Genomic DNA, 72,089 nt, shown 5'->3' with positions numbered 1-72,089 from the left:
TAAATAAAATAAATAAATAGATAATAATAATTAAATTAATTAATTAATTAAGGAATTAATTAAGTTAATTAATCATAATTACATTAACCTAACTAACTAATTAGTTTAATTAAACAGTAGTTAGATTAGTTAAACACAAATTAGACTAAACAGCCAATGACTAGTGGGACCCACACGTCAGTTGACCAGTCAACACCTCTGTTGACTGCTGACGTCATGCTGACGTCCTGATGATGTCAGCAAACACTGTTTTGGATAATGTTGAATTTAAATAAATAATTAAAATTAGAAAATGATTAAAACTTTAGAAAATCATATCTTTTAATCCGTAACTCGGATGAAATTACTTTCTACATGAAAGTTGCTCAGAACGACGAGACGATTCCGGATACGCAGTCCGTTCGTCTACCACACACCCCTAACCTATCGAACTCGCAACTTTCCCCCTCCGGTTCATCTGTCCGAAAACGCGAAACACCGGGAATACTTTCCCGGATGTTTCCCCCCTTAACCGGTACCACCTCATACCACGTTAGGGCCCACCTAGCTTCGTTACTTGTCATGTCATGCATCGATATGCATTTGTTTGCATTGTATTCATTGTTTCTTCCCCCTCTTCTCTCCGGTAGACTACGAGACCGACGCTGCTGCTGCCCAGTTCGACTACGGAGTTGACGACCCCTCCTTGCCAGAGCAATCAGGCAAGCCCCCCCCCTTGATCACCAGATATCGCCTATTCTACTCTATACTGCTTGCATTAGAGTAGTGTAGCATGTTACTGCTTTCCGTTATACCTATCCTGATGCATAGCCTGTCCTTGTTACTACTGTTGATACCTTTACCTGCAATCCTATATGCTTAGTATAGGATGCTAGTATTTCCATCTGTGGCCCTACATTCTTGTCCGTCAGCCGTGCTATACTATCGGGCCGTGATCACTCGGGAGGTGATCACGGGTATATACTTTACATACATACATACTATACAGATGGTGACTAAAGTCGGGTCAGCTCGAAGAGTACCCGCGAGTGATTCACGGATTGGGGGCTGAAAGGACCTTTGTCCCGACGACCCTCTGTGTGGATCTCTGTGGCGGAGCGACAGGGCAGGTTGAGACCGCCTAGGAGAGAGGTGGGCCTGGCCCTGGTCGGCGTCCGCGGTTGCTTCATAATAACACGCTTAACGAGATCTTGGTATTTGATCTGAGTCTGGCTACGAGCCTATACGCACTAACCATCTACGTGGGAGTAGTTATGGGTATCCCGACGTCGTGGTATCAGCCGAAGCACTTCAGACGTCAGCGACGGAGCGGCGCGCGCCGAATTGGACTGGAACGCCACTAGGCTAGGTCTGCTTTCGGCCGCGTACGCAACGTGCAGGTGTGCTATGGGCGATGGGCCCAGACCCCTGTGCGCTTAGGTTTAGACCGGCGTGCTGGCCTCTCTGTTGAGCCTAGGTGGGGCTGCAACGTGTTGATCTTCCGAGGCCGGGCATGACCCAGGAAAGTGTGTCCGGCCAAATGGGATCGAGCGTGTTGGGCTATGTGGTGCACCCCTGCAGGGAAGTTAATCTATTCGAATAGCCGTGATCTTCGGTAACAGGACGACTTGGAGTTGTACCTTGACCTTATGACAACTAGAACCGGATACTTAATAAAACACACCCTTTCAAGTGCCAGATACAACCGGTGGTCGCTCTCCCTCAGGGATACGAGGGGAGGATCGCCGGGTAGGATATGCTATGCGATGCTACTTGGAGGACTTCGACCTACCCTCTTCTGCCTGTTGCAAGACGAAGGTGACCAGAAGCATAGTCTTTGATAAGACTAGCTATCCCCCTCTTATTCTGGCATTCTGCAGTTCAGTCCACTGATATGGCCCTTTACACATATACCCATGCATATGTAGTGTAGTTCCTTGCTTGCGAGTACTTTGGATGAGTACTCACGGTTGCTTTCTCCCCCCTTTTTTCCCCCTTTCCTTTCTTTCTGGTTGTCGCAACCAGATGCTGGAGTCCAGGAGCCAGACGCCATCGTCGACGACGACCCCTACTACACCGGAGGTGCCTACTACTACGTGCTGCCCGCTGACGACGACCTGGAGTAGTTTAGGAGGATCCCAGGCAGGAGGCCTGCGCCTCTTTCGATCTGTATCCCAGTTTGTGCTAGCCTTCTTAAGGCAAACTTGTTTAACTTATGTCTGTACTCAGATATTGTTACTTCCGCTGACTCGTCTATGATCGAGCACTTGTATTCGAGCCCTCGAGGCCCCTGGCTTGTATTATGATGCTTGTATGACTTATTTATGTTTTAGAGTTGTGTTGTGATATCTTCCCGTGAGTCCCTGATCTTGATCGTACACATTTGCGTGCATGATTAGTGTACGATTAAATCGGGGGCGTCACAAGTTGGTATCAGAGCCGACTGCCTGTAGGAATCCCCCTTCCACACTCCTTGGCCGAAGTCGAGTCTAGACATTACAAAAACTTTTACTAACTTGGCTGTGTGCCTTACAGGCCCACGTCGCCATTGGGTGGTACTAGGATCTTTTATTCCTCGACCTATACTCTGGGACTCTGACATCTCTTCTATTCGGGTTAAATGAATTTTACTAAATCTAACATTAGGATCTCGTTATCACTTTCACCCGGAGAGCCCCTCATTCCAGATGATGGCCTGCTTGACCAGAAGATTCCGAAGATACTCTTTGATATTCTCTCGAGACTTTGTGCCATCACTTTTGCTATTCCCGACCACCGATAAATCCTTATGGATAACTACTTACACTTGCCATTCATACGATCATCCCCCATTGATCTTGTATTACAAGATACCCCGAAGTTTCCTCTATTATTTCGAGAATACTTTGTGCCTACTGCCTAGCAGTTCTTGCCACATGAATACCCCTTCAAATAAATCCTCGCACTTGTCGAGTATCCGCTCATCCCCAGTTGTTCATGTGTTTCATAAAAGTCTTCCAAATGCTATTCGACCTTCTGAGCATCCTCTTTGAACTATTGCTCTGCAAATACTTGTATGCTTACATTATGGATGCTCCCATATCACTAGCAATATTCATTAGTATCTTTTGACACTATCATTTTGATCCCATTGATTCAAGATGTGTGCGAATGCACAAAATCATCAATTGACCCTTCTAAATTATCTTTCCGGCTCGGACGTCATTTTGAACATGAGCTGGTTCTCGACCAAACTATTTGTCGTCGATTGTGCCTCGGGACTATTCAGTTTATCCATCCTTGATCAGAGCGTCTGCTTCTGATCCTTCATTTTGGAAATCATAGTTCCTTTGTTATCTAAGAATCAGATTATTCAGATGTTCTATAATCAGATGCCTTTGCATTGTTCCTTTATCTGATTGTGTGCCGATGCTCACATCAGCTCTACTATGGACCGTCAAATCCTTTGTGGGATTATTATTCGACTTTTATATTTTACCGCCTTGTGAATCCTCCCTAATACATAATGCCTTTGGTAATTTGTATCCTCTCCTTTGGTCAAACATGCTCTGCTTCCGAGCTTGAATTATTTACCCCTAAAGTTGATGGTATACGTTCCTTTGATGGGTTGAACCTATGCCCTCCTTAATATGTGTGAACTCGAAAATTTTCACGAGTCATACTCTTCCAGTGTTTTGCTGGATAAAGTTTAAACATTACAACTTCTCCGAAAAATGAGAAGTGAATGGAAGGTTATGCGTTGAGGAAGTGGGAGTCGACCTTGAACCTTTGTGTTCATGCCCATGGACACGATGCAGATCCTATCATGGAAGCTTCTTGAAATAATAATTATTCCTTTGGTATAAGTTCATCTTATATCTGGAATCTAGCCTTTTGCAATTGTGGTTCCGACCATGTTCTCCTTTAAATACCATTTCTTGTGCAAGTTTAAGCACTTGTCTTCTGCGGAGTAATACCCCAGTCCAACCTCTACTTTGATTTGTCGTCGAGTATTACCCCCTGGTATCTCAAGATTATCATGGAACTGCATAACTTCTTATGAGTTCTTCATCAAGTGCTACATTCTCATTGATTCCAATTTTTCGCGGGCTCTGAGTTATTAAACACTCAAAGACATCGATAACTGACTCGAGTCCGCATCGCGGTTAAACAACTCTTGGTAACCTTCATTACTTACGAGTTTGAACTCGATCACGTCATTCCTAGCCTGTTTGGCTATATCCTTGTCGTGCCGATTTTAACTGTGCTACCTGGTCCTTCTTCCTAGAGCACAATTTTTGACGATGAGCTAAGCTTATGTCGATCTTCCTCATCATATCATTTCGTTTTTGACAGCAAGCTTGCCTTGGAGTTTGTGTCGTACCCATGGTTTCAATAACCTTTTGCTTCATCGTTCCTTTGACCTGATGTCATCGCCAATTGATTACACCTTCATGAATTCTCTCGACAAATGTGTCGTGCTCATCATCAGCATTCTGAGCTCTTCCAGGATATCAATGGAATTCATGATGAGAATGATAATCCTTGCCCTCGATGATTAGTGTTATCATCGACCACTCTACTACCTTTCCTCCAACACAAACTTGTTCTTGTTTTGTGTTATACCTTGAGTTCCTTACTATCCAGCAATTGTTCTTCTTTACATTGGAGTATTACCATCTTTTATGTCAAGAATGTCATGAGAGTTTCACCACCTCTTAAGGAATTCTTGATACAGTGATGCTTCTCACCATCATAATTCTTCTCTTGGTCCCCGTGCTGAGTGAACTCTCTTATGAGAATTTAATATCTCTAGCAACCTTGCTACTTCGGAGTTAATGGACAATAATTCCAATGTAGTGTGCTGGTTGCTAAATTTCCATTCTGACGTTGGTCGTGCAACCCAGCCCATATTTCGGGTGCCCCTTTCAACCAATAATTATTTGTGTATGTTTTCATCGAGCATACATCATTATATCGTTTGATCTGACAAGTGTTGCCACCTTGTTCACATCATTGTGGAAATCCATCTTTTGTTAATCTCAATGAATAGTCGCTGAGTCCATCAGCCAACTCCTCGTCTTCTCCTTGGTTTATTGTTGAACTCTTTTTTCGGAACTCACTTCCATTGTACATTTCCCGAGAATCTTGTCATGTCATCTCGTCAATTTGTTTTGCACCTTCTCTTCTCGGGCATCCTGAGTCTGAGGTATCCTAACACCAATCAGATCTGAACCTCAGTCGGGTATGATGGTTGGAGCATATTTTCAAGAGTTATAACATTGGTCCTTGTATGACCTGGTAAGGTGATGTCATGCCTAGCACACTTGACCGGAGGACCTATTGCTACAGTATCCTCTTTAGCAATGTTACCCATTCTTTTATGAGGAAATTGTAAAACTTATTCTACAAGTTGTTCCTGATGGATCCTTTGTGTTTCCAAAGTCTGATCTTCACCTGATGACCATGTCAATGCTATCTCGAAGCATGCATATGGTACTCCGATTTTCAATAAGAACATTTGAAGCCCAATGCTAAATGTTTCCTGCTCGGTTATCCAAACACCGTTGTATGGGTAATGTCATGAAATTTCTCTCCCCTTGCCTAAAAGGGTTTTCTACTTTATATCCTGTCATGGATATCATGCTCTGCTTGTCCTTGGGAAGGATATATCCCTGAAATATGTGTTTAGACACATTTTCCTTTCCATTGTTCTGTTTAATATGATAATCATATTTTACTTTCCATTGGTTGTTTGAACCTTTCTTGTGATCTATATGATTTAAGCAGTAATATTCTCCTGCTTATGTAAACACCTCGTTGTACAATTCTGTCAGTAAGACCCTGTTACTTTTGTTGATGACATTTCGGTAGCCACCGACGAACGGGAACTTTGCCTATTGGTCCGCCTCGTCCAACGAGCAGGAAAATGGTTCTCTTCGTCCCTCGCCCTTGGTATCGACGTTGTTGCCGACTTAATCGACAGGCTACCCTCTGACATGCCTTGCTTGCATGATCGCGCAAGACGTCTCCTCCCTTCCTACTTTTAACCCACATGGTGGGCCCATAACCCACAGGTCCCAGGAACGAAACCTGGCTCTCCCGTACAACCCTGTTTCTAGTGGTTATTCCCCAAGCTTGGCTTCGTATTTAATTCATGGGCCACCTTCCTAGTGCTCTATTATGGTATCAGACGCAATACTTACTGTCGCTACTTTGGACCCCTTTCTCACTCTGGTTCGGACTTCGAGCAACCACCTATCCGCTTGGAACCTCTTATTGTACCTTCGTACCTTACTCTCGATGTATTTTATATGTTCAACTCGAGAGATAATCTTATGCTCATTCATTGGTTAACCCCACATTGTTTCCCTCATAAGCATTATGTTGTAGCCGAGCTGCCCCTTACCTATTCGTAAGTACGTTGGAGTTCCCGAAGAAAAGGACAACTTCACCATGATGACCTGAAGCAGAGTAATGAAGACGCCAATGTAAGGGATCGACCTCTTTGATAAGAGCAACCAAGGCCGAGAAGATCCGTTAGAATTTCGTAACCAGATCCCTTCCCCCTTACTCCTGCTCCTAAATCTCGGGACGAGATTTCTTGTAGTGGAGGAGAATTGTGACGCCCGGGTAATTAAGCTACAGTAAACCTCCGTTAATGACGCCACGTCACCACGGTTACTGTTGCTAATCTTGCGTTAGTTCGGAACCGATTCGAATTCAAATTCAAAAAGATCAATGAAACAATAAAAGTTTTCAAATATTAACACTAAAATGTTCGGAGTGATCCAACTAATGCATAGGTAATTATGGTGGAGAAACCACATTTTTATAAAATGTTTAAATGCCCTTAGGTGAATAAAACAGTAGCAAAAACCAGTATTTAAATGCTTTTATAATTAACAAAATACTAAACTAATTTGTTTTGGGGTAAGACCTATTGTTATAGTGGGTTTGAATGTATTACTAAATTCGGGATCATTTTAATATTAGATAAAAACTAAATGAAAGAGAAACTATAAATAAAACAGAAAGGAAAATAATAAAGAGTAAAAAATAAAAGAAAGAAAATACAAAAAAAACAGAAAACAAACTAACCAAAAAGAGAGAGCAAACCCCCTCCCCCATTGGGCTTCGGCCTCGCTGGCCTCCGGGCCACCAGGCCGGCCCACCCCACCCCCCATAACCCCCGTCGACCGAAACCCTAAATCCCCACACCCCCACTCGCTCAATCCCCACGTCGCCCGCTCCTCCTCGATCTGAATCGGGATCGCCCCGATCCCGCCCCGCTCGCGACCTCGACGACGGCGCCCGTCGTCGGCGCCGCCCTGCTGTCGTCGCCTCGCCTCCCTCCGCAAGCCTCCCCCTTTCCCCTCCTCCGCGCCCCCGATTGGATCGGGGGGATCGAACCGCCGCCGCCGCACGGAGCGCCACTGCCGCGGCCTTCCTCGCCGGACCACCTCAACGGCCTGCCTCCTCGTCGCCCGATCGTCGCCGTCGACCACCCCGAGCCCCGCTGCCCTTGACCCTGCGAACCCGCGGTGAGGCCCCGGGCTCCCGCCCCCTCTCCTGGCACTCCCTCTCCCCCGCGACCGTCGCCGCGCCTCGTGCGCTCCGGCCCCGCGCTCACCGCGGCTGGCCGCGCCCTGGCCACGCGCTACACCGACCGGGCCGTGCCCGTCGTCCCCCCCCCCCCGCCCGCTGGTCACCGCCCCTTCCCCTTTGGTCGTTGCGAAGGCTTGCGCCACAGGCCTTCCCCTGTTCGCCGTGGCCGCGCCCCTGTTGGTCACCGTGGACCCGGCGTTGCCCCGCCACCGCCCTGCGGCTCCCTGCCACAGCCATCTCCACCGCCGGCGCCAGCGTGCGTCGGGCCTGCTCGGTGCCCCCTCGGGCACCCGTCCGTTGGGCACCCGCACCACCGCCCGTTAAACGTGTGCCGGTGTCCGTTCGCCCGTTAGGGCTCCCCCTGAGCCACTGACATGGGGGCCCCAGCCCCAGAACGTTTTGTTAAAAAAAAGGGAATTAAAAATAATATATAAAATAAATAAAATAAATAAATAGATAATAATAATTTAATTAATTAATTATTAAGTTAATTAATCATAATTACATTAACCTAACTAACTAATTAGTTTAATTAAACAGTAGTTTGATTAGTTAAACACAAATTAGACTAAACAGCCAATGACTAGTGGGACCCACACGTCAGTTGACCAGTCAACACCTCTGTTGACTGCTGACGTCATGCTGACGTCCTGATGACGTCAGCAAACACTGTTTTGGATAATGTTGAATTTAAATAAATAATTAAAATTAGAAAATGATTAAAACTTTAGAAAATCATATCTTTTAATCCGTAACTCGGATGAAATTACTTTCTACATGAAAGTTGCTCAGAACGACGAGACGATTCCGGATACGCAGTCCGTTCGTCCGCCACACACCCCTAACCTATCGAACTCGCAACTTTCCCCCTCCGGTTCATCTGTCCGAAAACGCGAAACACCGGGAATACTTTCCCGGATGTTTCCCCCCTTAACCGGTACCACCTCATACCACGTTAGGGCCCACCTAGCATCGTTACTTGTCATGTCATGCATCGATATGCATTTGTTTGCATTGTATTCATTGTTTCTTCCCCCTCTTCTCTCCGGTAGACTACGAGACCGACGCTGCTGCTGCCAGTTCGACTACGGAGTTGACGACCCCTCCTTGCCAGAGCAATCAGGCAAGCCCCCCCTTGATCACCAGATATCGCCTATTCTACTCTATACTGCTTGCATTAGAGTAGTGTAGCATGTTACTGCTTTCCGTTATACCTATCCCGATGCATAGCCTGTCCTTGTTACTACTGTTGATACCTTTACCTGCAATCCTATATGCTTAGTATAGGATGCTAGTATTTCCATCGGTGGCCCTACATTCTTGTCCGTCAGCCGTGCTATACTATCGGGCCGTGATTACTCGGGAGGTGATCACGGGTATATACTTTACATACATACATACTATACAGATGGTGACTAAAGTCGGGTCAGCTCGAAGAGTACCCGCGAGTGATTCACGGATTGGGGGCTGAAAGGACCTTTGTCCCGACGGCCCTCTGTGTGGATCTTTGTGGCGGAGCGACAGGGCAGGTTGAGACCGCCTAGGAGAGAGGTGGGCCTGGCCCTGGTCGCCGTCCGTGGTTGCTTCATAATAACACGCTTAACGAGATCTTGGTATTTGATCTGAGTCTGGCTACGAGCCTATATGCACTAACCATCTACGTGGGAGTAGTTATGGGTATCCCGACGTCGTGGTATCAGCCGAAGCACTTCAGACGTCAGTGACGGAGCGGCGCGCGCCGAATTGGACTGGAACGCCACTAGGCTAGGTCTGCTTTCGGCCGCGTACGCAACGTGCAGGTGTGCTATGGGCGATGGGCCCAGACCCCTGTGCGCTTAGGTTTAGACCGGCGTGCTGGCCTCTCTGTTGAGCCTAGGTGGGGCTGCGACGTGTTGATCTTCCGAGGCCGGGCATGACCCAGGAAAGTGTGTCCGGCCAAATGGGATCGAGCGTGTTGGGCTATGTGGTGCACCCCTGCAGGGAAGTTAATCTATTCGAATAGCCGTGATCTTCGGTAACAGGACGACTTGGAGTTGTACCTTGACCTTATGACAACTAGAACCGGATACTTAATAAAACACACCCTTTCAAGTGCCAGATACAACCGGTGGTCGCTCTCCCTCAGGGATACGAGGGGAGGATCGCCGGGTAGGATATGCTATGCGATGCTACTTGGAGGACTTCGACCTACCCTCTTGTGCCTGTTGCAAGACGAAGGTGACCAAAAGCGTAGTCTTTGATAAGACTAGCTATCCCCCTCTTATTCTGGCATTCTGCAGTTCAGTCCACTGATATGGCCCTTTACACATATACCCATGCATATGTAGTGTAGTTCCTTGCTTGCGAGTACTTTGGATGAGTACTCACGGTTGCTTTCTCCCCCCTTTTTTCCCCCTTTCCTTTCTTTCTGGTTGTCGCAACCAGATGCTGGAGTCCAGGAGCCAGACGCCATCATCGACGACGACCCCTACTACACCGGAGGTGCCTACTACTACGTGCTGCCCGCTGACGACGACCTGGAGTAGTTTAGGAGGATCCCAGGCAGGAGGCCTGCGCCTCTTTCGATCTGTATCCCAGTTTGTGCTAGCCTTCTTAAGGCAAACTTGTTTAACTTATGTCTGTACTCAGATATTGTTACTTCCGCTGACTCGTCTATGATCGAGCACTTGTATTCGAGCCCTCGAGGCCCCTGGCTTGTATTATGATGCTTGTATGACTTATTTATGTTTTAGAGTTGTGTTGTGATATCTTCCCGTGAGTCCCTGATCTTGATCGTACACATTTGCGTGCATGATTAGTGTACGATTAAATCGGGGGCGTCACAAAGGCCGACTGTTTGCCGGCCATGGCCACGACTCGGTCCAACATCTTCTTTTCTTCGGCAATCACAAGGTACTCGGCCAGCCGACTGCTGGCTGCTGCGCACTCGGACGACTTCTTATAATCGCTGGCTATTGTGATGATGCCCTTGGTGCTCGGCATCTTCATCTTGAGGTATGCATAGTGGGGAACTGCCATGAACCTGGCCAAGGCAGGTCGGCCAAGCAATGCATGGTAGGGGCTCTCCAGGTCCACCACTTCAAACTAGATCTCTTCCCGGTGGAAATGCTCCTTGTCCCCAAAAAGTACATCAATCTTGATCTTGCCAATGGGGACGCAGGACAGGCCGGGTACGATGCCATGGAACATAGTCCGAGTAGGCATGAGTTGCTTCGTCTTGACATTTAGCTTCTCCAGGGTGTCACGGTACAGGATGTTGATGCTGCTCCCGCCGTCTATCAGCACGCGGGAGAAACGGGCGGCGCGTCTATCCGTTGCAAGGGTGGCATCCAAAACCAACGCATAAGAGCCGGGAGATGGCATCACCTCTGGGTGGTCAGCCCGGCTCCAGCTGATAGATTTTTCTGACCAGTGCATGTGCTCGACGGGGTTGGCAGCGACAATGCTGACTTCTTGGTGCTCTCAGCGTTTGCTGCGCCGGTCTTCGGGCTGGCTTGTAAAGATGACATAGGCGGCATGCTCGTCAGGGAACTCATTGTGCACGGCTCCGACAGCGGGCCGAGCGGTCGGTGGCTGCGGAGCCGGAGGCGGCGCGAGCCCTTCGCCTTTGGAGATTCGGGTGAGCCAGTGGCATTTCCGGGTCGTGTGGTTGGACGGCTTTGCGCCGCTGTGGAACTTGCACGGAGCGTCGAGAGTCTGCTCGTAGGAGAAGGCCGGCTGCCAAGCCGGCTTGCCGCCCCTCTGCTTCTTGGGTGCGGGCCGCCCTTCGGGCTGCTCGTCTTCGACTGTGGCCACCTGCCGACTGGTGGAGTGCGGCACGGGGCCCTTGCGCTTGTGGTCATTCTGGTGTGGGCGTCGGCTGGAGTCCCCAGCCGGCGTCTTGGGCGCCGGGTTGAGTACCTTCCCGGACGCATCTACCCGGAGTTCGGTCTTCATTAAGGAGTCGGCGGTGGCGTACTTGTCCGCTATGACCAGAAGCTCGTCAAGGGTAGTCGGCTCGTCGCAGAGGAGCTTGTGCTTGAGGAGGGTGCCTTCTCGGCACCCGGCAGTGAAGTATTCTATGGCTTTGCACCTCGTGCACCCCTTCGCAAGAGTTGCGGAGCTCGGCCCAACGCGTGAGGTAGTCGCGAGGGGACTTGGCGGGGCCTTGTACGCACAAGGAGAGCTGTCTGGGATTGGGAGCCCGCTTGTAGGTGCTGGTGAAGTTGCGGACGAAAGCTTCTGTGAAGTCTAGCCAGCTGTTGATGCTGTATGGCTTGAGGCTATTGAGCCAGGTCCACGCCGTGCCTTGCAGCATGAGGGGCACGTACTTCACGGCAACGCGCCTGTTGTTGTTGGCTATGCTAACCGCCGTGGAGTAGTCGATCAACCAATCTTCCGGCTTCACGGAGCCGTTGTACTTGGGCGTGTCTCTTGGGAGCGAGAACCCTTTTTTGGGGAAAGGCTCGTCGCGGATGCGGGGGCCGAAGCAAGGCGGGCCGACATCATCTTCTTCTTCCAGCGCTAGGGATCGCGCCAGGCGGTCGATCCGATGGCGGGCGTCATTCTCGCCGACTCCTTCGCGGCGACCTAGCTGGCCGCTGAGAGTCGGATGCGCAACAGGCGGTGGGGTGGGATATCTCTCTCCACGGGGCCGAGGCGGAGGCGGGTTGCCTCGCCACTCCACAGCCCAGGGGTGGCCTTCTGCGTCTCGCTCGATGGAGACTCGGGTTCGGCTTCGGCTGGCAGCCGGCTCTTTCTCGCGCCGCACGCGGGTTTTTCCCGTAGTCGGCGTCCGGGACGTCGCGCCATGATCTCGGCACGGGGGAGGGCTTTCCGCGCGGGCGTCGGCTTCGTGTCGCTGCACGGCTGCATCGATTAGCTGCTGGATGCGTCGGGTCATGTGGGGGAGTTCTTCGGCCCCCAGTCCATCTGGCTCGTCTACGGCCGCCTGGGCGGCGCGCAGGTTCTCGAGTGGAGTGGCGTAGACTGGGCGGTCGACTCCTAGCATATCGGCGACGACAGCGCCGTGCTGTCTGACAACGCCGGCCCGGCTGGGCCCGTCTGGGGCGGCGTGCCAAAGGCGGCGCGGTCGGCCTCGCGTCGATGGGCTTCAGTGAGGTGTCTCATGGAAACGAACTTCCGGCCCTCCGCGAGGAGGGCGAGGCGGCGAGCCTCTAGTGCTTCAGCGTCGGCATCAGCCGGAAGGGGGATGGACAAGTCGTGGACCGCCGCGTGCGGGGCATCGTGGGCGCTCTTGTCAGAAGCGCCGCTGTGGCCGATGACCATCACCTCGGTGGTGACAGCATCGCAGCCATTGGCCGGGGAAGCGGGTCGTTGTAGATCGCAACATCGGTGGGGAAAGTGTCGAGTGAGGTCGTGTCGGAGTCGACAGGCATCGGGTCGGTGGAGCCAACTGACTCCAAGTCCACAGCAGGCTCGCCAGAGACGTGGAGCTGGCCGAGGAGGTTGACGAGGTGGTCGGTGCCCGCGTCGGAGGCGAGCTCGTCGGAGATGAGGGTCTTGTCAAGGAGATCGGTGAGGCTGCTCGCCGCACAGACATTGGTGACGCCTTGCAGCGCGTCGTGGCAAGCGCCATCGGGCGTGCCGGGCTGGCTACGCTCGCGGGGGAGGAAGAGGGTTCCCGTCCAGAACAGGTCTCCGGACGACGGTGCACCTGGCCCCATGGTGGGCGCCAAATGTCGGGTGGTAGGTGCGACATATGCCAACGGGTGGCTTATCATTGTGGGAGCCAGTAAGGCGTCGTCGGTGCCTGGAAACGGGATGAGGCGAAGACATGCACGCCGGCGAATCTTACCCAGCTTCGGGGCTCTCCGTGGAGATAACACCCCTACTACTGCTCTGCGGGGTCTCCGCATGATCACTAGATGAACAAGTAGCTACAGGATGCTCCTTGAGCTGTTCGGCGAGAGGAGGAAGAAGGGCACGACTCGCTCTCTTCTCCTCCCTATGTGGTGTCTAAGACTAGCAGGGATCAACCCTTTGCATGGGTGTCCCGGGGGGTTTATATAGGCCTACCCCCGGGGGTACAATGGTAATCCAGCTGGGCGTGGGGCCCAGCCGTCTGTGTCTACACTCTTCGGCTTCTGCGGCCACTGCTGGGGCCCGCCGGCTGGTGGGTCCCGCCGGCTGCCGACTCCTTGGTCGACAGGCAGGCCCCACTGTCCAGGGCCTTGTCGGCGGCTGGTTACTGTTGCTCAATCCTGGTGACGAGGGCTTGACCAAGGTGGGCGTGGCTACAGTGCCGTCGTCCGGCGGGTGATCGCTGTAGCCTCACCGCGTCTTGTCTCCTTAATGGGGCGTCTCCTTCGAGGGAGGTGGCAAGCCGGCTGTGGGGAGCCGGCTCTATCTTGGGCCGACTGGGGGAGGCCTAGCCGCCTTCGGGTGTCTCTCTGCCCGAAGGGGCCCACCGCCCGTGGGCCATGCTGGCAGCCCGTCGTGGATGACATCAGGGTCAACGTGGCAACAGTGCCGCGCCGGACGGGTCATGGCCACCCGTACGGCGCGCTGTGCCAGGTGTGCTCCGAGATTCGGGGGTGGCAGGCTTGTTGGGGAACGTAGCAGAAATTCAAAATTTTCCTACGTGTCACCAAGATCTATCTATGGAGAAACCAGCAACGAGGGGAAGGAGAGTGCATCTACATACCCTTGTAGATCGCTAAGCGGAAGCGTTCAAGAGAACGGGGTTGAAGGAGTCGTACTCGTCGTGATCCAAATCACCGGAGATCCTAGTGCCGAACGGACGGCACCTCCGCGTTCAACACACGTACAGCCCGATGACGTCTCCCATGCCTTGATCCAGCAATGAGAGAAGGAGAGGTTGAGGAAGACTCCATCCAGAAGCAGCACAACGGCGTGGTGGTGGTGGAGGAGCGTGGCAATCCTGCAGGGCTTCGCCAAGCACCTGCGGGAGAGGAGGAGGTGTCACGTGAGGGAGGGAGGCGCCAGGGCTTCAGGTATGGATGCCCTCCCTCCCCTCCACTATATATAGGGGCAAGGGAGATGGGGGAGGCGCAGCCTTGCCCCTTCCTCCAAGGAAGGGGTGCGGCCAAGAGGGGGGGAGGAGTCCATCCTCCCCAAGGCACCTCGGAGGTGCCTTCCCCCTTGAGGACTCTTCCCTCCCCAAGTTTCCTTGGCGCATGGGCCTCTTGGGGCTGGTGCCCTTGGCCCATATAGGCCAAGGCGCACCCCCTACAGCCCATGTGCCCCCCCGGGGCAGGTGGACCCCCCGGTGGACCCCCGGACCCCTTTCGGCACTCCCGGTACAATACCGATAAAGTGCAAAACTTTTCCGGCGACCAAAACAGGACTTCCCATATATAAATCTTTACCTCCGGACCATTCCAGAACTCCTCGTGACGTCCAGGATCTCATCCGGGACTCCGAACAACATTCGGTAACCACATACAGACTTCCTTTATAACCCTAGCGTCATCGAACCTTAAGTGTGTAGACCCTATGGGTTCGGGAGACATGTAGACATGATCGAGACGTTCTCTGGTCAATAACCAACAGCGGTTTCTGGATACCCATGTTGGCTCCCACATGTTCCACGATGATCTCATCGGATGAACCACGATGTCAAGGACTCAATCGATCCCGTATACAATTCCCTTTGTCTAACGGTATTGTACTTGCCCGAGATTCGATCGTCGGTATACCGATACCTTGTTCAATCTCTTTACCGGCAAGTCTCTTTACTCGTTCCGTAACACATCATCCCGTGATCAACCCCTTGGTCACATTGTGCACATTATGATGATGTCCTACCGAGTGGGCCCAGAGATACCTCTCCGTTTACACGGAGTGACAAATCCCAGTCTCGATTCGTGCCAACCCAACAGACACTTTCGGAGATACCTATAATGCACCTTTATAGCCACCCAGTTACGTTGTGACGTTTGGTACACCCAAAGCATTCCTACGGTATCCGGGAGTTGCACAATCTCATGGTCTAAGGAAAAGATACTTGACATTAGAAAAGCTTTAGCATACGAACTACACGATCTTTGTGCTAGGCTTAGGATTGGGTCTTGTCCATCACATCATTCTCCTAATGATGTGATCCTGTTATCAACGACATCCAATGTCCATAGCCAGGAAACCATGACTATCTGTTGATCACAACGAGCTAGTCAACTAGAGGCTCACTAGGGACATATTGTGGTCTATGTATTCACACGTGTATTACGATTTCCGGATAATACAGTTATAGCATGAATAAAAGACTATTATCATGAACAAATAAATATAATAATAACACTTTTATTATTGCCTCTAGGGCATATTTCCAACAAGGCTTTACTGTAGCCACGCCCCATCTCATCGTCGTTATGTGGATGCAGACTTCGAGGGTACGATTTTAACCGCTTTGTGGGAGCCGGCTTCTTGGAGTCGGCCTTCTCGCGGCCAGCTTCTCGGAGCCGCCCTCCCGCGGCTTTCTTCGTGAGGGCTGAAGTCGGGCTGCCTTCCGATAGTCGGCTATGGGGACAACCGGCAAGGGGAAGGCGGCCCCGCATCTTGGATTCTTGAGGGCCGGATCGGCTCGTAATTTTTTCAGAAGGGCCAGGGGTGCCGGCTAGGCTACCCGTGGTCATTTACTCCGACACTGTGTCGACATGTTGCCAGTGAACTGGTCGGCATACGGTATCCTGACACACATAACCGGTGGCCATCGATGCGTGGCTGCAGCATCAATGCACGCTGGTATTCTGCACCAATATAATTAGCATTCTTGCAAATCCGTGATGAAATAGTTTTTGCAAGTTTACCAAATCATGAAAATTAGCATTATAAGAAAAACAAAAACTTCAAATTCGAAACAAGGTTTGCACCAAGGAAAATGAAACAAGAGTAGAACACGAAAAACTAAATAAAAATTGAATTCAAAATTTGATAGGGGCCGCGCGAACGCACACCCCCTATATCATAAATTACGGCGTCCACTCTCCCATAGAGGGAAGATGGTAGATCAACACACTCACCACGTGCAATGTGAACCGTTAACCTAGGCCATGAGCCTTATTGATCACTCATAGACCCCGTCCAGGTAAGTATGTTTCAAAGTCGTCCTACCCTCCAATTATATACTACTACTTGTCTTTCCGTGCCGATCTTCATAACTTTCCGTGCGGTACTAAACAAAAATCAATTACCTTGGGGCCTGAGTTTGGGTGGCCTGATTAATCATACAACTGGCTAACAATTATTCTCTGGCCCATTGGACCAAAAGGCCGAGTGATTAATGGGCCCAGGTCGGGACGAACCATCAAACCCTCGCGATCCATCCATGTCTATAATTTTCTCAACAAATTTTATTTCCTGAATTCTTAAAAGCAAAGCTTTGCTCGTTAGACGTCCCGAGCAAACGCCATCGCGAACCGTCGCATCCAAATCGCGCGCTCGCCCTCGCGTCCAGGTGTTCCATTGTCCGAACCGCCGCGCAGGTGCCTCGCGGTCCTCCCGGTCCTACCACTAGCCCACTCCGCCGCACCCCTCCCCTATCCCACCGAATGGCTCGCATTTCAAAAACTGCTCACACTCTCCGCTCCACGCGCCGGAAATCCCCATCTCTCGCTGCCGTTTCTCTCCTCCTCTCTCGTCGATTTCTCGCAACAAATCCACTCCTCGTCGGTGATTTTGGTGCGCTTCTCCGTTCGATTTTTGTGGCGCGGCAGTTTTTGAGGTACGGGGAGGTGACAGAGGCGTCGGGAGGGAGGGGGGTGGAAGGGGGTGCAGAATCCACGGCTCATCTGCGGCTGCAGGGGTAGTGGACGGAGGGGCTTCCATCGGCGGCGTGGAGGGAAGAGAAGGCGAGTGACACGCGACGGTGGGTTCATTATAGCAGCGACGCGACCTTCAGCAACCACCGCTCGCCTGTCCAGGTCATGACGCGGTAAGCACGCCCCCGCTTTTCTCTCGTTTTTGCTTTGCTATATGAGGTAGGAATTGCTAGTTGCCCTCGTTATTGATTTGCCTCCTCCTAAGTGCGTGATGCGGCAAGGCGTTATGGGTCGTCGTTTTCTCAGATTGTGACATGGTTAGGGTTGGGGATCTGTGGATCTAGCATCTTCTGCGTGCGAGATAGATGATGGCAAGACCGATATATGAGAGGTTGATGAGGCTGATACCCAGTTGCATAGTTCCCCCAACTAAGATTGAGTTGCCAGGATTTTTACAGGCCTTTTTTGCCTGTAGGCTGTATGGTAGTTGCCAGTTTTTCAAGCCGAAATTGCTTTTTCATCCATGTTTTTAGTTTCAGCATCCTCCTGAAATATGTGAAGCATTATATAGGGCATCTAGATATGTTGCTGCATCCTTAGCAATGTATATGTTTGGTGTGCATTTTAAGGCGTTTTTGCCTGGGCTGTGCCTGGATTTTTTTTGTGTCTGAGTTTTGACAGTATATCCAAAAAGTCATTTGTATTTGTTGTTTTAACGATAACACATGTCTCGGTTTTTTGCCAATGAACGATCCTGTTATGTTAACAGCAACAACACACCCCTTATATGAATTGCTTTTTTTGTTATTTTTTCTGTATGCGCACAATTTTTGAAGGTGATTTTGCCTGGTTTTAATGTGATTTTGCCAATACTTTGTGTGACGATATTCAGAAGTCATCTTTATGCAAAAAAATTCTATCATCGTAGTAGGAACTAATGGATGCACCAAGCAAAAAGCGCACTGAAGGAGAGCATCATGCAGTTAATCTTGATGCTGATCCATCGGTTGCGACTGAAGATCATCAAGAGGTGTGTCTGAAAAAAATTCAGTAAACAATTTTTTCAGTTTAGATTTTTGCTTTTTTAATATCTTTTTAAACTTGTTTTTGCGTCTTCTTTTTGCAGGGCCAGAGAAGCACACCCTTTCTTTCGTACCGTCGTCGTGGAAGAAAGGAGATAGCTGTCCGTGGCAAACGTCCCCTGGACATCAATAGCAATCCTAGTGTTTCTGCAGATGGCGACGAAAATGCCGAAAAAGATACTGGTGTGGAACAACCACCGAAAGCAAAATGTCAAAAGACCGGATCTAACCAGGTAACACACAGTTGCTCAACTTTTGATCAACACTTGCCCAAGTTGAGCTGTCAAGTTGCCTAACTGTCCATGATATACACATGTATAATCCGTTGTTTTGTTTCTCCTAGGATAAGAGAAACAGGGCATCGCCTGCCAGGCTTTTCAAGCTGAATAAACTTCTCGTACCTCTCCAGAAGGGGGTTATCATTGATAGAGAGTTTGGAGGTTTATTGGACATTGCAGCGAGCAGCATGCCCGGAGACCTCAGTCAATGGATAATGAAGCACTATGATCCGGAGAAGTCACAGATTGTTATACTAGAAAGGGGGAAGATCCCAGTAGATGCAGCTAGTGTACATAGGATATGGGGGTTGCCTAACAAGGGGAGGAAGGTGTGCTACGAGATTCGGCTTGAAATCACAAAGGACTTCTACAAGATCTTCAATATCCAAGGCAAGAATGCGCCAACTCACTGCATGGTGTAAAATGATCCATGGAATGGATGGAGCCTATGATGATGACTTCCTACGTGCTTGGTTAGCCGCTGCCTTTTCTTACTTCCTTGCACCATCAACCAGTCTTAGCATCTCACCAAAGAGCTTCCCGACTGTGATGGATGTCAATGGTATTCAAGACACAAACATTTGTCAGTTCGTGGTCGACCAACTGAAGACTGCGTTCACATTGTCCCGCGGCAAGAAAAATGCTGTTTGATGCTGTGTGTTTCACCTTGTAGTAAGTTGAACCAGAAGCTAGCATTTTGTAATCATTTTTTCACATTTTTTTACTATATGAACGACAACTGAATTTCTTCATTTTCTTCTTTTTTTTGCATGCAGCTATTGTATCTGGACTCATTGGATGTTGACGAACCTATCCCTAGCTTAGTTCCAAGAGTATCAGTTTGGAATTCAGATCTTATTGCCAAAGTTTTGAAGAAGGACAGGAAGGGCCCGGGTGAATATGGCAGGCTGCAGGTAAACCTTTTTGTTCTTTTTTTATTAATGTGTACACTTTTTGCATTTTTATGGTCAGGCAACTATATATAAGATACTAGCAATTTTCTGTCACCAGCCAAGCAACTTTGATTTTTTTTTTAAACATGAACTGCAAAGTGTTTTTGTAGGCAACTCAAATAGTAAACATTTTGTAAGTCACACATATAATTTTTTAGGAACTAATTTTTGCAATGTATTCCTAGTTCATTCCCAATCATAGACAACAAATAATCTTACATGGGTATTTAATGCCTAACCACATATAGTAGTATTACACATGTTTGCCTAGAATATGGTGTGTTGGCTAGCACATGCATTTATTTTTGGAGGCAATGTGGTTATGTGGTTTGGGGAGTTTCTGTTTGGGCTTGTGGTGTTTGGGTTTACAGACAAGTGTCCTATCTCAATTTTTTGTAGCAATTCTCTTACTGTGTTTGAGCACGTTCTAACTGTGCTTGAGCAAGTCTCTTACTGTTTTTGAGCAAGTCTGTTACTGTGTATTGAGCAAGAATGTTAATGTTTTTGAGCAAACCTGTTACTATGTTTGAGCAAGTCTCTTATTGTCTTTGAGCAAGCCTGTTACTATGTTTCAGCAAGTCTCATACATCATGTTTTATCATCCGTTTTTTTGTATTTTTCCTAGGTGCAAATACATTTTTGAGTGTTTTTCTCATCATTGTTTTTTAGTGTAATCAGTTGAAGATAGAGTTTTCACGCTGTGCGGATGAAAGCATCTTTGGCAGCATGGACCATGTCACGAAATTTGTTGCAGAAAGACTCCCTGAGTCATATGATAAAACAGTAAGTCAAATCACTTTGATCACTAATTTTTCATCTATAGGCATTTTTACACATGACTTGCCTAATTCACTATTTTTCTGTTGGACACAGTTGTTTAATGTGTCTACTTAGTTGCCTGTTATGTCTATATCTAAGACATATAAATTGGAGCAAGTGCATTTTATATATTTTCTGATATGGCCTTTCTTTTTTGTGTTTTTCTTTTTTCATTTTTTTGCAGAAAAAAGTGAAGTTGACTGCATTGGTACATGAAATGTGCTCTGAAATGTCGCACCTAGTGGGAAAGTTTGTTCAAGGCATTGGAAGGATTGACGAAGATGAAGCTGGGGCAAGGACTACTGAACCATCTGGGATGGGAACAAGTAAGCAACAATCCAGGAAAAGACAGAGACAATCTTCCCCTGAAGCCGATTCCCTGCCAATTGTCGAAGAATCATACCCATCAGATGATGAAGACAGTGATGAAGATGGAAGCTCAAACGAGGGAACTGATGATGGAGGTGATGAGGGTGATGGAGACAGTGATAGCGATGGCGACTAAAATGATGGTGATGAATATGAAACTGTATGGGTAGATAGTGGGTTCAATGTGAATGAGGATGAAATTATTGAAGATAGTGCGGAAGCAGCAACTGCTGACAAGGAGTCAGAACTAGAAACGGATGGAACATAGGGAGAAACAGAGGAGGCAAATCGGATTGAAAAAGAAAAGAAGGAGTGTGAGGAGGAGGATGAAGATAAGGAGGAAGAAGAGAAGGAAGATGATGAAGATAAGGAAGATGATGAAGATGATGAGGACGATGAAGATGATGAGGATGACAAAGATAGCAAGGATGATGGGAAGGGTGATGGCAAGGACGATGAGGACAGGAACAGAGGTCAGAACAGTGACTCCGGTGGTGGCAACGGGGGTACCGAGGATGCAGTAGTTGATAGTACAGACAGCGAAGATGATGACGGGACTCCACTGCAGTACATTATTCAGAAGAAAAGGGACAAGGAAGGCAAAGGTCTAGATGAGCATTGTGGCATGTGTTGGGGAACGTAGTAATTTCAAAAAAAATCCTATGCACACGCAAGATCATGGTGATGCATAGCAACGAGAGGGGAGAGTGTTGTCTACGTACCCTCGTAGACCGGAAGCGGAAGCGTTAGCACAACGCGGTTGATGTAGTCATACGTCTTCACGGCCCGACCGATCAAGCACCGAAACTACGGCACCTCCGAGTTCTAGCACACATTCAGCTCGATGACGATCCCCGGCCTCCGATCCAGCAAAGTGTCGAGGAAGAGTTCCGTCAGCACGACGGCGTGGTGACGATGTTGATGTTCTAACGTCGCAGGGCTTCGCCTAAGCACCGCTACAATATTATCGAGGATTATGGTGGAGGGGGGCACCGCACACGGCTAAGAGATCAATGATCAATTGTTGTCACTATGGGGTGCCCCCTGCCCCCGTATATAAAGGAGTGGAGGAGGGGCCAGCCAAGGAGGGTGGCGCGCCCTAGGGGGGAGTCCAACTCCCACAGAGAGTAGGACTCCCATTTTTCCTATTAGGAGTAGGAGAGGGAAGGAAGAGGAAGGAGGGAGGAAGGAAAGGGGGGCCGGCCCCCCTCCCAATTTGGATTGGGCTTGGGGGGGCGCCCCCTCCCTTGCTCCTTTCCCCTCCTTTCCACTAAGGCCCAATAAGGCCCGTATACCTCCCAGAGGGTTCCGATAACCTCCCGGTGATCCGGTATTGTCCCAATCTCACCCGGAACCTTTCCGGTGTCCAAATATAGTCGTCCAATATATCGATCTTTATGTCTCGACCATTTCGAGACTCCTCGTCAAGTCTGTGATCACATTCGGACCTCCGAACAACCTTCGGTACATCAAAATATATAAACTCATAATGAAACTGTCATCGTAACGTTAAGCGTGCGGACCCTACGGGTTCGAGAACAATGTAGACATGACCGAGACACATCTCCGCTCAATAACCAATAGCGGAACCTAGATGCTCATATTGGCTCCTACATATTCTACGAAGATCTTTATCGGTTAGACCGCATAACAACATACGTTTGTTCCCTTTGTCATCGGTATGTTACTTGCCCGAGATTCGATCGTCGGTATCTTAATACCTAGTTCAATCTCGTTACCGGCAAGTCTCTTTACTCATTTTGTAATACATCATCTTGCAACTAACTTATCAGTTGCATTGCTTGCAAGGCTTAAGTGATGTGCATTACCGAGGGGGCCCAGAGATACCTCTCCGACAATCGGAGTGACAAATCCTAATCTCGAAATACGCCAACCCAACATGTACCTTTGGATACACCTGTAGAGCACCTTTATAATCACCCAGTTACGTTGTGATGTTTGGTAGCACACAAAGTGTTCCTCCGGTAAACGGGAGTTGCATAATCTCATAGTCATAGGAACATGTATAAGTTATGAAGAAAGCAATAGCAACATACTAAACGATCGGGTGCTAAGCTAATGGAATGGGTCATGTCAATCACATCATTCTCCTAATGATGTGATCCCGTTAATCAAATGACAACTCATGTTTATGGTTAGTAAACATAACCATCTTCGATTAACGAGCTAGTCAAGTAGAGGCATACTAGTGACACTATGTTTGTCTATGTATTCACACAAGTATTATGTTTCCGATTAATACAATTCTAGCATGAATAATAAATATTTATCATGATATAAGGAAATAAATAATAACTTTATTGTTGCCTCTAGGGCATATTTCCTTCAGTTTCCCACTTGCACTAGAGTCAATAATCTAGATTACACAGTAATGATTCTAACACCCATGGAGCCTTGGTGCTGATCATGTTTTGCTCGTGGAAGAGGCTTAGTCAATGGGTCTGCTACATTCAGACCCGTATGTATCTTGCAAATCTCTATGTCTCTCACCTGGACTAGATCCCGGATGGAATTGAAGCATCTCTTGATGTGCTTGGTTCTCTTAAGAAATCTGGATTCCTTTGCCAAGGCAATTGCACCAGTATTGTCACAAAAGATTTTCATTGGACCCGATGCACTAGGTATGACACCTAGATCGGATATGAACTCCTTCATCCAGACTCCTTCATTTGTTGCTTCCGAAGCAGCTATGTACTCCGCTTCACATGTAGATCCCGCCACGACGCTTCATTTAGAACTGCACCAACTGACAGCTCCACCGTTTAATGTAAATACGTATCTGGTTTGCGATTTAGAATCATCCGGATCAATGTCAAAGCTTGCATCAACATAACCATTTACGATGAGCTCTTTGTCACCTCCATATATGAGAAACATATCCTTAGTCCTTTTCAGGTATTTCAGCATGTTCTTGGCCGCTGTCCAGTGATCCACTCCTGGATTACTTCGGTACCTCCCTGCTAGACTTATAGCAAGGCACACATCAAGTCTGGTACACAACATTGCATACATGATAGAGCCTATGGCTGAAGCATAGGGAACATCTTTCATTTTCTCTCTATCTTCTTCAATGGTCGGGCATTGAGTCTTACTCAACTTTACACCTTGTAACACAAGCAAGAATCCTTTCTTTGCTTGATCCATTTTGAACTTCTTCAAAACTTTGTCAAGGTATGTGCTTTGTGAAAGTCCAATTAAGCGTCTTGATCTATCTCTATAGATCTTAATGCCCAATATGTAAGCAGCTTCACCGAGGTCTTTCATTGAAAAACTTTTATTCAAGTATCCCTTTATGCTATCCAGAAATTCTATATCATTTCCGATTAGCAATATGTCATCCACATATAATATCAGAAATGCTACAGAGCTCCCACTCACTTTCTTGTAAATACAGACTTCTTCAAAAGTCTGTATAAAACCAAATGCTTTGATCACACTATCAAAATGTTTATTCCAACTCCGAGATGCTTGCACCAGTCCATAAATGGATCGCTGGAGCTTGCACACTTTGTTAGCTCCCTTTGGATCGACAAAACCTTCCGGCTGCATCATATACAACTCTTCTTCCAGAAATCCATTCAGGAATGCAGTTTTTACATCCATCTGCCAAATTTCATAATCATAAAATGCGGCAATTGCTAACATGATTCGGACAGACTTAAGCATCACTACGGGTGAGAAGGTCTCATCGTAGTCAATCCCTTGAACTTGTCGAAAACCTTTTGCGACAAGTCGAGCTTTGTAGATAGTAACATTACCGTCAGCGTCAGTCTTCTTCTTGAAGATCCATTTATTCTCAATTTCTTGCCGATCATTGGGCAAGTCAACCAAAGTCCACACTTTGTTCTCATACATGGATCCCATCTCAGATTTCATGGCTTCAAGCCATTTTGCGGAATCTGGGCTCACCATCGCTTCTTCATAGTTCGTAGGTTCATCATGATCTAGTAGCATGACTTCCAGAACAGGATTACCGTACCACTCTGGTGCGGATCTTACTCTGGTTGATCTACGAGGTTCAGTAGTAACTTGTTCTGAAGTTCCATGATCATCATCATTAGCTTCCTCACTAATTGGTGTAGGTGTCACAGAAACCGGTTCTATGATGTACTACTTTCCAATAATGGAGCAGGTAAAGTTACCTCATCAAGTTCTACTTTCCTCCCACTCACTTCTTTTGAGAGAAACTCCTTCTCTAGAAAGGATCCATTCTTAGCAACAAATGTTTTGCCTTCGGATCTGTGATAGAAGGTGTACCCAACAGTCTCCTTCGGGTATCCTATGAAGACACATTTCTCCGATTTGGGTTCGAGCTTATCAGGTTGAAGCTTTTTCACATAAGCATCGCAGCCCCAAACTTTCAGAAATGACAACTTTGGTTTCTTGCCAAACCATAGTTCATAAGGCGTCGTCTCAACGGATTTTGATGGTGCCCTATTTAATGTGAATGCGGCCGTCTCTAAAGCATAACCCCAAAACGATAGTGGTAAATCTGTAAGAGACATCATAGATCGCACCATATCAAGTAAAGTACGATTATGACGTTCGGACACACCATTACGCTGTGGTGTTCCGGGTGGCGTGAGTTGCGAAACTATTCCGCATTGTTTCAAATGTAAACCAAACTCGTAACTCAAATATTCTCCTCCACAATCAGATCGTAGAAACTTTATTTTCTTGTTACGATGATTTTCAACTTAACTCTGAATTCTTTGAACTTTTCAAATGTTCCAGACTTATGTTTCATTAAGTAGATATACCCATATCTGCTTAAATCATCTGTGAAGGTGAGAAAATAACGATATCCGCCACGAACTTCAACATTCATTGGACCACATACATCTGTATGTATGATTTCCAACAGATTTGTTGCTCTCTCCATAGTACCGGAGAACGGTGTTTTAGTCATCTTGCCCATGAGGCACGGTTCGCAAGTACCAAGTATAATCAAGTGGTTCCAAAAGTCCATCAATATGGAGTTTCTTCATGCGCTTTACACCGATATGACCTAAACGGCAGTGCCACAAATAAGTTGCACTATCATTATCAACTCTGCATCTTTTGGTTTCAACATTATGAATATGTGTATCACTACTATCGAGATTCATCAAAAATAGACCACTCTTCAAGGGTGCATGACCATAAAAGATATTACTCATATAAATAGAACAACTATTATTCTCTGATTTAAATGAATAATCATCTCGCATCAAACAAGATCCAGATATAACGTTCATGCTTAACGCTGGCACCAAATAACAATTATTTAGGTCTAATACTAATCCCGATGGTAGATGTAGAGGTAGCGTGCCGACCGCGATCACATCGACTTTGGAACCATTTCCCACGCGCATCATCACCTCGTCCTTCGCCAGTGTTTGCTTAATCCGTAGTCCCTGTTTCGAGTTGCAAATATTAGCAACAGAACCAATATCAAATACCCAGGTGCTACTGCGAGCTCTAGTAAGGTACACATCAATAACATGTATATCACATATACCTTTGTTCACCTTGCCATCCTTCTTATCCGCCAAATACTTGGGGCAGTTCCGCTTCCAGTGACCAGTCTGCTTGCAGTAGAAGCACTCAGTTTCAGGCTTAGGTCCAGACTTGGGTTTCTTCTCATGAGCAGCAACTTGCTTGCTGTTCTTCTTGAAGTTCCCCTTCTTCTTCCCCTTGCCTTTTTTCTTGAAACTAGTGGTCTTGTTGACCATCAACACTTGATGCTCCTTCTTGATTTCTACCTGCGCAGCTTTTAGTATTGTGAAGAGCTCGGGAATTGTCTTATCCATCCCTTGCATATTATAGTTCATCACGAAGCTCTTGTAGCTAGGTGGAAGTGATTGGAGAATTCTGTCAATGACGCAATCATCCGGAAGATTAACTCCCAGTTGAATTAAGTGATTATTATACCCAGACATTTTGAGTATATGCTCACTGAAAGAACGGTTCTCCTCCATCTTGCAGCTATAGAACTTATTGGAGACTTCATATCTCTCAATCCGGGCATTTGCTTGAAATATTAACTTCAACTCCTGGAACATCTCATATGCTCCATGACGTTCAAAACATTGTTGAAGTCCCGATTCTAAGCCGTAAAGCATGGCACACTGAACTATCGAGTAGTCATCAGCTTTGCTCTACCAGATGTTCATAACATCTAGTGTTGCTCCAGCAGCAGGCCTGACACCCAGCAGTACTTCTAGGACGTAATTCTTCTGTGCAGCAATGAGGATAATCCTCAAGTTACGGACCCAGACCGTATAATTGCTACCATCATCTTTCAACTTTGCTTTCTCAAGGAACACATTAAAATTCAACGGAACAACAACACGGGCCATCTATCTACAATCAAACATAAACAAGCAAGATACTATCAGGTACTAAGTTCATGATAAATTTAAGTTCAATTAATCATATTACTTAAGAACTCCCACTTAGAAAGACATCCCTCTAATCTTCTAAGTGATCACGTGATCCAAATCAACTAAACCATAACTGATCATCACGTGAAATGGAGTAGTTTTCAATGGTGAACATCACTATGTTGATCATATCTACTATATGATTCACGCTCGACCTTTCGGTCTTAGTGTTCCGAGGCCATATCTACATATGCTAGGCTCGTCAAGTTTAACCTGAGTATTCTGCGTGTGCAAAACTGGCTTGCACTCGTTGTAGATGGACGTAGAGCTTATCACACCCGATCATCACGTGGTGTCTGGGCACGATGAACTTTGGCAACGGTGCATACTCAGGGAGAACACTTTTATCTTGAAATTTAGTGAGAGATCATCTTATAATGCTACCGTCAATCAAAGCAAGATAAGATGCATAAAAGATAAACATCACATGCAATCAATATAAGTGATATGATATGGCCATCATCATCTTGTGCTTGTGATCTCCATCTCCAAAGCATCGTCATGATCACCATCGTCACCGGCGCGACACCTTGATCTCCATCGTAGCATCATTGTCGTCTCGCCAATCTTATGCTTCCACGACTATCGCTATCGCTTAGTGCTAAAGTAAAGCATTACAGCGCGATTGCATTGCATACAATAAAGCAACAACCATATGGCTCCTGCCAGTTGCCGATAACTCGGTTACAAAACATGATCATCTCATACAATAAGATTTAGCATCATGTCTTGACCATATCACATCACAACAGGCCCTGCAAAAACAAGTTAGACGTCCTCTACTTTGTTGTTGCAAGTTTTACGTGGCTGCTACGGGCTTAGCAAGAACCGTTCTTACCTACGCATCAAAACCGCAACGATAATTTGTCAAGTTGGTGCTGTTTTAACCTTCGCAAGGACCGGGCATAGCCACACTCGGTTCAACTAAAGTTGGAGAAACTGACACCAGCCAGCTACCTGTGTGCACAACACGTCGGTAGAACCAGTCTCGCGTAAGCGTACGCGTAATGTCGGTCCGGGCCGCTTCATCCAACAATACCGCCGAACCAAAGTATGACATGCTGGTAAGCAGTATGACTTATATCGCCCACAACTCACTTGTGTTCTACTCGTGCATAACATCAACGCATAAAACCTAGGCTCTGATGCCACTGTTGGGGAACGTAGTAATTTCAAAAAAAATCCTACGCACACGCAAGATCATGGTGATGCATAGCAACGAGAGGGGAGAGTGTTGTCTATGTACCCTCGTAGACCGGAAGCGGAAGCGTTAGCACAACGCGGTTGATGTAGTCGTACGTCTTCACGGCCCGACCGATCAAGCACCGAAACTACGGCACCTCCGAGTTCTAGCACACGTTCAGCTCGATGACGATCCCCGGACTCCGATCCAGCAAAGTGTCGGGGAAGAGTTCCGTCAGCACGACGGCGTGGTGACGATCTTGATGTTCTACCGTCGCAGGGCTTCGCCTAAGCACCGCTACAATATTATCGAGGATTATGGTGGAGGGGGGCACCGCACACGGCTAAGAGATCAATGATCAATTGTTGTCACTATGGGGTGCCCCCTGCCCCGTATATAAAGGAGTGGAGGAGGGGGCCGGCCAAGGAGGGTGGCGCGCCCTAGGGGGGAGTCCAACTCCCACAGGGAGTAGGACTCCCCTTTTTCCTATTAGGAGTAGGAGAGGGAAGGAAGAGGAAGGAGGGAGGAAGGAAAGGGGGGCCGGCCCCCCTCCCAATTCGGATTGGCTGGGGGGGCCCTCCCTTCTCCTTTCCCCTCCTTTCAACTAAGGCCCAATAAGGCCCATATACCTCCCGGGGGGTTCCGATAACCTCCCGGTGATCCGGTATTGTCCCAATCTCACCCGGAACCTTTCCGGTGTCCAAATATAGTCGTCCAATATATCGATCTTTATGTCTCGACCATTTCGAGACTCCTCGTCAAGTCCGTGATCACATTCGGGACTCCGAACAACCTTCGGTACATCAAAATATATAAACTCATAATGAAACTGTCATCGTAACGTTAAGCGTGCGGACCATACGGGTTCGAGAACAATGTAGACATGACTGAGACACGTCTCTGATCAATAACCAATAGCGGAACTTGGATGCTCATATTGGCTCCTACATATTCTACGAAGATCTTTATCGGTCAGACCGCATAACAACATACGTTTGTTCCCTTTGTCATCGGTATGTTACTTGCCCGAGATTCGATTGTCGGTATCTCAATACCTAGTTCAATCTCGTTACCGGCAAGTCTCTTTACTCGTTCTGTAATACATCATCTTGCAACTAACCTATTAGTTGCATTGCTTGCACGGCTTAAGTGATGTGCATTACCGAGAGGGCCCAAAGATACCTCTTCGACAATCGGAGTGACAAATCCTAATCTTGAAATACGCCAACCCAACATGTACCTTTGGAGACACCTATAGAGCACCTTTATAATCACCCAATTACGTTGTGATGTTTGGTAGCACACAAAGTGTTCCTCCGGTAAATGGGAGTTGCATAATCTCATAGTCATAGGAACATGTATAAGTTATGAAGACAGCAATAGCAACATACTAAACAATCGGGTGCTAAGCTAATGGAATGGGTCATGTCAATCACATCATTCTCCTAATGATGTGATCCCGTTAATCAAATGACAACTCATGTCTATGGTTAGGAAACATAACCATCTTCGATTAACGAGCTAGTCAAGTAGAGGCATACTAGTGACACTATTTTTGTCTATGTATTCACACAAGTATTATGTTTCCGATTAATACAATTCTAGCATGAATAATAAACATTTATCATGATATAAGGAAATAAATAATAACTTTATTATTGCCTCTAGGGCATATTTCCTTCAGCATGTCTATGAGAGATTTTGTGATGATGGAGTTTAAAAAAGAATCACCAACGCCACGCATCCCCAAGTTTGAACTGAAAACATTTCTTGACGAGCCATCACTTGCTTGGGAAGCAAATAAAATTTTTCGAGAGCTGGTCAGTGGTCTGGAAATGAAAGAGGTTTACACATCAGACTTTCAGGATGTGTGTCCAGAGCCTATTCGTTCGAAAATGATGGAGGAAATAACTGGACTACATGTCCAGGTTGGTGCAAAGAAAGTCAGAACTAGGCGCATGCAGCTTCCACCGCTGCCAGCAAACAAGAAAAAGAATGTAAGTTTCATCTTGGAGCCAATGGTGGTCACAGCAATAGTAGAGGAGCTGCAAGAATTGCGTGCAAAGAAAAAACAGCAAGGGATGGGAGCCATACCAAGGAAGTCAGCTATGAAGAAGATTGGGCGAGTTCCCGTGCAACAGGGGGCATTTGCCCCAAAGCAGCAGCCAACATGTGAACCAATCATAGGAGGAGGAGTTCTGTCAGCAAGGGTAGTGTTGCAGCAGTCTGTCAGGGTTGATCCAAGATGCCAGGCAACCATTGTTCAAAATCATGCAACCCAAGACAAAAATGTGGCAAGTCGTGTAGTCCCCAAGGCAAGTGACAGCAAACAGAGTCAAACAGTTGAGGAGCAAGCCCCTGAGGAAGAAAAGGCAAGTACCAACAAAAACCAGGCAAGTTGTGAACCAACCAAGGCAACAATAGTTGCGTCAGCAGGTGCAGTGTTGCAGCAGTCTTTCATGGTTGATTCAAGATGTCAGGCAACACTGGATAAGAAACAGAAAAATCAGGTAAAAAAATGAGGCAAGATTTGATAAGAAGCCAATTCACATCAAGCAGGGCCAAGCAACTGAGGAGCAAGCAGGACATGGAATCATGGAGAGGCAGTCAGCTTCAATGGATATTGGTCAAGTTCAGGAGGGAAATGTTGTTAGGACCGCAAAGGAAGGTGATGGGTCTGAAAATGTTAAGTGTCTTTTGGATAAAAAAGACAAGAATGAAGGAAGTTCAAGTGGATCTGAGGAAACTCAAATAGTTCCTAAGGCATCTGTCTTAGTACAACCTCCAGTAAATACGAAACAAGTTGCCCAACCACCCGGAAGCACAACAAACCAGGAGGTTTCGAGGCAACCACTAGGTGATTTGAATGGGCGACAGCAATCATGTTTTCGAGTGACTCAGCCTGTGAAGGTATCATCACAGTATGTTGGAGTAAACAAGAATGAAGATGTAATCAATCGCCCGTCGCTCACGCAGTTTAATAGCAATGCAGTTCAAAATGATGTTAGAATAAGAAAGAGGGGGGAAGCAACACTACTAGGGAAAACCTTATACACAGAATCTTAGCAGCAGCGCGGTTTAAAAACAAACGCTACTTCTAATTAGCAGTAGCGAGCTTGAGGAAACCGCGCTACTAATAACCCGATAGTAGTAGCGCGGGTTTTTACCCCTCGCTACTACTAAGCGATTTCCACCGTGCCTTCCGGGACCAGCTATAGTAATAGCGCGGTTTATAAATCCATGCTACTACTAAGTCGTTAGTAGTAGCGTGGGTTATAAACCCCCACGCTACCACCTGCATCTGCTCCCACCCCACCAACCATCCCACGCCATGTCTAAAAAAACACTCAACTCCCAATCCAGATCCCCAATCCCGTCTCCGCTCCTACCTCCTCTCCTCCTCTCCCAAGTCCCAACCCGCCATGGATGGGGAGCCGCCCGCGCAGCCCCCCCCCCCCCCCGCGCCACCACCGCCTACGGCTCGCCCCGCCGCAGGGCGTGGAAGCGGTGCGTCCACTCCGGCCAGCACGACAGCGCCACCTGGGGCCACGCCGCCGCCGCCGACTTCGCGCCCATGCCCAGGATGTGCCGCCTCGTCATGGCCAACTACGCCCCGCCCGACCTCCTCGCTTGCTGCCCCTCCTCCTCGACCCCTCAAACGTCGTGCGCCGCTGCACCTACGCTGACACGGGGGGCCGGGTCATGCCCTACCTCGTCTACCTCGACCACGCGCACGCCGACTTCGTGCTCGCGCTGCGCGGCCTCAACCTCGATCGCGAGTCCGACTACGTGCTGCTCCTCGGCAAGCGTCGCTTCGACGGCGGCTACGTCCACAACGGCCTCCTCCGCGCCGCCGGCTGGGTGCTCGACAGGGAGTGCGACCTGCTCCGGGACCTCGTCGACTGGTACCCCGCCTACATGCTCACCTTCACGGGCCACTCACTCAGCGTCGGTGTCGCCTCCATGCTCACCATGGTCGTTGTGCTCAACCTCGACAAGCTCGGCAAGGTCGAGAGGGGCCGCACCAGGTGCTACACCATGGCCCCCGCCCGCTGTATGTCGCTCAACCTCGCTGTCAGATACGCCGATGTCATCAACTCCGTCGTGCTGCAGGTGACTCACTGATGACCCAATTGATTTGGTTGCTTGCTTGTCTGAATTTGGTGGTTACAAGTTCAGTTGTAGAGGAATTTGGGTTACATGTAGTATGTCTAAATTTGGGTAACATGTAGCTGTCAGGCTGAATTTTGGTGGATACCCGCTCTGCTTCTGAGTAAGATAAACATTGCATTGCAGAATCTAGTATAATGCCTATCTGAATTTTGCTAGGTGCTTCCTTGTTGCTAGAAATTCAGTTGCAGAATTTAGTTACATGCCTATTTGAATTTTGTTGGGTGTAATGCCTATCTGAATCTTTTTAGTTCCAAGTTCTAAACATATGAAGATCCAACATCTAATTTATTTCTCATAGATGAGTGATGGACGATGCAACGGAGGAGGCATACCGATGGCAGGTTGTAGCCAATCAGGAGGCCGCTGCCGTCGGCAGACGCTACCGAGTGGAGAAACTACATGGACGGTGGACGCTGCCGAGTGGAAAAACTACAACGGACTGGTGAGATAACTGAAATTTCATAACAGCGACTCCATGCATGGTATGTTCCCCTTTTGCCATATTTTACATATGCATCTTATATATTCTTTGAGATCTAAGCCCTTAGAGACAATAGATTCTGATCTTCTGGTCTTTGCCTGCTGATGCTTTTATTATTCAAAGTGGTTCAGTTCCAGTACGTACAGACTAGCCATATTATGACTTGCAGGATTTTTTTTACTTTTTGTACATTCTCATTTAAGTTTTCTTGCGATAGCACACTAATTAACAGAAAAACCTTATGGCATATGACCTTTTCTATGTGTGACGTATATGTAAAGTTAGTTTTCTCTTAAAAAAATCATCCGTCGATAAGCTGAATTAGAGGGAAATTCATGGAAAATGAACCAGCATACAAACCATAGTAATAATCCCAGTGAACTAACTCTACAGACTAGCATACATGTTATTTAGAAACAAGGGGTTTGCCATGCTACAACAGATTCCTGACTAAATTTATCTATTCTACTTGGTCTTTTGATTTGAAACATCTATATATTCCTCATAAACATATTGGTTTTGCTACCAGCAGTAGGCGCTTTCTTTGTTCTGCAGCTGGGATTTCAGTAAAAGAAAATGTTTAACCTTCAGTGAATATGCACAGTACCAAGACTTTGTTCTGCAGCTCGCACGCCGCATCCGTGGCGAGAGGGCCTAGGCTGCTCTGTGTGCGTCGTCATCTTAGCCAGTTGTGTTAATCGGTGGAAATGCGAGAGGGCCACGCCTCACTAGTAATCTTGTTGATTGCCTCTGAACCTGAATGAATAGCCTTGCTCATTTAGTTCTGTGTGTCCATATGATTTATGCTTTGCTGTTTCATCCTGTTGTTCCTTTTGATTGCTGTGACTGTTGCAATCAACTCTCACCTGTACCATGATGCTAACTAGTAAATTAGGACAAGAGATGTTTCTATTTTGCACTGCTCATACTATACATATTGTGATTCATCTGATGGGTTTCTTGCACCTGCAAATGACAGCATCATGATGTTGTCAACGGTGTGGCTGAGGCAGAAGGTGTATCCAAATATGATGTAGGTGAAGCTGCTGCAGATCAGAAAGGTGAACACATGTTCGCCTGTATTAAGATATTTTCAGTAATTTAAAGCTGAAATGATATCCTGTAGCGAACTGGGATTATGGTCTGTCTCTTAAACTATCTTTGATCTTGTCCATAATGCTTCCCTGCAGAGCAAAAAGGTTCAACAACCATGAAATCCTAGCTGAGGACGTGCGAGACTGGGATATAGCCAGTGACCGGGGGCAAGGGCAGCGTGCGCAGGTGCTTTCTTTGTTTTCAATCTAATTGTTGTGTGTTATTATCTTGAATACATTTCTCTTTTTAATTTATTTTCAATCTTCCAAGCCTGGACATAGTTATTGTATCTTATTATCGTCTTTGGAAGTGGCCGGACCCTTCCGCGAACCCTGCGGAAGCAGGAGCTAACTAACAAGTTTTCACTTTCTCGACTGGGTGCAGGGTGATCGACGAGGACTACTGCGGCCCGATGGGAGTCGTGCTCTTCAACTACTCGGAGGCAGACTTCACCGTGAAGCCCCGCGACCGCATCATACAGATTATCGTCCGGGTGATTGCGACGCAGGAGGTCCCCGGGGTGGAGGACCTCGACGCCACCGTCCGGACGTCACCGAGGTGGAGGACGACGCCATCGTCCGAAGTTCCTCAAGGTGGAGGACCTCGACGCTTTGTACATACATCTAGAGAAGTGGTCTGGTTAGGTTGGTGGTGAAACGCTAGGGAAGGTACCAACCTTTTGATGATGGTTGTGTGTGTCCTCGTGATCTCTTCGAGTTGAGATGTTGAATGTTGCATCCATGAACACTACAAGTGTTAAGATGGTTCTGTGAAATTTATTTTGCACTGGACGTGTCTCTGATCTCCATTCATGAATACTGCATCTATTTTTATTTTTCTTAATTCCTAATTTGCTACTAGTAGCGTTGGAAAAAAAGTGCCCTACTAGTATTTAGGATACTAGTAGCGCTGGTATTGTAGGCACGCTACTACTACTTCATTAGTAGTAGCGCGGGTCTGTAATAGCAGTAGCGTGGGTGGCACACGCTACTACTAACAAAGTTAGTAGTAGCGCGGGTTCCTCCCACGCTACTACTAACTATTAGCTGTAGCGCGATACTAGTAGCGCGGGTACCCGCGCTGCTAGTAGCCATTTTACCCGCGCTTCTAGTAGCCTTTTTCCTAGTAGTGCAAGTCCAGAGACAAAACTGCTAATAGCTAAGGGTAAATTGCCTGTATATGCTACAGAAGTTGCTCAAGTCACTAGCACTCATGTCGAGTCCTTCAAGTTATTTGATGAAATGAAGGAGAACCGTCTGCCATTTCAATTCTACGGGAATTCTATAGCTGCATTGGAAGTTAATGTGTTAGAAATAAATGAGCTTTTTGCAAGGTGCACTGATCTAGCAAAGCAGAGTTTACAAAGCAGGCATAGTGATAGGGAGCTACCAGTGCAGGATGCATCAAAGTTTGAAGGGTCACAAAGAGAAAACTTTTCTGAAGAATATTGTCCAACCCCTTCATTTGATCTTGGCATAGATAATCCAGTAAGGAAAGTAGGAGAAGGGGAGAATTGCAATGATTTTTTTGTTTCTGAACCCCGCAATGCACAAGAAACTTCAGGAGCATGGCAGAATATCATAGAAGTTGATGATGATGACTTTGAATGGGACCTTGGAGCCATCGATGAAGTTTGCGCACAAGCTGAACCAAAAGCAAGGGAGCTAGTTGCAGGCCGTGCAGAAGCAGGAGCTGATCATTTTATGTACAACACACCAGAAAAAATGCACAAGCTAGAAGAAGAGGGATCAAACAGCAAGCACTATAGTAGAAGTAGCTCAGGAGAGCCAGTCTTACATAAACATGAGAGAAGGATCATCAAGCCTGGACCATGCAAGCGATCTCCATTCATGGACCTCGACGAGAAGAAAGTATTTCGCTGCAAAGTTGAAGGCAATAGGCTATATTCATCGGTTATTTTACATGGCAGATTAAACAAAGAAGAATCACCAGACAAAGATACAAGGTATGACGAAACTTTGTTTATGTTTCAAACAGTTTTTCCTGCTGTGTAGTCTTTAGGCAAGTCACCCAACTGTACAATGGAAATTTTAATTTGTAGTACAGGCAACTAAATCAAAAATATATAATATATGCTACCAGTAGGAGGAGGTAGGGGTGGGGGAGGGTGGGGGTGGGGTGGTGTGTTTTTGGATTTGGGGGGGAGGTCTTGATCACAAAGAAGATAATGTATTGTCAATCTTATCTTTTTTAATTCTTTTTTTATGTTCTTGTTTTATTTTGCAGCCCCATTGTCATCAACTACCACGGGTACCATGTTACTGTCAGGGAGCTTGCAAATTCAATGAGAAAAGAAGGATTCCTATTGTCTCATATTGTTCAAATTGGCATTTTGTCGATTATAATGAACTTGCCACCAGACTCGAAGAAGGTGCTTATGCCCCTTAAGTTCTCGGTAAGAAAAGGAAAAATGTACCATCACCTTGCCAATGTACATTTTCTTTTCATTGCACACATGCCATTCGTTACTTGGATCATTCATTTTTTCATACACTTCTGTTGAAATCCTTTTTTCAGATAAGGATGCAACAGATGGACTGCTTTGATAGTAAAGAGATTGCATCGAAATTCAACAAATCCAATCGCTTGGACCGCAAAGACATGGTCAGTTTCTCTCACTACATCTCTATTGGGTGTGCGCACATTAATTGCACTTCTTACACAATTATTATTTTCTAGTAGTTGCCTTATAGGAATGTCATAGTTTGTTCGACATCTTACAACTTTTTTTCGAAAACAATTGTGTCCATCAGAAATCATTAGCATTTTTTTCGTCGTGCACAATGATAGAAGTTACAGATATGCATATGGAAGCTGATTTTTTTTGAGTGAACATGTTCCATAATTGTTTTTTATCCCCCAAAGTTGCTTGCATAACATCATTAAGTTGCCTGCACAACAAACTTAAGTTGCTTGCATAGCACATCCCCTCATCATAATTGCTTTTTTGAGCAAGTCTCTTACTGTTTGAGGAAGTCTCTTACTGTTTTTGAGCAACTCTGTTACTGTGTTTTGAGCAAGACTGTTAATGTTTTTTGAGCAACTCTGTTCATATGTTTTGAGCAAGTCTCTTACTGTTTTTGAGCAAGCATGTTACTATGTTTCAGCAAGTCTCATACATCATGTTACAGATATGCATATGGAAGCTGATTTTTTTAGTGAACATGTTCCATAATTGTTTTTTTATCCCCCAAAGTTGCTTGCATAACATCATTAAGTTGCTTGAACAACACCCTTTTTAAGTTGCTTGCATAACACATCCCCTCATCATAATTACTTTTTCACTCCCCCCCTCCCCAAGTTGCTTGCATAACATCTTTTTTAAGTTGCCTCCATGCATGATAGCAGTTGCACACATACAAACCAGAATCGTAACTCTAGTAACGAGAACCAACACATTTTTCTTCAACTATCTAACATCCTTTTTTGTCTGGTCATCATTTACGCAGATCATGTTTCCTGTTTTAGAGAACATCGAGCCTTCAAAGCCAGTCATAGGGAACCATTATTGGGTTTTCAATGTCAATATAAGAGACCGAAGGTTCGAGGTACTTGATTCGTGGAGAACTCTTGAATCCCCATCACTTGATAGGTGTGCAAGGGCCATAGTTGCAAGCTTCCGCAGTCTACGGGAACTGCACTACCCCAAGTCACATGTTGTCCTGGACAACTTCGGGCTTGTCAACATTGATGTTCCAAAGCAAAATAATGAGTAAGTGCCCATAAGCCCCTAGATCTTTTTTCCCACAAGTATGAACATGCCAATAAGTCAATAAAAATGTTTAACTTACGGCTCGTGTTTTTGTGAAACATTTTTTGTTTGTATAGTGTTGACTGCGGGGTTTATGCTCTTACATTTGCCAATGGATGGGAGGCAAGGAACGTTCCAAGTGTTACACCTGATGATATCCCAAACATCAGGAAGCAGCTGACTATTCAATGGGTTGACAGCATTCACAACAAGGCACCATGGAAAGACGTCCTCAAATTAACATAGGTTAGTTTTTTACCTCAATGTTTTTGCTATTTAAATCTTTTTTTAATTTGCATGAACTCCTCAATTTCTCTGTGGTTTTTTAATACCTTAAGAAGTAGTTACCTTGTATTAACTTGCAACAAAACCATAGGGTGGTCGCTTTTTGAAACTGATTTTTCTGCCAAAAAATGAAAAATTGGAATTTATCCTTTTATTCTTATGTTAAGGCACTTTGGGTATCTTCGGGTAGTTTATTTAGACAGAAACATGGCTTAGTTGCACAAAGCAACACAACATGAGTTAGTTGCATAGTTTTATCATGCAACTTGCAAAAATAGGTTTTAGGAGTTGCCTGCACATGGATCAAATGATACAAAAATAACTCGCATAGGAGTTGCTTGTAGTTAAAGGAGACAAGCCCCTAATTGCCAAAATAAAAAGCAGAGGTTGAACTTCAAAAAGAACCTTTCTCCCATTAAGACATCATAACCATAAAATCTTAGATAGATAACAGGTAGGCTAAGGTAAGTCATAGACATAAAAAGTAGCAACATCCCATTCATAAACAAAAAATTCGTTCCCACACACGCGTTCTACCAGCATTCTTTCTTTGCAGAATCTTATACCCAAATATTTGCTAAAATTGCCCAATGTCCATCAAACCAATCTCGTCTTGCATAGTGCTGAATTATGGTCTGTAGAACTACAATAACTGCACTTATTTTTCCTCTTGGGGTGCAGCTCTAGAGCTGATTGAATTCTCCGTTGCTTCGCTCTTCCTTTTGTTCTCGATTTTGGAGGGTCACTAGGAATGGTAGGGTCTACCGTGGGAGTAGGATAAACAAGATCAGGATCAAGTACAGGAGCACCTTCAGGAATGGCAGGTTCTTTGCCCCGTGACGCAACCCCTAGCTGCACGCGTTCATCACTGGTAGTTTGTGGAGAAGGAACCAACAGCGGGTCTACATTTTGTCGGGAAAATGTTGGGCGTATGGCATATTGTCCAGAACCACTAGGAGAGTTCAATGTTTGCGGGGCAGTCCATGCCATTAGCCCACCAGTAGTAGTACTTGTGTTTGGCGGCAGATACACAATTGCTGGTGGCCTGTGTTGTTGTGCATACCCTCTGGGATCCCTGGGCCGTTGTTCAGTTCGGGCAGGATGTGTGGCAGGAGAGAGGGCTTCTGGAGCAAGGTCTCTGTTTTGTAGAGTAGGATCTTTAGGTTGCAGTATGGGCCCCGGGGTTGAGGAACACACATCCTTGTTGCTTGTGCAGGCATCCTGGGTGCAGGCATTCTCGGTGGAGGTGGAGGGCGCCAACTTGCTGGCACAGGGTCGTAGTGTACTAGAGTGGGGCCTTTTTGAAATGGTGCAGTTGCTGAAGATGCTTGCTCATGCAGAGCAATGTTAGGGCTAGGAACTTTCGTCGCGACACTTTTTTGATGCGGTGCAGAAGTAGGCTGTTGAGTTCTTGGACCAGGTGGTGCTTGCACAGGCCCATTAGGTGGTGGTGCAGGTCGATTAGCCTTGTGACTACTTGACGTAGTAGGGTTACCACTTCCTGGCGGTACTGAAGAACTAGGCGGCGGTGGAGGCCCACCAGGGTTGCTACTAGATGATGCCGCTGTCTTTTTTTCCTTGACAACTTCAGGTTTTTAATTTCTTGCCGTGCTGCACGCATATGTTTCTTTACAATGTCTGTAGCAGCATCAGATGCGCTAGCTCCGCGGGCAAGATTGGCAAAATCCATTTGCATGTTTGCAAGCCGAATCTCTTTCTTTGACTGTTCTGGCAACTCATCGGGCTCATGATCAGGAGCAGGTGGTGCATCAGGTATTGCCAATGGAGTCCATCTGCGAATGATGTACTTCTCAGGGATTTTATTGACACCCAGTTGCATGAAAACTTTCAAAATATGGCAACAAAGCATGCCATCCCTGTCCATTTTGCAACATTCACATCTATAGTCTTCAGCTCTTGGTTCACATGTCACGTAGTAGCTTCTAGATCCATACTTCGCAACCCACTCCTGGTTGGTGTAAACTTCATACAAGTTAGAACCATGAGGCCGTACATTGTACCTCGCAATCAATGCAAACTCTGTTCGAAACTTAACATACAAGTCCCTGGTGTACGCCTCATAAGCTTGCTTCTCAATGGGGTAAGACGACCATAGTTCAGTCTGCAAATGCTCTGTTCTATAGTCTTTGGCACCTTCTCGCACTAGTATGTGGGTTTGAATTTTTTGATACTGCTTCACGAAGTTCAAGATTGATTTATGTGGGTTCACATATTGCTTAAGGACAGTGTTGAACCCCTCACTGCGCTGGGTTGATTGCAAGAAAGGGAAGAACTGGTGCTTGAAGTAACAACGAACCCACGTTGCCCGTTAGTTATATAGATTCTCAAAGTGGGTGTCAAGCATACCCTCATACTTCAACAACAGAGCATTCCATCCTGTCTCAAACTCCTCTGGTGTCATGCTGAAGTCAACACATTCATTGAAATCACGTGACAAACCAGGGTTTCGCGCCAACATTGTTCCAAGCTTCTCTTGTGCCTTCTTCATTATATGCCAACGGCAACAACGATGCACACTTGTAGGAAACATCTTTTTAATTGATTGTGCCATCGCAATGTCTTGATCAGTTATGATGTTGGTTGGTGCTATACCATTCATTGCCTTAAGGAACGTCTCAAACAACCAATCAAAGCTCGATGCCATTTCTTGCCTAACAAAGCCGCAGCCCAACATGAACGAGTGCCCGTGTCTATTAATTCCAATAAATGGGGAAAAGGGCATGTTGTACATGTTAGTCATGTATGTAGTGTCGAACGAGATGCAATCGTGGTAAGCCTCGACATAAGCTTTCCTAGCTGCACCGTCAACCCAGAAAATGTTCTCCACCCTGTCCTCCTCATCGTACTTTATCTTATAAAAGAAGTCTGGATCATCTTTTTGTTCATCTTTGAAGTAGGCAATTGTCTCAATCATATCTCCTTCTTTGGTGGCATCTTTGTTTAACATTGTCTTCAGGTTTGTAATGTGCTTAGTACCATAGGGGACGATCAGCTCTGTGCCATAGAAGTCTGACATAATATGCATCATACGCCCTGAAAAGTAGTTTATAAAAAATCATTTTCATAAAGTAACAGATTTTTATGCATGGCACTGAGAAGTAGTTTATAGGCAGCAATTCAGACACACAAAAACATGTGAAAATGCGCAGGCAAGCCCAGGACATGGTTTGAGCAAGTACTAACTTATGGTCAAGCAAGTAGTACAACTAGACTAATATATGTGCACACACAAACCATTTTGATTGTTCAGGGAAAGTCCTACTTGTTTTTTTTTCACACAACCTAATACATGAAAAGTGTGCAACAAGTGCAGGCAAGTTGAGGACATGTTTTGAGCAACTGCTAACACCTGGGCAAGCAACTAGCACAACAAGACTAATTAGTTCCTACTAACATATCATTTTAGCGTCAAGGGGACTGAGTTCTTACAAGCACAGGCAAGTTGTGCCCTTCACTTTGAGCAAGTACTAACAGTAAACCTCCAACTTTGCTCAGCAAAACTAATCTAGTTTAGGACCATGTTTTCGAGCAACTACCAAACTCATGGTCAAGCAAATTGCTCAACAAAACTAACCTAATCAACCCCGAGCAGTAACAACGGAAACATCAAAAAACAATAAAGGAGCAGAGACTTGAATCACTTAACATGTTTTAGGGCACGAGCCAAATACCACGCTTAAAAAGACCAGCAGGCAAGCATAAAATAGGTGTTCAGCAACTTAGACAAAAAACACAGGCAAGCTAGTGATCATTTTTTCACCTGTTGTTAAATTCCAGTTGTGAAGATGTGTTAGGAATGCCCTTTCTTCTGGAGGTATCCCTTGGTGCGATCGCAAGTACTTCTTCAAAGATGGCTTGTCTACTAACTTATGGTTATGCTCACCAACATAGTACACCACCTCCCAACGACCATCTACTAGTTTCACCACCATCTTGGCCTTGCAACCAGTTTGAATTATTTTATCTCGCTTTCGTTTCTTGCTTTTCTTTTTTAACTTACTTTCATCATCAAGAAAGACAATATCATCATCTTCGTCAACATGTTCTGCCTTATCAATAATTTTGTCTAGGACAGGGGGCTTTTCTGCACCTCCATCGTCCTCTGTAGGTTTTCGAAACTTGTTGCAAACAAATTGCTGCTTTACCAACATACGAGTGTTGCCAGCTCCTTGTTGTATTCATTTTGATGGAAAACCCAAGCTGCGGAGCATGCACATTGTAGTGCTCCTTTGCACCTTCCAAAGTGTCAAACCTCATCCCCACGTAAGGTTCCTTGGGCTATGACCATGCCTCGTCATCGTTCTCACCAACCAAGCCTGCCAAACTGTTTCCAACAGTCCCACCTGTTCCACCTGCGGTGTTAGTGTCAACAAGCGTGTGTTCATCTGTCTCTGTTGCTGCCGCTGGATGTGTAGTTGCTTCGCTTGTTGCACCCATATCTGTAGGCATAGTTTGCACCACATGTGTCGAAGCATTGTGTGCAGCGACAGGGTTGGGAGATTCAGCCACAAACTCAGCATTGTCAGCTCCACCAAGTGGGATGCTCTGTTGTGTGCAATATAAAGGATGAAGTATATTCATGTCATGAACAAAGGCAAACTCTGGCATATTTTCCTCTGGTACTTCATTTAGGTCAATCATATTTCCAAACCTGCATTTTTTAACACCATGAAAAGATATCTAAGAAGAGGCAAGCAGTTAATACTTTTTTTTAAATGGGGACAAGCACTATATAATCTTTTGCATGAAAGTTTTGTGCTACAACATTTTTGTCTAATCTTTTTTTAATCATTGGCAGACATCAAATCACCAGGTTGAAGCAAACAAATGAAGCACAAGTCATCAGTTGCATTGGGCAGCTTCTTATTCAAAGAGTGTATTCATCATGCAAATATCAGCAAATATCATGAAGAATGCAATGGGATACTTCTACTTTAGTTGAAAGTAATCTAAGAATAGGAGCAGCATCACTACTTTAGTTGAGTGACAGGGTCTGTCATGTTCACTAGTATCACTTTTATTACTGTATCTTATGGCAAGATTTACCTCCTACTAGGACCTGTTTTTAAATTTTGTGTGTTTTTGCTCTCTTTTTTCTTACTTCATAATGCTGGAGCATAGCACAGATTTGTCCCAGATTTTTTGTTCTTGCATATCTTTTTTATACCAGGATGCACATTCCATTTTCCAATGGAGAATAATGGTTGGAGCTCCACCCATCCTCCCGATTAACATCCAGCAATGAAGCATTTCCGCTCCACACAGAACCTTCTATAGATAAGTTGACTTATGTATGTAGCATCATTATTTTTTCATGATCAAATATCTTCGTAAGGTCCAAATGTCTTTTAGAAGTTTTTGCTTGTCTGTTATGATGCATTTTGCCCCATGATAGTATGGAAGTTGCCATGTTTTTTGTGTGCAAGTAGATGAAGTAACTCTTCATCCTGTTCATGTAGCACCACCATTTTTTGATATGAACTGTTTTGCATTTTTGCCAAAAAATTTTCATGTAAGTTGCTATGCTTTTTTGTTCAAGTACATAAAGTTTTCTTTTAAAAATGTAGCAACTAGCAAATCTGAAGGTTTTCAACAGTCAAATTTTGTTTTTTTTTCTCATACACATTTTTTTACGTTCATACAAGCAGGTACACCACAGACATCATATCTCCAAGAGCATTCAATAAGCAAGTTACATGGAATCTACCACATTGAACAAAGTAGGTGAGAAAACTGATCTGCAATTAAAACATCAAAGCATCATACATTTTATAAGCAACTTAGGTTACTAAAGTAGTGATGCTGCAACCACATTTAGGAGTTTTTGCATCTTAGGTTACTTTCAAGTTTTTACTCATGACTTGCCTGCCTATTTGTGTTTGCAGTTGCCTAAACAATGCATATAAGTTGCCACTTATAAGTTGCTAACAAAAACTGCACAGCTTATTAGTTCAACAGTACCAAGTTTTTACACATGACTTGCCTGCCAATTGTGTTGCAGTTTCCTAAACAATGCATAAAGTAGTGATGTTGCAACCACATTTAGGAGTTTTTGCATCTTAGGTTACTTTCAAGTTTTTGTTCATACAAGTATTGTTTTTCTCTTGAAATCAACACCCATCTGCTTAAAACCATCTTTTTTTTGCTTATGCCTAGCTTTTTATGATATGCACTTTAGCTGTTCCACAGACATGCTAACAAAACTGCACAGCTTATTAGTTCAACAGTACCAAGTTTTTACACATGACTTGCCTGCCAATTGTGTTGCAGTTGCCTAAACAATGCATATAAGTTGCCACTTATAAGTTGCTAATAAAAACCGCACAACTTATTATTCAACAGTACCAAGTTTTTACACATGACTTGCCTACCAATTGTGTTGCAGTTGCCTAAACAATGCATATAAGTTGCCACTTATAAGTTGCTAACAAAAACTGCACAGCTTATTAGTTCAACAGTACCAAGTTTTTACACATGACTTGCGTGCCAATTGTGTTGCAGTTGCCTAAACAATGCATATAAGTTGCCACTTTTTTAATACAAACCTTTTTTGTAGGCTAAAAGCATGTAGTGATTAAGAGCATCTCAAATGTAGTAGTTAGATTGCATTATGTATGTCAACACCATCATTTCTCACGATGAATAACTTGGATTTCCAAGGTTCTAAGACTTGCTTGCCTGTCACTTGTGCATTTGCCCAAAATAGCATGAAAGTTGTTTGTTTTGTTTACATCAAGTAGACGAAGCATCTAGTGATTAAGAGAACCTGAAGAACAGTAGATTAGATGGCTTTTTTACAGAGGTGTTTATATGTTCTTGTACACAGAGGGACTTATATGTAGTGGCAGACAATTTGGCTTTTTTGAATACTGATGAGAAACAGCAAAATCAAGCGAAAGGAGGTGAGAGATCTGACCACTAAAATTGCAGCCCTGCCCTTTTTCTCTTGTTTTTCCCTTCTCAGATCAGAGAAGATTTAAGAGGAGAAGCAACTAATCAAGACAGCAGTGCAGGTCATCTCAAGATTTTCTTGCCGCCATTACAAGGGATCTGAAGGTCTAATGGATCTTGTTGGAGTGTGGGCAAGAAATCTGTGCCTTACTTGGGGGAGAAGAAGATGGCTGGGTGGGGTAGGTAATGGAGCTGGAAGCAACCGACGGGTGTAAGGTACGGGGGAGGAAGAGCATGTGACGAGGGGACCAATAGATATCACGTGGAGAGGGGTTGGTTGGGTCGGAACGAAGGAACAGGTGGCTGGTGGCTGGTGGCCGGTGGGCTATGGGCTGTACTAGGGGGGACAGGAAATTACCTTATTTGGCTGGGCCGCCACGAAACGCTACGCGTCCATTTTATTTTCATGTCGATAATGATATCTGGTTTCTTAACTGAAGAGCTGGTACGCTAGACTTGGACACACGAAGATTTCCTGCCTTTTTTTGTTGAAACGGAGGAATGCCCCGGCCTCTGCATTTTTTTATATACACAGCTATATTATCCAAAATCCAGATTCCATACAAGGTCTCAAAAAGTCTTACATATCACAAAAAAAATAAACTATGCCACAACCGATGAAAATAGATGAGGTTGTCGACCTGCCAGTGGTTTACTCTTTGTTGTGTCGTTAACTGTGCGCTAAGTATATCACTGCTCGTGCAAGGCTTGTCTATAGATGCGGCTGGGTATGGTATGATGCTGGATCTGTCGTCGTTTGACTTTTGCATGTTAGTTACAATCAAGCCAGCGCGATGTCGATTCGACCGAGAAACGCTACCAGATTGCCGTGGCGTGGTTAGCAGCAAAAACCAGATACTACAAAGGAGCTGAACTTTTTGATCCCGTGCTAATTATTGGAGCTGTCTTGGCATCGTGGATTTTGTTAGCCAGCTTCATGGTATACTATCACTAGTTTTGCTGCCCCGCCATATCGATGGATCTCGAGATGTGAGCTTTTGAAGAGCACCCACTCTTGGGGCATGTTTGGTTGTCTGCATATGGCCCACGCAGAAAGAAAGTGGTCCGTTTGGTTGCCTGTGTTTATTATGGCCCGCATGCATGGCACGAAACGCACACTTGAGCATGTCTCGTTGGAAACGCTCAGATCGGCAGTTTCTAGCGAGCCTGGCTGAGGCGAGCACACATGATGAGCCACTTGCACGAGGGGAGATGAGAGGGATACGAGCTGGTATCCAGCGTGTGCGTTCTTATCTTCTCCTACCTCCCATAACCTTCACTCTAATTATGTTCTTTCTATCCCCTTACGATCTACACAATGGTGCTTCGATTTGAAGTAAGCTCTACACGAAAAAGATGCACCTTGAAGCTACGATTTCATTCAGGCGATCGGTTTATAGTTTCGTCGGTCGTAAGTTCTTAATTTTGTCTTCCCGTTTGAAGCTATTCTGAACGAATTTTGTCAGATTTGTCGCGCACGATCGATCGTTTGAAATTTCCTTTGACCAGTAGCCTAATCTCGCTGTTCCGCACAACATTCGTGTTGTAAATTTTTGGTTTCAAAGATCGTAGCTTCATCTGTCTTTGAACAGCAGCCTACTGCACTGCCGCCGCCATGTCGAGCTCATGTGTCCTCTGCTCAGAGCCCTCCTTATCGTACCTCTTGACGCCGACGCCCTTCCCCTTGATCTCTTTGCTCACGTCCTACTACACTAGAGTTGTTTCCAGCGTCGATCATCTCGGCCTTCTCTCTCGTCCACTGCACTGACCATATCATGGCGCGAGCACTGCATTCTCCTCCTCTGTCGACTATCTTTGTACGAGCACCACAACTAGTTCGCCGATGGTGTCGCTCGCCGTGCCGCCGACGGGTCGCTCACCCACGACTCCATGCTTGTCATGTCGGACACAGCGCCACGGCCACTATCCATCGCAGTCGCCACTGTCCGGCGCACACTGCATTTCTGCTCCCCCTCCCTCTGCTAGCTCTTAACCCTGTGTGCCAAGTGCAAATGCTAGCTCTTAATCATACCTCATGCGTGCAATCAAACACCGTGTTCATGTGCCGCTTGGGCCAATGCAGGCAATCAAACAAAGCGCACTTGCGTATTACCAAATGCAGGGACCCTAGATGCAGGCAACCAAACAACTTGCAGATGACACATTTGGGGCTGTTTTTGCTCAACCAGATTGGATTGAGATGTGTATGTTCACTACTGTAACCAAACACGTCCTTGATGTTTTGGAAAGAAATTTCGCAGGTGCACAACATCTGCACTACTTTTTTTTCAAAGATCCAGCAAAATGCTGGCTTGATTCGATTTAGCAGGAAGCAGCGGAAGAACAACATGATGAAGATCCGAAGATCAAAAGAAAAAGAAACGACAACTCCATTAGCTGCCGAGCTACCCATCATAGACAACACGACTACAAAGTAAAAAAGGGCCTGTCCTAGGCTAAGCATCACTGCCGTGTCTCTTGACCAACGCCGGTATCCTCCGAAGACAGCAGCAGCTTCAACTGAGACTTTCTTTGTCAACGCACCATCCACCCTTGAAGTAGAGTGCAGGCAGATGGCGGAACTCGATCGGTCCTAGAAAAAGCTTCGTCTTGGACTTATCAGCGATGGCGTACATTGCGCCTGGAGCTTCACCAAAAATAGCAGCGAGCACCGGAAGAGTGCCACATAGAACCTCCAAGCAGTGTCTCAAAAAACGTGATGCTTCCAACAGAGGAACGACGACGGAGACGTCGCCATCACACCGATCCAACTCCGGGCCTAGGCTTTCGCCCGGAGACACTACCAACCAAGCCTAAGGAAGATGCCGACACACCTCGGTGGCGCCTCCAAGGAGGAAAATGACACCCTCAGGCGCCATCCGCACCGACTCTTGTTGTGCAGGACTTGCGTCCATATCGTCGCACACCTTCTCTCAAGCCCTTCGGAGCTCGTCCATGTCGTCTCACACCGCCACCACCACAGCCACAGCACCTTGTTGTTGAAGCCGTGAAGGCATGGTCCACCTCCCCACGGCGAGCATGCAGAGGCCAAATCGGGCCCTGCATCCCGCATCTACCACGGCTGGAGCCTCCCTGCTCCAGCAAGCGCAGCCCTCCCAGATCCAGCGTGGCCCATCAGTGCCCTCGACGCCCTCCACGCGCCGCCCGGTGCAGTGCAGACGCCGCCCTCCATGGCGCCCACCTCCGCGCCAGGCGGGCGGAACTTGGGCCCCCGTGGCGGCAGCGCCAGATCCGCGCCACTGCCACCGTCGGACCGCTGCCCAGCCCTTCGCCGGCCAGATCCGCACCGGCCCTCCTCCCCGCGCCCTCCTCCTCCTTTATCGCGACACCTCTCGGCACCCTCCTCCTCCTTTACCGTGACACCTCTCGGCACCTTCCTCCTGCACCTCGCCATCTCCCGGGCGCCGCACAAGATCCGCTCGCATGGTCGCGCCGCGCGTCGCCGCATGCCGCGGAACAGCCGCCCATCGCCCGATAATGCCTCCCCCAGCAGCCAACCATAGATCGCCTCCGACCTGAGGAGATCTGCCGTCGGGCCGCACCCCGCCGTGAAGCCGTCCGTCCCGCGCCGTCCTTGCGCCTCGCGGGGAGGGAAAGGGCCCCGCCGCCGCCGACGTACGCGCAGGCTTTGCCCGACGCCGTCCCCTGGCGGCGGCGAGGGAGGGGGGCTGCGGCGGTGGGCTGGGTTTTTCGCCCGGCCGCTCGCGGGAGCAGACGAGCGAGCGGGGAGCGGGGCTTTTTTATTTATTTAACATCTGCACTACTTTTGAATTAGGTTTTTACTAGCTAGGTACTATCTAATCGAGACAGACATGTTGATACCAAACGGGTAGGCGCGACGCATCTCTCTTCACAGACATAAACAAACAGCCATCGATGCAATGACTGGATATATGCTGCCTAGAAAACAGGCTAAAAATCTGCCTAAGGAGCTTTGTTCTTCAACTTGCATGGGCTAGTCTGCTCTGTGCTGTAAGATGAGACACACACGTCACCAAGATATGGAACGCTACTGGAAATTTTTCAGATATAAACTGAGAACTAGAAGCTGACGCGCGCTTTGCTGCGCCGGGGGATTAAGACGTCATTCAGTTTTGTAGCTTCTTTTGTGCTTGCTCTCCTTCTGTATGAAGATGGTGCTAAATTGATGAGCCTGGCCTGTCCAAGATAGTACATGAGTGTCGTGTCATGTTTCATTCAGGACTATTCTTATTAATTGTCAAACAATGCACCTTAATATGGTTAATTTCCCAAAAAAAATCTACAAATTCCAAAATATCAAAATCAAGTAAATTAGACAAAAGCAATTTTAATACGCAGTCGCTCACAGGAGTCTATTTCAAGGGAGCTGAGAAACTTAAAAGATGTGCAGAAGCATCACACAGAGCCAAAGAGTTATTTGACTCGCAAAATCATAACTGTATGGCCGACGACTGCTTCCCAGGCAATAAAGGGAAAATAAAATAAAAGGCATGATTTCATATATCTATAGATTCTACATTTCATTTTATTTCCCATACATAACATCCGGACTGTGCACATAAGTCATACAGTATATATGTAGCTAGCAAACAATCAGTTAGGCTCACTTGCAGGCACAAGGTGTTAACTTACATGTAATCCCTAATAAGAATAGCTAGCTAGTAGTAGCCTGCATGTTGCATAAGATAAATGGAATCACACTTGATGAGCCTACACTAATTACCAATCGTAATAGCTAGATAGTAAGTAGATTGCATGCTACTAACCTCACGTTTGATTAGCCTGAACTACGTCAATTCCTTCTACATTCAGTGGGATCTCTGTCCAGCGGCTCTCCCCTCGGCTGAACAAAAAAAATTAGCTGAAGAACTACCTCTAAGAGGCGGATTTGGAACCAGCATTAACTGATGGTCGCATGGTCCATCTTTGTCCTGCTTAACACTGAATCATATCCTAATTTTAATACTCATAAATTGGATGAATGTGGGTACTGTTTTGACTTTTGGCAATACCAAGTTTTAGCAGTAATCTGTGTGCATTGCTTTAATTTAATACGATAGGACTTCTTGTGCATTTTAATACATATAAACTGAAGTTGCTTCAAATAAGTTATCGAGCAGAATATATAATAGGAAGCAAACGTCTTGATATGTACACCAAAGGCCCCAATTTCATTCAAACTGTATCATTTTTTCTCAATGAACTGGAATACAATCAACATGCTCAAGTGCAACCAAGCAAGAAAAGAAGAGTACAAAGAAGCCCCAACTTTACTCTGCGGTCTGTAAGACATCCCATTATATATGGAGCTAACAGAAATCATCATAAGTAGACCATTAATAGCATCATAAAAGGCTTTGTGTTATGTAGTCAAGTGCTTTGGTACTGTTGATGTATCCTATCATATATAGAACGATGGAGAAGAAAATGTGGGTTATTAGTGAGAGGAAAAGCTATAGATTCAGTTTTATCATTTAATCATTTATCAGATCAAGATCAACAACGAACCTAAAATAACATTAGCAAGCATAATGCACAAAATAGGTAGTAGCATTTTATGAGGAGAAGTAGACTTGCACTCTAAAATGAAGCTAATAGGCACAAAATGATTCCATATCCAAACTAATAAAATTTGCATCGTGTAAGCACAATCTGATCATCTCAAACACTTGAAATTTCATCGAGCATATCCTTAGAACATAATCCTAAATTGGAAGTTGCTATGGCACTGTAAACTCAAGCATTATTCACTGTAATCTACTGTGTTAAGACGAAATACCTTTGCTATTGGAGTTTGTGTTATCCAAAGATTCTTCGCCCGTGAGCGGTCCAGCAACAGAACACATCAAGATCTCTTGCCATAGTTCTATCCATATAAAAAAAATCTGGGGTGAGAACCAAAAGTGGAATCTAGAACTACAACAACAACAACAACAACAAAGCCTTTAGTTCCAAACAAGTGGAATCTAGAACTAAGGAATCTAAACTTCAGTGTAGAATTAACTCCATTCTGGTGCAAATAGAATCTCAATGACCAAATATATTTATCATAAATAGAGGAGAAACCTAGCAGAGTCTTAAATGAAATTTACGACCTACGAACTAATTTGTAGGCTGCTTAATGTAGATGTACATTTGAATTCCTTCTACTTTCTCCACTCCAACTTTTTCTTTTCGCTAAGGAAGGGAAATAAATTAATTTTATTGAGTACATGTTGAAATGGATTGTGCATCTAACTTTAACTCTGAAATTATGTATAAAAGAAGGAGAACCGAGAAAAAAAGCAAGTGCAACTAATTGCAGTTCAGTTTTGACTATAATTGACAGCTAAATTCCATAAATTACTGATGGATTTCAAGGCAAATCCTAAATAACCGAAGGGATGTTTACTAAATCATCAGCTTCAGATCATAGAAAACATGTGCACAAGTTTGTGCAATAAAGGTATGTAAGACTAATGGATCCGAACCATATATTTGTGCTCCATATGAAGTTCGACAACTTGATAATTTGTGGTAAAAAAATGTTACCAAGAAGATATGAAGGAAGTACAAAAATTGCTAGCATATGTCACACCAGAGCGTGTCGGTCTTGTGGGCATGAACTTTGGTTCTAGTAAGATATCACTCTATTATTCTATTAACTGATTCAGATCAAAACAAGATCTTCGGGGCAAATTATAGATGAGCTGAAAACTCATGAGTCTACACAATGGTGAGCAAAAATGATACATTCAGGAATAGATTCAGTGTTGTGCTTAGATGGTCTGTCGTCCCTGACCAGTATGACAACTTAACTTGGACACTGGGAGAAGGTCTCGCGCTCGCGCTCGCGCAGGTGCAGGCGCCGCCGCCGCCGCCTGATCTCCTCCCTCTGGCCACCTCAGGCCCAGCCAAGCACAGATCCGGGACCCTCCCGGCGTCCTCTCTCCATCCATCCCAAAGCCCGGCGCCGTCTTCGCCGGCCCTCTCCCCGCGGAGGAGTTCGAGTCCGGCCCTCCCCCTCTTCCTGTCCCGCTCCCGTGCGGCCGCGCCGGGCTGCACCGGGGCGCCCCTGTGGGCTCGAGCAGGTCCCCCTGCGCCTCCCTCTCCTCTCGCCGCCGCCGAAGGCGTCCCCGGGCAAAGCCCTGGCGGCGCGGCGGCGGCGGGACCCCTCGGTCGCCGTTCTCGACAGCGGGGGCGGCGCTGCTCCAGGTGGTGATGCTGCTCGGCTCGGCCGGACTTGGTGCTCAGTCAGGTGCTGCTCGACGGGCTCGCTCCGGCGTGGGCTGGCGCGGCTCCGGCGGTGGGTGGGCGCGGACCTGGTGTGGCGATGTGCGGTGCCACGGTCCCCGCGGGATGGTGGTGCTCGGCCCGGCGGCGTCTTGGTGGTGCTCCGGCAGCTCCTGGTGCTGTGGATCCGGCGGATGGCGGGGGGCGGCAGCTCCAGGCGTGCGTGGCTGGCTCTGGCCGGCCCTGGGTTCTCCGGATCTGGCTGCTTCGTTGCGGCGAGAGGCTGTTTGGTGGTCCGGCCGGGCTTGGGCTCGGCACACGGTGTGGCAGCGCTGGGCGAAAGCTCTGCCTCGGGCTTCTAGCCGGGGCCGGCGACGGCGACGCACTCGGGTGCCGCGCTCTTCTTGAAGACGTTGTCGAGGTGTTCTGTCTGCCCTGCTCGTGTCTTCGGTCGGTGAGACCAGTGGTGTGGTGGTGGCTTCTGCTTGGTCATGGCGCGATGGCTTCATGGGAGGTGTGCGGGTCAGCGGAGGTGCAGTGCGTGAGGATGTGGTGTTGGGCGGTGCTCCGGGCGAAGGCTTGCCAGGTTTCTAACGGCCGACGGCGTCGGCGTTCGCGGATGTCGTGTCACCTCCTTGGAGGCGCCGCCGTGGAGTCCACCCCCTGCACATCCTCGGTTCCAGCTCTTCGGGTGAAAGCCTAAGGCCCAGTCGGGTCGGGCGACGGCGTCGGTATCGTCGCTTCCTCCTTTGGGGCGTCGCCTTGAAGAGCATTGGATCCCGTTTGCACTTTCCTTGGGCTGGACGCTCGCGGCATTGCGGTCGGCGGCTGTCTGTCCGGCAATGTGGATGTTGCGCGACTTCTAGTGTGGCAACGATGGCGGCTTCGAGCGAAGTTGGGCGGCTGCTGAGCTTTGGTAGTCAGTATCATCCGGCGTGTTCGAGGGGTTGTCGGGCCTCATTTGTCTTTCTGAAGTCGGAGCTGTAGAGGAGGTGCTTCCACGGCGACGATGACACGAGACGGGTGGTCGGCTCCGGTGCCGGCTCGACGCAGGCCCATCGCTTTCCCCCTACAATGCTCGTAGACACAGTCGGAGCTGCCTGGTCGTCGGTGTGTGCGGTGGACTGTTTGGCATCGACCGACGCAGGCCTCGACGCTTGTTCGTGGTTTTCTCTTCGACGGTGTGTGTGCGTTCTTGTGTGGGTTGCCAGGTTGCCCTGTGTGCCTTGTTTTTGCGGGCATGTTGACGGTATTCGCCCGGTTTTCTGTTAATTAACTGGGCACTTCTCTTCGACCTTTTTTAATGAATCGGGTCCTAAGGGACCGCATTTCAAAAAAAAACCTTGGACACTGGAAAAAAACATGTCTCCGAATCTTTTTTGTTTGATGTGTATACATACCTTGGAGGCGTTCCTCTAGGCTCCCATTCTCCATCTAATCCACCAGAATTCTGTAAGGGTGAATCGGATAATAATTAATCAATAACATTAATGAAGGCGAATAAAAAAACAGAACTGGGACAAAAGGGGCCACCTCAGATAAGATTCAATCAGCCTATTCTAAGGACTATCTATAGTGTAGGCAACAATTTTTTGGGCACGCTGCACGCATATCTTTCGTAGTTCATACTGATCCATGTCTTGCGATGGCATTGGAAGAGGATACATGTAAATTCTGCAAGACGTGCCAATCCAAACAGTATGACCGTAATATGATCTAGCCTTGTAGGAATCAGAACAGTTGTAACAGTAGGAATTTTCATTTAACAGTTTCACAACGGCATAGTGAACTGGAATTATTATAACTTAAAACATACAAGCATGACAACACCAAGTCATCACAAATTCCCAATTCCAAAATTATATCAGAGAATAATGCCATCCAATCATAGCACCAAAAGCCATGATAGCTAGGCGGAAGGGAACAAAATTACTCAGTGAACCTGGAAGAGAACAAACCAATGCCATGATTTTGCACAAAATCTAGTTAGGAGCCGGCAAAGCTCAGGTCATGACCACGCACATCTGAACTCTGATTCAGCACCAGAACAACACAGTTCTTGTGTGTTCAACTGTTCACCGATGGCAATGCCATCTCCCCTCACCTTGAGTGTGGCATAGTGTGCCTCGCAGCCATGGCCGACGAAGACGCCAGTTGTGGCCCACAACATCGTCTTCACTCTTCACCCTGCGTATCATCACTCTCTGTATCGCAGCACCATGGCGTCGCCGCATCTTTGTTCAGCATCATCAATGTGACCACCTCGCATCTCCTCCTCCACCACGCACGCCCAACCCACGTCTCCGTAGCAACACCACTCCCGTCATTCTTGCTCGGCCACCACGTCGTCAACCACGAGTGCCCATGGCTGCGTCAAAAGCCTCATCCCCAGCCGCCGAGGACGCAAGTTGCAGGCCGCCGATGAGAAGGAACGCCAGTATGTGCTTCTTGAGGCAGGAGCAACCATAGTTTTAAATAGCATGCTAAACCTCTTAGCGGCGGATTTTTTCTAAATGCTATAGCGTGCTATAGTGAAGCTATAGCGAGCTATTTAAAATGTTTGTTCATTTGTTTGGACCAAAGTCTCTTAGCACCAGATCTTCTGTAAATGCTATAGCGTGCTATAATGAAGCTATAGCGGGCTATTTAAAACAGTGGGAGCAACTCGAGAAGCAAACCCTCGAAGTATTCTCCAACGCGGCGGCAGAGCACGGACTGAACGACGCCAAGCCACCCCGAATCGGTGCCTCCTCGCAACGACCAACGAAGCCCTCAACACCTCCCACAACCCGATTGTCGATTCCCTAAACCAAGCATTGACGGTCTGACCGCCTCCCCCAAGTCATGCCTCATCGACTCCTCCTCCTCCTCTTTCTCTCTCCCGAAATGCAGAACAAAGGGATAGAGGATACGGGCGGTCGGCCACAAAGAGTTTGACCGAATGAGGAACGTCGGTTGCGCGGAAACACACGCCGCCGCGGAAGTGATCCTTAGTGGCAGGGCCGTGGAGGAGATGGGGACAGAGCTGGCTGCCCTGCCATTTGGCCATCGTTAGTGTTGAGTACGGGAGGGGGATGGGCCAGCGGGAGTCGGAGCAAAGAGTGGATGGCAGACAGGGAACCTCGAGGTGGCCGGTGACCTATGGAGGAAGAGGCAGGCGGCAAGCATCCTCGGATTGCGTCACGAATCTCGGCGGGGGATACAATAGGCAAGGAGTAGCCGTAGATGATATCCGCCATGCCGGTGAATGCTAGGTTGGCGGCGGCCGCAACCCTAGCTTGATGACGCCCGAAAGTAGGAGAGAAGAGAGATGGGATGACGACGGGAGTGTGGGAAAGGGGCTTGGGTTGGGTTTCTTGCGAGGGCAGCGAGCAGTGACGGCCCAACATAACGAATTGCCGACTCCAGGTGGTCCCATCAGCCTCGATTAACCACAGCGCTGTAAATCCTGGGAGCTTAGGTTGGTCGTAATGTAAGTATCATAGCTAGTATCATGCATATCAAGTAGGCAATTTTGATGATGTGGCATAGAATTAAATGAAGAAAGAGATGATTGAGTATCATACAATGATATCGTATCATAATAAATGCAATGCTACTATGTGTCATGCATGCAATAAATAAAGTCATCTATGATACTAGTAGATGATACTATGCATTAGGAAGGTAGTATCACACACTAGTACCATATGCATGATACTAACTTATGATACTACCCATTACAAGCAGCCTTAAAAACTGTAGTGATAAGAAACATTTAATAGGGCGGTGCCAAAACAGTTTAGCTCTGAAGAATATTTTATTTCAAACTTGGCAGGGGCCGCAAACGCGTACCCACTCTATCACAAATTACGACATCCACTCTCCTTTAAAGGGGAGATGGTAGATCAACACGCTCACAAAGTGCAATGTGAGCAATTGGTCTAGGCCATGAGTCTTATTGATCATCCGTAAACCCCGTCCAGGTAAGTAATTTTCAACGTTGTCATACCCTCCACATACATACACATCTTCCCCGAGCCGTTCTTCTCAATGTTTCCATGTGGGATTAAACTGGACGCAGTTACCAGGTCTAAACAGATCACACGTTGGCTAACCAAATACGTATTTGCAGACTCATCGGCGTTAGGAAGACCGAGGGATTCAAGGGGCCATATAGCGGCCCATTAACGCAATTACACAAAGCCAGCCCCTGCGTTCCATGTCGTCGTCGTCGTCGTCGTCCTCGGCGACGAGCAGGATTTTCGGTTGCTCCGAATTGAACGGCTCATGTAGCAGGCTTGGACGCACTGAGCCGGCCGGAGATGCCGCGGGCTCGTGCCCAAATCCTTGTGAACTCGTGCTATCGCGCGTTGTATATACTAGTAGGTGCGTGTGTGTGAGACCTTGCCTGTGATGGCGTCGTGTGGTTGTGTGCTGTGTTGTTTCCTTGATACGTTATGGTTGGTGGTTGCTTTATTTATAAAGCGGAGTGAAAGCCTTTTTCGATATGAATCAAAAACTTAAGAGTCATATCAGCGTAGTGTTTTATCCTTGCTTTGGTTAATTTGATTTGAAATTGCCGATGACTGCGTTTTTAACAGATCTTACTTTAACAGATCTAACCATATGAAACAAAAGTTTTCCCATAAAACCTAAAATATTTAACGGGTATGAAGAGTATTATTAAGTGTCATGAACCAATGCGATCATCTAGTATAATCCACATTAGAGGATAACGTGCGCTTCACCGTACCAGTCTTCACTTGTGGGTTTAACGCTTTTATATTTAGATTATTATGATCATTGTTTTATCTTAATTTTACTTGTGTTGGCTTGAGTTTTGATTATGATATGGCCGTGTTTTTTATATTTATATAATGTGTCGGGTTGCTGTTGAAGACAATATTTGTTTCAAGAGGAAACTAAAATTGTTTAGTGCATGTTTGTTGTGTCTTTACACGCTTCGGCCGTTATGTGAGCCTGTGGTGTTTGTTTGAGCCTCTTGCTCCCATTTCACATTGAAATCATGGAATTGTTGCTATAATGCTTACATGGGCTAGCCCACGAAGCTCTCGCTCACTCGGCTTTGACTCCTTGCTCCTCTCGGTCGCTTAGTTTTTGTTCGCTCGCACCAATGTAACTCACAAAAATCAACTCTCTTTTTCTCTATTTGAAAAGAGTTGGTCATATTAAAAAGATGGTCAAGGATTTTTAAAAATGTTGTGAATTTTAAAAACTAAGAATTTTAGAAAAAATTCACGAATTTGAAATATATTTATCGATTTTAAGAAATGATGGCAAATTAAATAAGTTTTCAAATTTATGAAATGTTTACAAACATTTAAAATGGTCATGAATTTTAAAAATATCAGTGAATTTAATAAATATTAATGAATCTAAGAAAATAATATTTTCTTAATGTTCACAGATTTTAATAAGCGTTCTGAATTAAAAAGTGAGAAAAAGGGAAAAAAATTGAGAAACACACACCCTTACTAGGTCTCTCAGCGACTGTGACGCCCCAAGACCGGAGCTTCAGACGCCTTTCATGTTTTTCCGGGTTTCGTCGTGTGATTTGTTTGGTTCATTGCATTCATCATTGCATCATATGCATTGCATCATGTCATCATGCCATCATGTCATTTAATTTTTCTTAACTCAACTAAACAAATGGCATGGATCTTTGATCCATTTAAATCGAGGGAATTCACATGGTGATTCTCTTTACAACTTATCCTCTCGATATTTAGAGAGCTATAATAAATATTCCAATTATGTGGAATTACCATCACACACTTGCAAATATTTCCCCATGCCTTTGTCCCATTCCCCCCCCCCCTTTCTCTATTAATGTCCATTCTTTTCCTATAAATTCTAGACCGTGCCAGGACCACCTCCTCCAATTTTCAGATCCTTTGAACTTGTTTTGGTTGGATTCAAAAATGGCTCAAGTTTGAATCTAATTCAAACTTGAATTATTTTTCTATCTCTAAAATATTGCTAAACCATGTTATTCTATTTGTGCAAAGTTTCGGCGCTCTAAGAATATTTTATTTCCTGAAATATTCTTTCCCTAACCCTCTCCTTTTTTTTCTTCTCTCTATTTGTTTTTTTTCTGTTAAAGCAAATTAGAGAGGAGTAGGAGAGAGTAGGCCAGTCCAGGCCGGCCTCCCTGGGTCTCCCTAGGCCAAACTCTAGGCCGGCCCTTTAGACCCAGCCGCCCCCACCAGTTCCATAACCCTAGGCCCAACATCTCCCCTCGCTACCCTCTTCCGATCCCACTCCTCGTTTCCTCGCGCCGCCAGGGAACCGCTGCCGGATCCCATCCTCCTCCCACGATCCCATCTCCTTCCCTCCAGCGCCGCGCTCGATCCCCCCATCTCTCCTGCTCGTCCCGATCCCCCTCGTTCTTCTTCCCCTCATCTCCCTTTCCTCCCTTCCACTTCGAGCCAGGGGAGGAACCTCCCGCGCCCAATCTCCTCCAGGACCCCGACGCGACCGAGCCTCACACCCCGGCGCCCTTGCAGCTTCTCCTTCTCCGCCAGGCGCCGCAGGCCGCCGCCCTGCACCCTCGCGCCTCAGCTCCTGCCTTCCTCTGCAGCGCCAGGCTGCAAGCGCGCCTCCTCCTCGCCGAGTCACCGTCACTCGAGCGCTTGAGGAGAGGAGCTCCTCGAGCACCTGCGCCCCGCACCCGGCGTCCTCTGCGCCCAGCAGGAGCCCCAGCACCGGTCGCCCTACACCCGCGAGCACCACTACCTCCGGCGCGTCTCAGCCTCTGTTTCCGGCGACCTCGACCTCCCCTACGACAGCCTCCTGCATTGAGCAGCAGTAGCTCGACCGTTGCGCATGACTCTGTGTTTGACCCCGGGAGCACTTTCGGGTCTTTCCCCAACATCGTGTGTTCTTTTTGGATCACGTCAAGATCAGGGCCCTAGTACCACGATGACCAATGCAAGTTCTGCTACCGTCGCCAAAACCCGAGACGAAGTACCCCGACAGTTCGTCGAGACCGGCAAGTCACAAGATTGTCCTGGATATCGTCACGTACCACGACGACCCTCGAAGAGTTCGGATTCGACAAGTTCGACTATGGAACGGGAACCACTACTTCCACTACCGCCGTCTTCGGAATCGCTAAGAACGTCAAGTTCCTCCACGACGCCCGACGCCTAAAATGATCACCGAACCGGAAATAACGCCAAGTACCAGGACGACGAGGACCGCCAAGTTCGTCTTCCGCCGTCTCCGAAATCGCCAAGTACCGCTATGAGATGTGCAACTACTTCCACGACAAAACGAGAACAACTACCGCCGTTGAAGGCCGTCAAGTGAACATCTACCGACTACGTGTACGACCTACTCCGTGAATGTGTACCACTACGTCCGGAGACCGCGAACCCGTCAAGTCCGACAATGTTTGTGTACAACTACCGACGATGCGCATGTTGCCAAGTACCCTCTTCGGATCGTCATGTTCGACTACCGATACACATGTACCACTACCGTCGTCGAGATCGCGAGAACCTCTACTGTCGACCCTAGAGCATGCGATTCGACTACTTCCACTACCGTCGTCGCGAGAACGCCTACTTCCCTCTAGGAACGAGAACCGTCCCCTATGCACGCTCCGAAAGGTATAACCGCCGAGACAGCCGCCCGTGAACTAATGCATGTGCGATGTTTGAGATGCTCGTGTTTGCACCGTGTCCATATTGCCATGCGTTTCCTCGTCGCCAACTCGTGGGGCACCCGGAATCCGGGAGCGCCCCACCATCTTTTGCACGCATCCGCACACTTCTCCTTTGCATCAGTATCTCAGTCGAGTTACCGGAACCGGAACGCTACCGTGGCACCGTTTTCGTTATCGTTGCCGTGGCACCCCTTTCCTTTCCACCACGGTGACAAATACTTCATAATGCTCTTGTCAACTTTTAATAAAAATTGCATAAAACTTGTTCATGTCATCCGCATCATGATAACAATATCAAGAGTGTTTAAAATTGTTGTTGCACCAAATTGCTAAATGCATATGGGGATTTACCGGTGTTGTTGTTTGTTATTTCCGTCCTCATTTAAACTTGCCTAAATGTTCAGTTTACTTATGCTCCACCTCTTGCCATGTTTAAACAATATTTAATATTGTTGAGTACCTAACAAGAGAGAACTAATTAAGTCATGTGGTGTTTTCTTCAATATGCAACTCTGTGGCATATTGAGCTCCACTTAATTTGTAGTGTTGTTTGTTGCACTTGGCCATGTCATGCTTCATTAAACCGGACATGCATCATAATTGTTTGTGCATCATGCCATGTCTATGTGGTGGTTGTTTACTATGTTGTTTGCTCCTTTCCAGTGTTGCTTCTTCGGGTTGGTTCCGATAACATCGTGTTGTGAGGATTTGTTCGACTACGTCCGCTTGTCTTCTTCATGGACCCGTTTCTTCTTCCTTGCGGGATCTCAGGAAAGATGACCATACCCTCGAAATCACTTCTATCTTTGCTTGCTAGTTGCTCGCTCTTTTGCTATGCCTATGCTACGATACCTACCACTTGCTTATCATGCCTCCCATATTGTTAAGCCAAGCCTCTAACCCACTTTGTCCTAGCAAACCGTTGTTTGGCTATGTTACCGCTTTGCTCAGCCCCTCTTATAGCGTTGTTAGTTGTAGGTGAAGATTGGAGCTTGTTCCATGTTTGGAACATGGTTATTTTGTTGGGATATCACAATATCTCTTATTTAATTAATGCATCTATATACTTGGTAAAGGGTGGAAGGCTCGGCCTTATGTCTGGTGTTTTGTTCCACTCTTGCCGCCCTAGTTTCCGTCATATCGGTGTTATGTTCCCGAATTTTGCGTTCCTTACACGGTTGGGTTATAATGGGAACCCCTTGATAGTTCGCCTTGAATAAAACTCCTTTACCAAGGCCCAATATTGGTTTTACCATTTGCCACCTAGCCTTTTTCTTTCCCTTGGGTTCTGCAGACTCAAGGGTCATCTTTATTTAACCCCCCCCCCGGCCAGTGCTCCTCTGAGTGTTGGTCCGAAATGGGCAGCCTGCAGGGCCACCTCGGGGCAACTCGAGGGCTGGTTTTACTCGTAGCTTGACCTATCCGGTGTGCCCTGAGAACGAGATATGTGCAGCTCCTATCGGGATTTGTCGGCACATCTGGGTGGCTTTGCTGGTCTTGTTTTATCATTGTCGAAATGTCTTGTAACCGGGATTCTGAGTCTGATCGGGTTGTCTTGGGAGAAGGAATATCCTTCGTTGACCGTGAGAGTTTATGATGGCTAAGTTGGGACACCCTGCAGGGATTTGAACTTTCGAAAGCAGTGCCCGTGGTTATGGGCAGATGGGAATTTGTTAATGTTCGGTTGTAGAAAACCTAAAGTTTACCTTAATTAAAATGCACCAACCGCGTGTGTAACCGTGATGGTCTCTTCTCAGCGGAGTCCGAGAAGTGAACACGATGTTGGAGTTATGCTTGACGTAGGTTGTTCTAGGATCACTTCTTGATCATAGTTGTTCGACCGTGTTTTTGCCTTCTCTTCTCGCTCTTTTTTGCGAATATGTTAGCCACCATATATGCTAGTCGCTTGCTGCAGCTCCACCTCATACATTTTTACCCTTCCTATAAGCTTAAATAGTCTTGATCGCGAGGGTGTGAGATTGCTGAGTCCCCGTGACTCACAGATACTTCAAAAACCAGTTTGCAGGTGTCGATGTTACCGAGCAGGGGACGCAACCAAGCTCAAGGAGGAGCTCGTTGAAGATCTTGTCCTTTGTGTTGTTCCGTCCTAGTCGATCAGTAGTGGAGCCCAGCTGGGGTCGATCGGGGATCTGTGTAGCTTTTGGGGTAGTGTTTTTTTTATTTTGGTTCCGTAGTCATACCTTGAGTGTCTTTGGATGATGTAATGCCTTATTCATGTATTGTGTGAAGTGACGATTGTAAGCCAACTATGGATCTCTTTCCCTTATGTATTACATGGGTTGTGTGAAGATTACCTCACTTGCGATATTGCTTTCAATGCAGTTATGCCTCCAAGTCGTGCTTCGACACGTGGGAGATATAGCCGCATCGAGGGCGTTACAGCGACGCCCAAGTGGCGCGCTCCCTGCCCACCCGAGTAACCCTTGAGGGAGGCTCCGAATGAGTACTACTCAATTAGTTGCTCTCCATTTTTGCGCTTGATTCATCCTAGTTCGTTGGAAACAGACGGTTCAAGCATTTTTAGAGGGCGCTGGCTGAGTGCTTTAAACAGCGTGCGGGCCCGACACACCCATTTTTTGCACCGCACGCGCGTGGTTAGTAGTTGCTGGTTAGACCTCATGCAGGCTATCAAACATGCCACGGGTGGCTTGTTTGCATCTTGTTTCAATAATTTGGTAGATTTTGCGCTTAAATCTTGTTCCATTTGTGGTGAAAGTAAATCCGATTCAACCTGTCATAATGCGACACGTACCAAATGAAATGAAATTTCATCGCATGAAAGTCGTAATAAAGAAACTCCGAGTAGATTAAAGATGGATCCGACGTCTCAAGAAAGAAGGAAGTGGCAGATCCAACGTCGCGGCAGAATCACGATTAAAAAAACCCTGCACGAGCTGGAAATGGTGCAGCGTGCGATGCGGTTGCGCGCCTAACCGCTGGCAAGTAGCGAGCAGCAATCTGCTGGATGGATTTCAGATTGGCTCCGGCGCCCCGCACGCCCTCATCATGCCGACGGATGGTGGTATATACAGCGCGAGTTGACGAGGATTTGACACAGACCCCCGACCCCGACGCCTCCAGCTCCCAAAATCTAGCTGCTACACCTGTCCAGCTCAGACTTCAGAGCAGCAGCTCTCGTCGTCCGGTCGCCGACGGCGACGACGACATGGGCAACGGATCAGTTGGGTTCGCCTGGCTTCTCGTCGCCGCGCTGCTCCTGGGCTCTTGCACGACGCCGGCATGCTCCTCGCGTCTCCTTCCAGGTACGTCACGTGATTCTGCCCCGCCGTTTTGGTCATTTGACGACCGGTGTTCTCGAGCTGCTCGGTGATGGCAGGACGTATGATTTGCGAGTGGCAGTAGCTGATCGTGTTCCATTTGATAAAGCTGCAGATGGTGGTGCGGAGGTATGGGTCGCCGGCGGGCCAGGCTACGGCAGCAGCGGCAAGGCAGCTCTGGTGGTCCGGCGGTCATTGGGGCTGAGGCTGACGGCCCCGCCGTCGCCGACGTCGAACACGCCTAGGGCCAGTGCGGCGCCGGCGCCCCCGGGAGGGCAAGTGTAATTGTGTGATCCTTTGTTCGGTTGAACACAAGGTGTAAATGTGTGATAGAGTCGGTGTATATAACGATAAGTAACTCCAGTTTTGTCTCTGCACATCGCCGGTCTGTTGCTCGGGGTCTCTGTAAAACTGTTTGCATGCTCAAGCTCGGTGTCCTGTGCAGTTGCCTCACACCGTGGCAACAAAACTAGTGTACAGTAGAGATAGTATATCTGTGTTCTACAATCATAAAATGTCTTCTGCTTCGGCTCCGATGCTATCGCCGTCGCCACCCACGATCGATGTTGCGCCGACAGCGCTTCCGCCCATGAAGTTCACTGGTCTGCGTGCGTGAGGTTGATGCCGAGTGCGTTTTATTTAAAAAAAAAAGCAGTCGCATGCGTAGGAGTAGTAGCGAAGGCATGGCCATGGAAATCTGGCGCTCTTCACGGGGAACCCGCCGAAATTCGTTGACAAGCCAAGCAGCTGGTCATGGTTGAACCCACTAGCGCCCGTGCGGATGCCACATGCATGGCAGCGCGCTGGCACGCACCCGCACGCGCATGTGTCCATGTACGTGCACGCTTGCGAGTGCCACCGTGCGAGCAGAGCAGAGCAGCCAGCGCATCGGAGAATCGGTCGCCAAACGAGCAGAGACACGCACTACGCAACTCAAGATAGTATGGCCCTTAGGATTCGGAACCTCATCAAAAATTGGCTTGGTCTCCATATGATTGACATGGCAACTTGGGATAATCTGCACTCTCTCTCGCTTTGGTGGAGAAACATGTCTGGCAGCAATATCCCCAATAGAAAGGCCATGACATCCCTCACTATGCTAGTTGGATGGATCATTTGAAATGAGAGAAACGCTCGTATATTCAGGCACAAGTCAACACCTGTGCCGGTCATCTTCGACACCATCAAAAGAAAAGCTAGACTTTGGGTTACTGCGGGTGCACATAAATTGGGTAACGTAATGCCGGGAGAGTAATGGACCTCATGTAATATGTGTGGTGTAACAAATAAACTCCATTCTCCTTCTTAATTAATGGATGAGGCAAAGCTTATGCCTCCGTTTAGAAGAAAAAAAGATAGTATGGCAGGAACTTTCAAAAAAAAAAAGATAGTATGGCAGGAGTCCGAGTCCACCCCCCTAATCCGAGCGAGTTCAAGCTACTTAGATCGCGTACGAATGGCCTTACAATAAGGGTCCTCTAGTCTCGACTATGTATAATACTCTCAACGAATTGTTTGTCGTGGAGCTCCGCAAAGTCCACTGCAACATGACAGCACGCGTTACACGCCGTCCGTATTTCCGCCGGTCAAAGAATTCAGTTGCGTTCATCAGAGATGTAGCATCGATGCTACAGTACTTCCCAACGAATAACGACAGTGCTCTATGCACTGTCGTCCGTCGGCGCCGTTTTATTATGCAAGGCCAGCAGCGTTTCGAGGTGACCGGCCGGCGGCGAGCTTAATTATATCTGGAGTGTGCAGCTTTGTTTAGGAAGCAGCAAAGTCAACCGATGCATCGATCCGATCCGGCTCCGACATCGAAACCACAAACCCGTGCACGAGCTGCAATAAGGCTGGTCACAATGGGCAAGAACATAGTCTAGTAACTTACACACTTCCCTAGACTATGTTACTACCTCCACAGTGGGTAGAAACATCTATGTAGTGTCATGCAACAATGTATTTATTAGGTTATAGACTCATTGTTTCTTAAAATGTGTGATGTTCCGGTAACTTAGCTAGTTACCACAAACACCTCTCTCTTCATTAAATATGTGACACATAGGCAAAGTTGTATTGAAGTGTGTGATGTTACTCCTAAGTTCCTCCTCATTATGACCAGCCTAAGTTAGTGCACTGCAGAGACGACACACCCAGTTGATTAAACCGCAACCGCTAGCAAGTAGCTAGTGCCAATCTGCTGGAGCTTAATCCGCTGGATATGTCATCATCATTGGGTTGCAGATTGGCTCCGGCGGTTCGACCTCATCATGCCGATCGCATCGCCCGCCGACGATATATATATACGTACATTACAGCGCAAGTTGACGGGGATACAATACATCTCCCGAAAACTATACAAGCTGTACTCGACACCACCTATCAAGTTCAGAGCAAGACGACGACGACATGGGTCGCGGCGGTGTGCTCGCCTGGCTGCTCGTGGCCGTGCTCCTCCTGGCCCTGAGTTCTTCCACGACCTGGGCAGCCTGCTCCTCGCGTGTCCTGCCAGGTACGTGCATGCGTGACCCTGTCTGGATCGTTTTGCAGACGTTGGTCATCGTCCCCGGTTGAGCTGCTCGGCGACGGCCGACGGCACTGGGCGGACGGACTCCGTATTAATATTGCTTGCGAGTTGCGATGCAGCTGCAGATGGTGACGTGATGGTGCGGGCTGCCGGAGCCGGAGGAGCGTACGGCGGACGCGGAGGCGAGAGGGTTGTGATGGGGAGGTCTCTGCTGCAGAGGTTGGCGTCGAGGCCGCCGTCGCCGGTGCCGAACCCGCCGAGGGCCACCGTGGCGCCGGGGCCACCGCCGCGGAAGGCGTAGCCGTGGTGTCTCGTGACCTCGTCTGCGTACAGACATACTCTACTATCTCTCTGTAACACTGTTGCGCATACAATGATACGACCACACGCATGGCGGTTGCTTGCTGTCCACCCCTGCGAGGTAGTACGTGTGTTGCTAGCTTACATGGTTGCATCGACGCTCGTGGGGAGACATTGGGCGTGTTTGTTTCCCCGCATCGATTTACGTGCGTTGTAATCTCTCTGTTCCAAATTACTCGTCACAGAAATTGATGTATTTAGAACTAAAATATATCTAGATATATTCATATCTGCGGCAAGTAATTCGAAACGGAGGGAGTATGTTTGATTGAGAAAAAACAGATTCGAAACCAACATCTTTGTGTTGTTTACTTGTCTGCATACCCTCTAGCCTAGCTGTGGAGAAATGGACGACAAGCCGTTTGGTTGCCAGCTTGTTTATGTGGAAACACAAGTCAGGGTACGTGTTTGTTACATGCAACACACGTTGTGTGGTAATCTTCCTGTGAAGATGGTGAGGTTACCAGCACACTAGCAGGCAGAACAAATCAGAGACACACAAAATAGATAGCATATAGGAACAAGTTAAACATAATACAACACTTAAACAAGCAGTCTTAAACCGAAAACAGTATGACATAGTCTTAAACCACAAACCAACACGCGCGATCAGACAACAAAGAGCTCTCTAGTTCACGGCGAAGGCGTTGTCGTACTTCTTGCATTTGGTCACCACTTCAATGTTGTCGTCGTTAAAGACAATCACCTTCAGGGTGTCGGGAGTCGGCAGCTTGAAGGTGACCAATGTAGTCGATCCTGATCTAGTGGACAACAGCAAAGGGGCCCCAACCCTGATCGAGGGTGACCCTGCCGTTCATCAGCCAAACCGTGACCCTCCATGTGCAGCCGATGTTCGCGTTCAGTTTGAACTCATAAGGCACAACTGGAAAGTGCTTCATGAAGTCTAGAGGCATAGGCGGGCAGTCCATCTCAGGGCAAGGATCACCTTGAGAAGTGAGTTGGACCCGCCTCCTCATGGTAATGATCATAGTTCCTCCGCTTGCAGTTGGGGCTCTCATCCAGCACCACTAAAAGGATTGATATGGTCAACTAGAGGGGGTTGAATAGGCGACTACCAATTTTTAAATTTTTTAATCAAATTAGGCTTGACAATAAAATAGGTTGATTAGATATGCAACTAGATGAACAACCTATGTGACAAGCACAATAATAAGCACACAAGCAATCACAAGATACAACACAATATAAGCTTGCGCAAAGTAAAAGTTAGAAATAACCAGAAGTGGAGTCGATGGAGACGAGGATATGTTACTGAAGTTCCCTCCCTTCAAGAGGAGGTACGTCTCCGTTGGAGCGGTGTGGAGGCACAATGCTTTCGAAGAAGCCATTAGGGACACTGTATTCTTCTCACGCCCTTGAAGAATGCAAGATGTCATGATTCCATTAGTGGGCCCTTGAAAGCGGTGAGTGAACCTTTACAAACAATGCCCGGGCTCTCTCCGCACAATCAGTACTACCGGGCTACTACCGCGCCACTACCGCTTAATAAAATCAGGCAACAGAAAGTTGCACAGAAGGGATTTCTCAAGCGGTAGTCCAAGTACCGCATACTACCGTGCAACAAAGTGGTATTACCGATAGGGTGATGTAAAAGTGCCCAAACAAACAGATGGATTCTCCAAGTTGCGGGAAGGGTATGTGGGTGTATATGAGGTTGTGTACATGTTGATTTCACTCATACCTTTTCAAAGCAGACCCTTTCTTAATAGTACGGATTTACTACGACTCAAATCAACCAAAAAAAACACCAAAATCATCTTTGCTCTTTATATCACCGAGGGGAATAAAACCGTCTTTGGTTGTGAACGTAGTTGTGTTAAGTGACAACATAGTTGTGGGGATTGTGGTGCCATCTTATTCGCTTCATGTGGGATCGACAAACCTTACTTAACAAGAAATTGCTACATATTCCCGTGCACTTGCAGGACATCATGATGCTTCATAGCATGGGCGATGCTCAACCCTTCGGTAGCACCAATGATGCTTCGACGACCTCCTGCAACACCTGTGATGCTACTGCAGCAGTGGCGTGATACGTCCATTTTGCATCATGCTTTTATATCAATATTTATTGCATTATGGGCTGTTATTTCACATTATGTCACAATATTTATGGCTATTCTCTCTTATTTTACAAGGTTTACATAAGGAGGGAGAATGTCGGCAGCTGGAATTCTGGGCTGGAAAAGGAGCAAATATTAGAGACCTATTCTGCACAACTCCAAAAGTCCTAAAAATCCACGAAACACCTTATAATAAATAATGAAAAATCCTCGCCAAAGATGAAGACCAGGGGGCCCACACCCTTCTCACGAGGATGGGGGGCGCCCCCTTAGGGCGTGCCCCCCTACCTCGTGGGCCCCCTGGTGGCTCTCCGATGATCATCTTCTCCTATATGAAGTCTTTCATCGAGAAAAAAATAGCAGGTAACCTTTCGGGACGAAACTCCGCCGCCACGAGGCGGAACCTTGGCGGATCCAATCTAGAGCTCCGGTAGAGCGGTTCTGCCGGGGAAACTTCCCTCCCGGAGGGGCAAATCATCGCCATCGTCATCACCAACGCTCCTCTCAACGGGAGAGGGCAATCTCCATCAACATCTTCATCAGCACCATCTCATCTCAAAACCCTAGTTCATCTCTTGTATCCGATTCTTGTCTTTAAGTCCGGGATTGGTGCTATAGGTTGCTAGTAGTGTTAATTACTCCTTGTAGTTGATGCTAATTGGTTTAATTGGTGGAAGATCATATGTTCAGATCCTATATGCATATTAATACCCCTCTGATTATGAACATGTTTATGCTTTATGAGTAGTTACGTTTGTTCCTGAGGATAAAGGAGAAGTCTTGCTATTAGTAGTCATGTGAATTTGGTATTCGTTCGATATTTTGATGAGATGTATGTTGTCTAGCCTCTAGTGGTGTTATGTGAACGTGGACTACATAACACTTCGCCATTATTTGGGCCTAGAGGAAGGCATTGGGAAGTAATAAGTAGATGATGGGTTTCTAGAGTGACAGAAGCTTAAACCCTAGTTTATGCGTTGCTTCGTAAGGGGCTGATTTGGATCCATATGTTTCATGTTATGGTTAGGTTTACCTTAATACTTTTGTTGTAGTTGCAGATGTTTGCAATAGAGGTTAATCATAAGTGGGATGCTTGTTCAAGTAAGAACAACACCCAAGCACCGGTCCACCCACATGTCAAATTATCAAAGTACCGAACGTGAATCATATGAGCGTGATGAAAACTAGCTTGACGATATTCCCATGTGTCATTGGGAGCGCTTTTCCTTATATAAGAGTTTGTCCAGGCTTGTCCTTTGCTACAAAAAGGATTGGGCCACCTTGCTGCACTTTATTTACTTTTGTTACTTGTTGCTCGTTACGAATTATCTCATCACAAAACTATCTGTTACCACTTATTTCAGTACTTGCAGAGAATACCTTGCTGAAAACCATTTATCATTTCCTTCTGCTCCTCGTTGGGTTCTACACTCTTACTTATCAAAAGGACTACGATAGATCCCCTATACTTGTGGGTCATCAAGACTCTTTTCTGGCGCCGTTGCCGGGATGTGAAGCGCCTTTGGTAGGTGGAATTTGGTAAGGAAAAATTTATATAGTGTGCTGAAATTTACTGTCACTTGTTACTATGGAACGTAATCCTCTGAGGGGCTTGTTCGGGGTATCTTCACCCCGACCAGTAGAGCAAAGAGTTGCTCCTCAACCTACTAAACCTACTGAAAATGAAAATACTTGCTTTGAAGTTCCTTCGGGTATAATAGAAAAACTGCTAGAATCCCTTTTTAGGAGATGGAACAAAACATCCAGATGAACATCTAATATATGTGGATGAAGTTTGTGGATTATTTAAGCTTGTAGGTGTACCCGGAGATGTTGTTAAGAAGAAGGTCTTTCCCTTATCTTTGAGGGAAGATGCATCGACATGGTATATGCTATGTGATGATATGAGGTCTTGGAATTACAAACGATTGAAATTGGAATTTCATCAGAAGTTTTATCCTATGCATCTTGTTCATCGTGATCGCAATTATATATATAATTTTTGGCCTCGCGAAGGAGAAAGCATCGCTCAAGCTTGGGGGAGGCTTAAATCAATGTTATATTCCTGCCTCAATCATGAGCTCTCAAGAGAAATGATTATTCAAAAATTTTATGCTCAGCTTTCTGAAAACAATCGCACCATGCTTGATACTTCTTGTGCTGGCTCTTTTATGATGAAGACTATTGAATTCAAATGGGATTTATTGGATAGAATTAAACGCAACTCTGAAGATTGGCACCTCGACAATGGTAAGGAGTCAGGTATGACACCTAAGTTTGATTGTGTTAAATCTTTTATGGATACCGATATTTTCCGTAAGTTTAGCACTAAATATGGACTTGATTCTGAGATAGTAGCTTCTTTCTGTGAATATTTTGCTACTTATGTTGATCTCCCTAAGGAGAAGTGGTTTAAATATCATCCCCCCATAGAAGTAAAAGTAGCTGCACCTATTAAAGTTGAAGAAAAGACTATCACTTATAATGATCCTATTGTTCCTACTTCTTATGTAGAGAAACCACCTTTCCCTGTTAGAATAAAGGATCATGCTAAAGCTTCAACTGTGGTTCGTAAAAGCAATATTAAAACATATACACCTCCTGAGCAAGTTAAAGTAGAACCTAATATTGCTATTGTTAAGGATCTCTTGTCTGATAATATTGATGGGCATGTTATTCAGTTCTATGGTGAAACTGCTAGAATTGCTAAACATTGTGCTAAAGATAAACATAGACCTGTGGTAGGCGTGCCTGTTATTTCTGTTAAAATAGGAGATCATTGTTATCATGGCTTATGTGATATGGGTACTAGTGCTAGTGTTATACCGCATACTTTATACGAAGAAATTAAGCATGAAATTGCACCTGCTGAGTTAGAAGGAATTGATGTTACAATTAAACCTGCAAATAGAGATACTATATCTGCAGTGGGAATTGTTAGAGATGTTGAAGTTTTGTGTGGGAAAACTAAATATCCTGCTGATTTTCTTGTTCTTGGTTCCCCACAAGATAGCTTTTATCCCATTATATTTGGTAGACCCTTCTTGAATACAGTTAATGCTAGGATAGACTGCGAAAAGAATGTTGTTACTATTGGCTTAGATGATATGACTCATGAATTTAATTTCTCTAAATTTAGTAAACAACACCGCGAAGAAGAATTGCCTAGTAAGGATGAAATTATTGGTCTTGCTTCTATTGCCGTACCTCCTAATGATCCTTTAGAACAATATTTGCTAGACCATGAGAATGATATGTTTATTAATGAAAGAAGGGAAATAGATGAAGTATTCTTTAAATAAGAACCTATGCTAAAACACAATTTGCCTGTTGAAATCCTAGGGGATCCTCCTCCACCTAAGGGTGATCCCGTGTTTGAGCTTAAACCATTGCCTGATAATCTTAAATATGCTTATCTTGATGAGAAGAAGATATATCTTGTTATTATTAGTGCTAACCTTTCAGAGCATGAAGAAGAAAGATTATTGAAAACTCTGAAGAAGCACTGTGCTGCTATTGGATATACTCTTGATGATCTTAAGGGAATTAGTCCCACTCTATGTCAACATAAAATAAATTTGGAAGCAGATGCCAAACCAGTTCGTGATCCTCAACGACGTCTGAATCCTAAAATGAAAGAAGTGGTAAGAAAAGAAATACTAAAGCTTCTAGAGGCAGGTATAATTTATCCCGTTGCTGATAGTCAGTGGGTAAGTCCTGTTCATTGTGTCCCTAA

General features: G+C 46.6%; 2 long non-coding RNA genes and 2 other non-coding genes across 4 annotated transcripts; 1 reads left to right on the top strand and 3 right to left on the bottom strand.

The window, feature by feature from the left end:
• Nucleotides 1-16,461: 16,461 nt before the first annotated feature.
• LOC123155282 (U1 spliceosomal RNA) lies at nt 16,462-16,623 on the bottom strand. Its single transcript, XR_006477334.1, has one exon. It is a non-coding gene; the product is annotated as a U1 spliceosomal RNA (small nuclear RNA).
• A 16,467-nt stretch (nt 16,624-33,090) lies between these two features.
• Nucleotides 33,091-34,958, top strand: LOC123152103 (uncharacterized). The gene is made up of 3 exons (XR_006476028.1): nt 33,091-34,133; nt 34,263-34,353; nt 34,552-34,958. It is a non-coding gene; the product is annotated as an uncharacterized lncRNA (long non-coding RNA).
• A 14,118-nt stretch (nt 34,959-49,076) lies between these two features.
• On the bottom strand, nt 49,077-50,970 carry LOC123151512 (uncharacterized). The gene is made up of 2 exons (XR_006475682.1): nt 49,966-50,970; nt 49,077-49,375 (listed from the first exon to the last, which is right to left on the bottom strand). It is a non-coding gene; the product is annotated as an uncharacterized lncRNA (long non-coding RNA).
• A 5,254-nt stretch (nt 50,971-56,224) lies between these two features.
• Nucleotides 56,225-56,384, bottom strand: LOC123155047 (U1 spliceosomal RNA). The gene has a single exon (XR_006477179.1). It is a non-coding gene; the product is annotated as a U1 spliceosomal RNA (small nuclear RNA).
• Between the last annotated feature and the right edge of the window lie 15,705 nt (nt 56,385-72,089).

The sequence above is a fragment of the Triticum aestivum genome, chromosome 7A (genome assembly GCF_018294505.1).
Source record: "Triticum aestivum cultivar Chinese Spring chromosome 7A, IWGSC CS RefSeq v2.1, whole genome shotgun sequence".
NCBI lineage: Eukaryota > Viridiplantae > Streptophyta > Magnoliopsida > Poales > Poaceae > Triticum > Triticum aestivum.
This window is presented reverse-complemented; position numbering and strand designations above follow the sequence as displayed.